Source organism: Cupressus sempervirens, chromosome 9, assembly GCF_028749045.1.
Source record: "Cupressus sempervirens isolate cs-2001-9-10 chromosome 9, ASM2874904v1, whole genome shotgun sequence".
In the NCBI taxonomy this organism is placed as follows: domain Eukaryota; kingdom Viridiplantae; phylum Streptophyta; class Pinopsida; order Cupressales; family Cupressaceae; genus Cupressus; species Cupressus sempervirens.
The window spans coordinates 664,594,818-664,666,906 of NC_143126.1; positions in this window are offsets into that span (position 1 = coordinate 664,594,818).

Below are 72,089 nucleotides of genomic sequence, written 5' to 3' on the forward strand. Positions count from 1 at the left end.
TTTTTGATACTCATTAGGAATGTCCTTGATTCTTGGCCCTCACTAAGAAACATTTATTAGGATGTATAAAAATGTAGTGCCTGCCCTAGTTTGCATTTTGCTATTGTTGTCGAACTCTTTCTCGATGAATTTTCTATTAATTAAGCCTAATTAAAAGATTTAATTAATGGTTTAATTTAATAAAAAATTAATATGATATTTTAATATTTAATTTAATTTAATTAATTGGAAAATTAATTAAATAAAAGAATTAATTTGGTGATAAAAGTTATAAGTTTAGATTTGGAATGTGATAATATTAATTGAATTTAATAATAATATATTTAGAGTTCATTTTTAATTAAATGTTAAATAATAATATTGTTTAAGTTAATATATATTTTATCAATTAAGTTCCGAAAATAAATTTAAAAGCAGGAAAGAAATTAAGTTATTAAAATTTCATGACCACATGATAAGTGCATGAGATTTAGAATTAATAAATTATATTAAAAAGAATAAAGAAATTCAATTAAATAAATTAATGTGCATTATTTTAATATTTATTCACATAGGAGTATGCGAGCTCTTGGGAGTTGTCATGTTGACAACACAAGAGTTTGCACTCTAATTATGCACATGTTGTCTACACTTAGGAGTTAGCACATTATTTGAGCACATGGTGTCTACAATATTCTAGACACCTCATCATGTTTATCTTCTTATTGTGGAAGTTATGTGCTTAGTTGTCATGCGTATCTCCTAGTTCATTCTAGACACATTATGCATTAGTTTTATATGATTTATTAACTAATCTAATGTAATTTAATTTAATTAAGATTAGTTAATAGTAGAAGAAGTGTAATTAATTATTAGTCAATTTAAGTAAATAGATTTTTAAATGAGGGAAAATTAAAAGAGATATTAGTAAGTGTTTAGTAGAATTAAATAATTGAATTATTAATGAGATTGATTTTACTTAAAATCAATGAAGATTATTTTAAATAAATGTTTGTCCTTGAAGTGTTTTAAGGAAATTGTAAACTAATTATTTGAAAGTTGATAAGTATTATTTTTATGATTTGAATAATGGGAGATGCTCTTGAAATTAAGGGAGTTTCATTTAATTATTAGTAACATTGATTATAGTAAATAATCCAACGATTTTATTAAAAGTCAATGGGAATTAGTTTAATGATTTAAATAAGTAAATAATTATCTTTTGACTATTTTAGAAAATTGTTTTAAAATAATGGAGGGATAATTCTATGTTTTATTCGAAAAAAAAAAATGGGTTGACTTGGAGATTAAATGAAGAATCTTATATAGTTGAAGTATACTTGAAATAAAAATTGAAACCTCATATTTGGCTTAACCGTGTGATTGCAAAAACAAACTGGAACATGTATTTGCATCTTGTTTCTATATGTGTTGTATTTTGTTCTTTATGCATATATGTGTTTTGGGGTTTTGGGGTTTGTCCTAGCTTTGAGTAGTCTTAGGTTTTTACTAGAGGCATGGGGGTTATGTGTTTGCAATGTCATGTTGATGTTGATCTTGATATTTTTAAAACCCAACCATGGTAATGTGATGGTATGCTCTATGAGAAGTTTGAATTTACTAATTGTTATTGCTTTCCAGTCTTCTTGTGTGAAGTTGAGGTGTATGTATTTGAGATACTTGACTTAACCATTTCTGAGTCATCGATCAATTATAGTTGAGTTACTTTTGAGTCGCCTTGATAGGATTGAAGTGTTTGTTTTGATCTTGATGATGTCATGTTGTGAAATGTTTTGACTTGACCATTTTGGAGTCTTCGATCAGTATTACTTTGAGATACTTTTCGATTGCTCGTCAAGAACCAATAGATATTTGTGATTTATCATTGATGCCTTCAGTTGCTTATACAGAACTATTGTAATTATTATGATTATCATTGGATGCTTTTTAGTTGCTCGTGGAGAACTGATGTGGTTATTATGATTATCTTTTGATGCTTTTTAGTCACTTGTTCAGGATTGAGGTGATTTAATGTGATTATGGATTTGTGCTTTTATTGAGCCTAGGGTAGGTTATCTACTTGTAGTGTTGGAAAGTGGCTTGCAATGGGGGTTGGGGCCCTAACTGGCTACTAGGGTGACTCATTGTAAGTTATTTAATAAGTGAAAATATTACACTAAATGGGGATTAAAATGAACCTAATAAGACAATTGTATGTTCTCGCCCATGCCTCCAGTGCTAGTACAGACTAGGATGGGAGTAGAGAGAATGCTTGGTCACGACCTTGCATTCTATAGTATGCCTTGCCAGTACGAGAGGATACTAGTGGCTGCATAGGGATCACTAGGGGGTTGGAGTCTATTCAGAGACTACTAGGGTAACTCTAGTGTGATCCGTGTGATGATACTTTCCCGCTTACATAGTAGGTTTCCTACATGTCTTTGTTGTGCCTCTGAGAACTAGATGTCAGTCTGTCTTGGAACTTTTGAGTTAGTGTACTTTTAGAATTTTTAGATTTAAAAAAGTATTTGTGTTATGTGATTAGATATCCTATTTGAGACTTGAGACTATCTTCTCTAGTGCTATCTTTGTTGGCATTTACCTTCATTATGTTCTTGGATTATTATAATGGATGTTATATCTTAGGATGGATGTTATATCTTATGAAGGATATAATTACTGACATGTTTCTTTATATTGATGATTAGCATGTGATAGATGATTGTCATGTCCCCAATTTTCTGGTGACAGTTCGATTTAATTAATTTAATTAATGGTTGTCCAAGGATGACTAATTAGTTATTTTAATTAAATAAATAATTATTAAATAAGTAACTTTATATTTAATAAAGTGACTTGGAGTATTTAATAAAGTCACTTAAGAGATAAGATCAAAAAAGTTCTAGAAGTCTCTGGAGAGGATGGAGGGAAAAGAATAAATAGGCACCCCGGGGCTCCATTCGAATCAGGCAGTTGATTATCTCTCTTTGTGTTTCAGATTGTGATTCAATCACGGGTGCATTGTGGAACCTAGGGTTTCTACAATTGTCACAGTTGGCCATTGAGAACGATAACTCTCAATTGGTACGCAATTTTGAGGGTGTGAAATATCATCCGAATTATTGCAGATTGGAGGTGACATTCAGTCATTTCATCAGGGGCAGAATCGGGTGGTCTAAGGCCGAATTTTGGAGAATCATTCTGAGAATTGAGATTTGAAGATTAAGCGATTTACAAAATTGGAGTATTATTTTACGGATCAGTTGGAAAAAAGGAGCAAGGCGACTTCTTCGTAGAGAGTTGCAGTGTGAGCAGATCGGGAGTAGAAGAACGAGTTCCAAGCCAGCTTTCTAGCCAGCATTTCCGTACGCTGTTAAGGCCGAAGTCTAGGCCAAAGGCAATGGCAAAGATCATGTTATATGATACACAGCGATAAATGGTAGCATCAAAATATCTATGGGGTTGGTTCATTGAGTCACAACAGGACCACGGAGCAATTCAGAAGGAAACGGGCAGAAGAAACATCTTTCAATACAAGCGACTTCCTTCAGCATCTGTAAACAGCACTGGCAATTGCGTGGAGTTTGGAGAGATCACTAAATAATCGCAGAGTACAAGGACACAGGTTTGAAACAGGTTGCAATTAATATTGAAGCGATTCCCTCTGAACAAACAAGAACGAATCTGATCTCCATTCGATCCATTCTGGACCAGTTCCAATCCCGTATTGAGGCTACGAATTATGAGCCTTGGAGGTCGGCGGTTTTCAGAATAGAACCATTATTCTGTTCCCAAAGAAAATAGTCAATTGCGACCCAAAGGAAGTTTCAAAGGAATGAGTGTTGGTTCCAAAAGGTTAAGGAAGCTGGAAGCTGAAGAGAAACGGCGGCAAGACCAGGCATTTGAGGTAGCATTCTTCTGGGAGTTCTGGCCAGATAATGTATGAATATTTCTTAAAATATTTTATGAAAGTGTGTGGAGATTAAGCTTCGGTGGGCAGAGGTAGTTGTGCTTTCTAATTCATTGTCTTGTTAAGAAGTGCCATGATTATATCTACCTGGTCAATACAATTCAGTACATGTTTTAAATCACTGCTATCCATTAATTAGATTGTCTGGTAAGGGATTAAGTATAAGGGTTTCACCATTCGATAGACTAAAAAGGGGGTACAAACCATAGAGCTACAGCATCAATTAGGCAGATTTGGGTATAAAATCTACAACTTTGGTTGCCAACTGTTTGAGAACAATGTCAAACCTTTGAAGTTTTAGTATTTTTGGTGTTGGAGTAAGCAATAACCTGTCAGGGTTATTTCAGTGGTATCAGAGCTTGTTTGCCAACTATTTGACAAATTGCCACAGTTCAGTATTAGTTTTTAGTGACCTTTATAGCTAGGGTCATTTCATCTAATTGTTTGACGAAATGCCAGACCTTTGAAGTTTCATGTTTTTGGTGCTTAAAGAGTCAATAATCCTGTCGGGGATATCTCAGTGGTATCAGAGCGGTTTCCTTGCCATCCTGTGGGGTGAGAACCAAATTACATGAGTGATCAGCACTCTACTTCAACCAAGATGGACAGGTACAGCACAAAGTCTCCAAGGACACAATCTCGGACAAGTAATAGACGCAGTATTCAGAGTCAGAATTGTGGAAAGGAGGACTATTCAGGTATTCAGGATGAGCTCAGAAAGATCAAACATAACATGTCTGAACTGTTGGTTAAACAGCACCGTATGCTTGATAGGTTGTCCGTCCCAGCTAAGGTGAGTAAATCAACTGGATTTCATTTTGGCGAATCTTCTCACGAAGCGTTGACAGATACAATGAGAGATGTTACGAAGAACCTTAATGAGGAGTTCGAGAAACAAGTGTGCAACCAGTCAGAGGCTTCAGTTCGGTCACAGGAAGAAGCGGTGAAGGACATTACTCTGATGGATAGTAACTGTCAACCTGACACTCAAGTTGAGACAGTTGAATACGAGCTTTCCAAGGGTGATGTCTCAGATACTCAAGGTAGTTTGGTTTCGACAAGCAACGATTACAGTAAGGTGAGTTCAGATGATGATGATGTCATTGTGCATGATGATGAGATACCTAGTGGAAATGAGCAGACATCGAGCATTCATGATATTGCTGACAGAGAGTACCAGGTTCAGTTAGAAGCTTCGTCACATGAGGATGAGAATGGCAGTACTTCACATGATTTTTCCAGCCAGCTGAAGGTAAGCAAAGATAGTATTGTGGCTTCTTTATCTCATCATGACAGGATGCGGGAGATGTTACAAGAGCACATCCAGATGATCCAGTTACAAGGAAGACATAAGGGAGTTCAGGCAAATTCTTCTTGTTGTGACTTACATGCAATTGGTGAAGGAATGGGAAAGACGAAGTTGAGCTATTTACATCTTCTATCAGACCGTGACTATCTTCTTAGCCTTACCAAAGATTATTCAGATGCCTTGAGGAGGAAGGAGGAGGAAGTTGTCAAGCTTTCTTGCGAGCTTGAGGACACTCGAGCAGTTTTGGCATTACAGGACTGGGAGAAACAAGGGCAAGAGCACAACATGGAGCTAAGCTTAAGATCATCTTGCACTCAGTTTTTGACAGAAGAGGGATCATATATGGTAGCTGATAACGTTACGAGTTCATCTTGCATTCACATTAAAGACACAAGGACAATGGCAGACAGGTATGTGAAGTTAATTGGTGTTAGTCACATTACTCAGGTAAGTAGTTTGCTTGAGTTACCAGCTGTTCCTTGTTTACGGATATGGACTCAAGAATGTTTTAGCAACGTCTGGGATTCAATTGACTAGAGAGCACTTTATGGTAGCCATGATTTTTTGAGTACTATCATGGATTTGATTAGCAAAATATACGGTGTTATCTTTCCTTGTGCCAGCAGAACATCCGATGTTGGTATTAGTTTTTATACACCGTTGTTGGGTTTAGTTCATATTTCCAGTCGACCATCCTTGCTAAAAGGTGTTGAAGATTTTTCATATTCGCCAGTGTTTACGGATGAGTCCCAGGATCATTTTGACCTTGATGACATCCAGGAGGATGAAGTGGATAGTTTTGAAGATTCAGTTTCCTTGACAGATTCTTTGGGTACAGAAGAGCTTGACAGCAAAACTACAGGTTTTGACACTCTGGATGTTGATATGAGTTTTGAAGTTGATTCGAAAAATATAGGTGGTAATAATCCAGAGACCAGTATTTTTGAAGACATTCCTCCAGACAATGTGTCAGAGGGAGTTTATAGAAGACAGTCTAGCCAGAGCCATCATGTGGTTAGCCAGTTGAAAGTTAGTGAGCGAGACATTGCTATCGCTTGTGAGCATTTTGATACTGCTCGTCATTTGTTGGCCATTACTGGTTGGGGTACTTCTATGACAGATGAATCAAGCGGTGGTTACTTTTCTTTGGCAGAGATTCATGCCTTGCGTGAAGCTGTTCGGATTTTGAAGCAGGATTATTTACGATTGGTAGCCGACCGTGATCACTTGGTTGAGTGGGGAAGTACAACATATGAGGCACTTTTGGATCGTGAAGAGGAGGTGAGTGAACTTTCCCAGGAGCTCATAGCGACTACTGAGGCATTAGAGGACACACAGCGAGATCTACAGAAGTCACAGTTTCAGTTGAAGGAGGTGACCGTGGAGTTGGACCATTTGCGGTCAAAACCAGCCCCAGACCCAGTTCATTTGACTACTGAGGTAGATGACGGTAAGTACACTCCTACAGTTGCTTTTGAGGAGCTTATTGTTGAGACTGACACACATGTTCGGGGTTTGGAGGAAGTTGGTCTTAATGAGTTTGGGATACCGGTAGAGTCAAGTTTTCAGATTGATTCTTCTCAGATAGTTGATAGTGTGGTACAGTTGAATATGCCACCCTTACAGGAGGACCAGTTGTGGTGTAAAGGGGAGTATGTTAATGTTTCCTCATATAATTTTTACTGCACTGAACCGTTCATGGAGTATTTGCTGGATAGTGCATGTGTTCATTTGGACTCGCATGAAGTGACAGAAGGTGTTCTCATCCATGATACTAGTGTTATTTGCAGATTGGTTGAGAAGATTATAGGGGTCCTTTCTACTATGCTACCTCACAAGGATCTCAAGGAAGTGTTTGTTGAGCAGAATGCATGGGATCCTATCCGACCTACAGTCACTCGGAGTCAAAAATTGGAGCCATCTGTTGATTCCCAGTTCAGTGATGATGAGCCAGCAGCAGAGTTTGGAGGTTCTTACTGACATTATACGGTAGGGTACGCTCATCATTTCTCTTTTGACACAAAGGTAGAAGATTTTATTTCACGCAGATGTAGATTGGCTCCAGTTTCTTATCATCCATTAGGGAATAGATTGGCACCATCTTTTGACGATAAAACTGGTAGTAGCAAGTTACTCGGCTTGCCGCATCGACTCGCCCGGAGTAGCTTTTCAGAGATTAGATTTGCTGGCAGTAATTCAGGTACCTATAGCTGTTGTCATATCTACAGTGCAGTTGGGTGCAAGTGTCATTCTGACGGGGGCTTGAGTTTTGATAGAGTTGATGTTTCAGTTGGCTTGAGTTTCGCAGAATGTTTTCTTCTACCGACATCTACAGTTGGTTTTCAGATGACTTCATTAGAAGTGTCAGTTGTTTGGATGTTGAATACAGTTTCTCAGCTACTGGTATTGATGATTTCTTCATGGGAGTATGATGCGGATTGGGATGATACACAGATTTACATTTGGGATCCAGGAAGACTGATTGGTTCATGGTTCAGCCATTGCTTGGGGACAAGCAATTTCAGGAAGGGCGGACTGTCATGTCCCCAATTTTCTGGTGACAGTTCGATTTAATTAATTTAATTAATGGTTGTCCAAGGATGACTAATTAGTTATTTTAATTAAATAAATAATTATTAAATAAGTAACTTTATATTTAATAAAGTGACTTGGAGTATTTAATAAAGTCACTTAAGAGATAAGATCAAAAAAGTTCTAGAAGTCTCTGGAGAGGATGGAGGGAAAAGAATAAATAGGCACCCCGGGGCTCCATTCGAATCAGGTAGTTGATTATCTCTCTTTGTGTTTCAGACTGTGATTCAATCACAGGTGCATTGTGGAACCTAGGGTTTCTACAATTGTCACAGTTGGCCATTGAGAATGATAACTCTCAATTGGTACGCAATTTTGAGGGTGTGAAATATCATCCAAATTATTGCAGATTGGAGGTGACATTCAGTCATTTCATCAGGGGCAGAATCGGGTGGTCTAAGGCCGAATTTTGGAGAATCATTCTGAGAATTGAGATTTGAAGATTAAGCGATTTACAAAATTGGAGTATTATTTTACGGATCAGTTGGCAAAAAGGAGCAAGGCGACTTCTTCATAGAAAGTTGCAGTGTGAGCAGATCGGGAGTAGAAGAATGAGTTCCAAGCCAACTTTCTAGCCAGCATTTCCGTACGATGTTAAGGCCGAAGTCTGGGCCAAAGGCAATGGCAAAGATCATGTTATAGGATACATAGCGATAAATGGTAGCATCGGAATATCTATGGGGTTGGTTCATTGAGTCACAACAGGACCACGGAGCAATTCAGAAGGAAACGGGCAGAAGAAACATCTTTCAATACAAGCGACTTCCTTCAGCATCCGTAAACAGCACTGGCAATTGCGTGGAGTTTGGAGAGATCACTAAATAATCGCAGAGTACAAGGACACGGGTTTGAAATAGGTTGCAATTAATATTGAAGCGATTCCCTCTGAACAAACAAGAATGAATCTGATCTCCATTCGATCCAGTCTGGACCAGTTCCAATCCCGTATTGAGGCTACGAATTATGAGCCTTGGAGGTCGGCAGTTTTCAGAATAGAACCATTATTCTGTTCCTAAAGAAAACAGTCAATTGCGACCCAAAGGAAGTTTCAAAGGAATGAGTGTTGGTTCCAAAAGGTTAAGGAAGCTGGAAGCTGAAGAGAAACGGCGGCAAGACCAGGCATTTGAGGTAGCATTCTTCTGGGAGTTCTGGCCAGATAATGTATGAATATTTCTTAAAATATTTTATGAAAGTGTGTGGAGATTAAGCTTCGATGGGCAGAGGTAGTTGTGCTTTCTAATTCATTGTCTTGTTAAGAAGTGCCATGATTATATCTACCTGGTCAATACAATTCAGTACATGTTTTAAATCACTGCTATCCATTAATTAGATTGTCTGGTAAGGGATTAAGTATAAGGGTTTCACCATTCGATAGACTAAAAAGGGGGTACGAACCATAGAGCTACGGCATCAATTAGGAAGATTTGGGTATAAAATCTACAACTTTGGTTGCCAACTGTTTGAGAACAATGTCAAACCTTTGAAGTTTTAGTATTTTTGGTGTTGGAGTAAGCAATAACCTGTCAAGGTTATTTCAGTGGTATCAGAGCCTATTTGCCAACTATTTGACAAATTGCCACAGTTCAGTATTGGTTTTTAGTGACCTTTATAGCTAGGGTCATTTCATCTAATTGTTTGACGAAATGCCAGACCTTTGAAGTTTCATGTTTTTGGTGCTTAAAGATTCAATAATCCTGTCGGGGATATCTCAATGATGTTATCTACTTTGTAGGATCATCTTATGCTTTATTCTTGCATGTTAGATTTCTTTATGCATATGTTGTAGCATGTTAGATTTCTTTCTCCATATGGTGTAGTATGTTTTAGGAGTGACATCCCTATTTACTATAATACTGATGATCTCTTCGGTGGCTTGGGATGTTATGTGTGGGGGATGGCTAGGGCCTATGATGGTCTAATGATGCTATTGATGGTTGGGAGGAACCACTCACTTAGATTAGTTGTGTTTTATGATAGATGGATGTATCATGTATGTTATTGGTTTCATTTATTTTGTTGCACTTGTATCATAGATTTGATGAGGATGATGTATCTTTATCTTTACATATGTTTAATCTTTTAAGCTTTTCATACCTTATGACATGTACAATGGATGATTGAGCATTCTGAATAGGCATTCTGAAAAAATGTATAATCTAGACATTGGACTCTTTAATTATTCTTTCATTTGGCTGTGGTAGTTATTAGACATAGTATTAGTTAGATTAGATGTGACTCAACATCTTGGGATCCTTAAGGAATGTAATGGGTATGTGTAGGATCATGGTGTACCAAACTATAGCCTTAAGTTGCAGTGAAAAATCAGCAAATCAGGTTTATGTCAACTTGACACATAATTTTGAAGTGGTTATGAAATTTATATCAAAAATTTTTAAGAAAAGAATCTGTAAGAAATTGGATGTAGTTTCTAAACTACCAGGCCTTATTAGGAGAAAAAAATAATTAATTGGTGAAAAGTTTGAATTTTAATGCAGTACTAAGAAAATTTCAGGGCAAAAATAAAAAGTAGGTGTATGTCTGACCACCTTAATCAAAATCAAATCATAATATTTTTTTAATATAATTATAGATATGAAAAGTAGACTCATGCGCGGATGTGACGCATATTTTTTGATATTTTTATTCCAATTAAATAATTAACTATGAATTTTCTACCAAAACTTTTTTGAAAAAAAAAAAGTCCCGTGTTTGACCACCCTAACTAATAGAAAATTTTACCAAATTTAATTTAATTTTTTTTCTTATACTAGCCAAAGTATATAATGTGACCCAACTTTTATATTTAAAAAATGTTATACCATTTGAAAGTTATAGCTATTTTTTAATCAGTATGTCAATCAGCACTTTACAATTATCTTCATTGATAATTAACTAATAAATACTTATTGAACTCAGAATTTGACAAAAATTATATTTATGAAATCTAGAGATCGATATTAAAAAAATCCTTTTCATTTTATTCAATTTCGATCAAAATAACATTGTTAGACGGCTACCCGAATTTTGAGTATCACGAAAACCCTCTTCAAACATGTCTTTTGGGTTGACCGAGTAGGCTTGATATTTACCAAGCCTAATTGGATATCCAATTTTAAATCGGATATTCGATCATAAATCAAATATCCGATTCAAAATCAGATATATATATATATAGTAACAAAATGTAAAGATATAAGATATAATCTAACAATATATACTAATATATTAGGTTAACCTTATTACAATCTATAAATATAATTTATATTATTATTATTATTTTTACTAAATATAATAACAATATTTTCATTAAATATAATATGTATTATATTAAATATAAATATATAATATGTATTATATATATTATTATATTAATATGTATGTTATTTATATATATATATAATACCATAATATTTTTATTAAATATAATAAAGTAATACATATATATGTTATTAATCTATATATAATAACGTAATATTTTTATTAAATATAATAATGTAATATATATATATATAATTATATTAATATGTATGTTATTAATTGATATGTATATTATTAATATACATGAGTCAAAGGGGTTGATAGTTCAACCATTGACTCCTTTTGACGCATTAAACGATGACATATGTCCTTAGGGGTCCTAAGAGCCCTAGGGACATATTACAATGGTTAATATGAGTCAAAGGGGGTCATAAGGTGACCTATTATTCCTTTTGATCAATTAAATGACGATATATGTCCCTATGGGTCCTAGGACCCCAAGGGACATATTTGAATCTTCATATGGGTCAAAGAGGGTCATAGGGTGACCTATGACCCCCTTTGACCCATTAAACGATGACATATGTCTCTAGGCGTCCTAGGACCCCTAGGAACATATTCGAATGGGTAATATGGGTCAAAGGGGGTCATAGGGTGACCTATGACTCGCTTTGACCAATTAAATGACAACATATATCTCTAGGGGTCCTAGAACCCCTAAGGACATATTCGAATAGGTAATATGGGTCAAAGGGGGTCATAGGGTGACTTATGACCCTTTTTGACCCATTAAACGACAACATATGTCGGTAGAGGTCCTCGAACCCCTAGGAACATATTCAAATGGGTCATATGGGTCAAAGGGGGTTTTGACCCATATGAACAATCCAAATATGTCGCTAGGGGTCCTAGGACCCTTAGGGACATATTCGAATCGTTCATATGGGTCAGGGGAGTCATAGGTGACCTATCACCCCCTTTGACCCATTAAATGATGACATATGTCTGTAAGCATCCTACCACCCCTAGGGACATATTAGAATTGTTTATATGGGTCAAACGGGGTCATAGGGTGACCTATGACCCCCTTTGACCCATTAAACGATGACATATGTCTCTAGGGGTCCTATAACCCCTAGGGAAATATTTGAATCGTTCATATTGGTCAAAGGGGGTCATAAGGTGACCTATGAAACCCTTTGACCCATTAAATGATGACATATGTCCTTAGGGGTCCTAAGACCCCTAGGGACATATTTGAATTGTTCATATGGGTCAAAGGGGGTCATAGGGTGACCTATGACCCCTTTTGATCCATTAAAAGATGACATATGTCCCTAGGGGTCCTAGGACCACTAGGGACATATTCGAATTGTTCATATGGGTCAAAGGGGGTCATAGGTCAACCATTGACCCCCTTTGGCACAATAAACGATGACATATGTTATTAGGGGTCTTAAGAGCCCTAGGGACATATTATAATGGTTAATATGGGTCAAAGGGGGTCATAAGGTGACCTATGACCCATTTTGATCGATTAAATGACGATATATGTCCCTACGGGTCCTAGGACCCCGAGGGACATATTTGAATCATTAATATGGGTCAAAGGAGGTCATAGGGTGACCTATGACCCCCTTTGATCCATTAAATGATGACATATGTCTCTAGGGGTCCTAGGACCCCTAGGGACATATTCGAATGGGTAATATGGGTAATATAGGATCCCTAAGGACATATGTTGTTGTTTAATGGGTCAAAGGACGTCATAGGTCACCCTATGACCCCCTTTGACCCACTAAATGATGACATACCCCTTTGACTAATCTGAACGATTCAAATATGTCTATTCAAATCGTTCATATGGGTCAAAGGGGGTCATAGGGTGACCTATGATGCCCTTTGACCCATTAAACAACGACATATATACTTAGGGGTCATGGGACCCCTAAGGACATATTTGAATTGTTCATATGGGTCAAAGGGGGTCATTGGGTGCCCTATGACCCCCTTTGACCCATTAAACAATGACATATGTCCCTAAGGGTCCTAGGGACATATTCGAATGGGCCATATGGGTCAAAGGGGGTCATAAGTCACCCTATAACCCCCTTTGACCCATTAAATGATGACATATGTTCTTAAGAGTCTTAAGACCCCTATGGGCATATTTAAATCATTCATATGGGTGAAAGGGGATCATAGGGTACCTTATGACACCCTTTGACCCATTAAATGATGACATATGTCTCTAGGGGTCTTAGGACTCATAAGGACATATTTGAATCATTCATATGGTTCAAAGAGGGTCATAGGGTGACCTATGACCCTCTTTGACCCATTAAACGGTGACATATGTCCTTAGGGGTTCTAGGACACCTAAGGACATATTCGAATGGGTAATATGGGTCAAAAGGGGTCATAGGGTAACCTATGACCCCCTTTGACCCATTAAACAATGACATATGTCTCTAGGGGTCCTAGAACCCCTAGGGATATATTCGAATTGTTCATATGGGTGAAAGGGGGTCATAGGGTGACCTATGACCCCCTTTGACCCATTAAACAAAGACATAAGTCTCTAAGGGTCCTATAATCCGTTGGGACATATTCAAATCATTCATATGGGTCAAAAGCGGTCATAGGGTGACCTATAACCCCCTTTGACCCATTATACGACAACATATGTCTCTAGGGGTCTTAGAACCCCTAGGGACATATTTGAATTGTTCATATGGGTCAAAGGGAGTCATAGGGTGACTTATGACCCCTTTTGACCCATTAAACGATGACATATGTCTCTAAGGGTCCTATAACCCCTAGGGACATATTCAAATTGTTCATATGGGTCAAAGGAGGTCATAGGCTGACCTATGACAGCCTTTGTCCCATTAAAAGACGATATATGTCCCTAGGGGTCTTAGGATGCCTAGAGACATATTTGAATCGTTCATATGGGTCAAAGGGGGTCATAGGTCATCCTATGACCCCTTTTGACCTATTAAACGATGACATATGTCTCTAGACGTCCTATAACCCCTAGGGACATATTCGAATTGTTCATATAGGTCAAATGGGGTCATAGGGTGACCTGTGACACTCTTTGACCCATTAAAAGACAACATATGTCACTAGGGGTCCTCAAACTCCTAAGAACATATTCAAATGGATTATATGGGTCAAAGTGGGTCATAAGGTGACCTATGACCCCCTTTGACCCATTAAACAATGACATATGTCGCCAGGGGTCCTAAAACCCCTAGGGACATATTTGAATTGTTCATATGGGTCAAAAGGGGTCATAGGGTGACCTATGACCTCCTTTGACCCATTAAATGATGACATATATCTCTACGGATCCTATAACCCCTAAGGAGATATTTGAATCGTTCATATGGGTCAAAAAGAGTCATAGGGTGCCTTATGACACCCTTTGACCCATTAAATGATGACATATGTCGCTAGGGGTATTCGGACCCCTAAGAACATATTTGAATGGGTCATATTGGTCAAAGGGGGTCATAGGGTGACCTATGAACCCTTTTGACGCATTAAACAATGACATATGTCGCTAGAGGTCCTTAGACCTCAAAGAACATATTTGAATAGGTCATATGGGTCAAAGGGTGTCATAGGGTGACCTATGACCCCGTTTGAACTATTAAATGATGACATTTGTTGCTAGAGGTCCTCGAACCCTTAAGAACATATTCGAATGGGTAATATGGGTCAAAGGGGGTCATAGGGTGACCTATGACTCTATTTGACCCATTAAATGACTACATATGTCTCTAGGGGTCCTAAAACCCCTAGGGACATATTCGAATGGGTAATATGGGTCAAAGGGGGTCATAGGGTGACCTATGACCCGCTTTGACCCATTAAACAACAACATATGTCGCTAGGGGTCTTCGGACCCCTACGAACATATTGGAATGAGTCATATGGGTCAAAGGGGGTCATAGAGTGAACTATGACCCCCTTTGACCCATAAAATGATGACATATGTTCTTAATGGTTCTAAGACCCCTAGAGACATATTTGAATGGGTAATATGGGTCAAAGGGGGTCATAGGGTGACCTGACTCTCTTTGACCCATTAAACGATGACATATGTTGCTAGGGGTCCTCAGACCTCTAGGAACATGTTCAAATGGGTCATATGGGTCAAAGGCGGTCATAGGGTGACTTATGACTCTCTTTGACCAATTAAACAATGACATATGTCACTAGAAGTCCTTGGACCCCTGAGAACATATTTGAATGGGTAATATGGGTCAAAGGGGGTCATAGGGTGACCTATGACTCTATTTGACCCATTAAACAATAACATATGTTGCTAGGGGTCCTAGAACCCCTAGGGACATATTCGAATGGGTAATATGGGTCAAAGGGGGTCATAGGGTGACCTATGACACTCTTTGACCTATTAAACGACGACATATGACACTAGGGGTCTTTGGGCCCCTAGGAACATATTCGAATGGGTCATATGGGTCAAAGGGGGTCATAGGGTGAACTATGACCCCATTTGACCCATTAAATGATGACATATGTCCCTAGGGGTTCCAAGACCCCTAGAGACATATTTGAATGGGTAATATGGATCAAAGGGGGTCATAGGGTGACCTGACTCTCTTTGAACCATTAAACGATGACATATGTCGATAGGGGTCCTCGAACCCCTAGGAACATATTCGAATGGGTCATATGGGTCAAAGGGGGTCATAAGGTGACATATGACCCCGTTGACTCATTAAATGAAGACATATGTCTCTAGGGGTTCTATAACCCCTAGGGCCATATTCAAATCGTTCATATGGGTCAAAGGGGGTCATATGATGACCTATGACCCCTTTTGACCCATTAAACGATGACATACCTCTTTGACTCATCTGAATGATTCGAATGTCCCTAGCAGTCCTAAGACCCCTAGAAAAATATTTGAATCATTCATATGGGTCAAAGGGGGTCATAGGGTGACCTATGACACCCTTTGACCCATTAAACGAGGACATATGCCCTTAGGGGTCCTGGGACACCTAAGGACATATTCGAATCGTTCATATGGGTCAAAAGGGGTCATTGGGTGCCCTATGACCCCCTTTGACCAATTAAATGACGACATATGTCCCTAAGGGTCCTAGGGACATATTCGAATGGGGCATATGAGTCAAAAGGGGTCATAGGTCACCCTATGACCCCCTTTGACCTATTAAACGATGACATATGTCCTTAGGGGTCCTAAGACCCCGAGGGACATATTTGAATCGTTCATATGGGTCAAAGGGGATCATAGGGTGATCTATGACCCCCTTTGACCCATTAAACTATGCCATATGTCTCTAGGGGTCCTAGAACCCTTAGGGACATATTCGAATTGTTCATATGGGTCAACGGGGGTCATAGGGTGACCTGTGACCCTCTTTGACCCATTAAACAACAACATATGTCGCTAGGGGTCCTTGGACCCTTAGGAACATATTCAAATGGGTCATATGGATCAAATGATGTGATTGGGTGAACTATGACCCCTTTTGACTCATTAAATGATGACATATGTCGTTAGAGGTGCTTGGACCCCTAGGAACATATTCAAATGGGTAATATGGGTCAAAGGGGTTCATAGGGTTACCTATGACTCTATTTGACCCATTAAACAAAAACATATGTCTCTAGGGGTCCTAGAACCCCTAGGAACATTTTTGAATGTGTAATATGGGTCAAAGGGGGTAATAGGGTGACCTATGACCCTCTTTGACTCATTAAATGAATACATATGTCGCTAGGGGTCCACGGACCCCTAATAACATATTCGAATGGGTCATATGGGTCAAAGGGGGTCATAAGATGAACTATGACCCCCTTTGACCCATTAAACAATGACATATGTCCCTAGGGGTTCTAAGACCCCTAGAGACATATTTGAATGGGTAATATGGGTCAAAGTGGGTCATAGGGTGACTTGACTCTCTTGGACCCATTAAACGATGACATATGTCGCTAGGGGTCCTCGAACCCCTAGGAACATATTCGAATATGTCATATGGGTCAAAGGGGGTCATAGGGTGACCTATGACCCCCTTTGACCCACTAAATGATGACATATGTTGCTAGAGGTCCTCGGACCCCTAGGAACATATTCGAATCATTCATATGGGTCAAAGGGGGTCATAGGTCACCCTTTGACCCATTAAATGATGACACATCCCTTTGACCCATCTAAAAAATTCGAATATGTCCCTAGGGGTCCTAAGACCCCTAGAAAAATATTTGAATCGTTCATATGGGTCAAATAGGGTCATAGGGTGACCTATGACCCCTTTTGAACCATTAAACGACAACATATGTCTCTAGGGGTCCTATAACCCTTAGGGACATATTCAAATCATTCATATGGGTCAAAGGGGGTCATAGGGTGACCTATGACACCCTTTGACCCATTAAATGATGACATATGTCCCTAGGGGTCCTACGACCCCTAAAGACATATTCGAATCATTCATATGGGTCAAATGGGGTCATAGGGTGACCTATGACCCCCTTTGACCCATTAAATGATGACATACGTCGCTAGAGGTCCTCAGACCCCTAGTAACATATTTGAGTGGGTCATATGGGTCAAAGGGGGTCATAGGGTGACCTATGACCCCCTTTGACCCATTAAACGATGACATATGTCTCTAGGGGTCCTAGAACCCCTAGGGACATATTCGAATGGGTCATATGAGTCAAAGGGGGTCATAGGTCACCTTTGACCCTTTAAATGACAATATATGTCTCTAGGGGTCCTAGAACCCCTAGGGACATATTTGAATTATTCATTTGGGTCAAAGAGGGTTAGAAGGTGAGTTGTGACCCTCTTTGACCCATTAATTGACAACATATGTCGCTAAGGGTCCTTAGACCCTTAGGAACATATTCGAATGAGTCATATGGGTCATAGGGGGTCATAGGGTGACCTGTGACCCCTTTTGACCCATTAAACGATGACATATGTCTCTAGGGGTCCTATAACCCCTATGGAAAAATTCAAATCGTTCATATGGGTCAAAGAGAGTGATAGGGTGACCTATGACACCCTTTGACCCATTAAACGATGACATATGTCACTAGGGGTTCTCAGACCCCTAAGAACATATTCGAATGGGTCATATGGGTCAAAGGGGGTCAAAGGGTGACCTATGACCCCGTTTGACCCATTAAACAATGACATATGTCTTTAGGGGTCCTATAACCCCTAAGGACATATTCAAATTGTTCATATAGGTCAAAGGGGGTCGTAGGGTGACCTATGACACTCTTTTACCCATTAAACGACGACATATGTCTTTAAGGGTCGTAGGACCCCTAAACACATATTCGAATCGTTCATATGGGTCAAAGGGGGTCATAGGGTGCCCTATGACCCCCTTTGACCCATTAAATGATGACATATGTCCCTAAGGGTCCTAGGGACATATTGGAATGGGCCATATGAGTCAAAGGGGGTCATAGGGTGACCTACGACCCTCTTTGACCCATTAAATGACGACATATGTTCCTAGGGGTCCTAAGACCTCTACGGACATAGTCAAATCATTCGTATGTATATGGGTTAAAAAATGAAAGGATATATATATATATAGTATTTATACTATTTTATGATAATATAAATACACATTAAATATTAATATTATCATATTTATAGTAATAATAATAATACTATTATAGCTATAATAATAATATATATATTAATACTATATTGTAGCATAATAATAATAATAATATAAATAAACACTAAATATTTACACTATTATATCTATAGTAAAAATATTAATACTATTATGGGTATAATAATATTGATACTTTAGCTATATTAATACTATATATTAATATTACTATATATTTATACTATTATATATTAATACTATTGATACTTTATATTAATACTATTATATATTAATACTACTATACTATTAGCTTAGTAATAAACCAAAGTCAAAAAATTATAGCAAGTTTTGATTTTGATAATATTAATATAATTATGGGAAAAGAGGGAAATTATAGCAAGTTTTCCCTCCAAAAATTCACTTTACAATATCGGATATCCGATTTAGGATCGGATATCTGATTTTACGAGCACCAATTTTCAATAATTTTCTATCCCTGGAGACCTGACAACATCACTTTTCCACTTTTTTTTCACGGGTTTGAAAAAAGTTGCATTTTGGGGCCCAACTAATCAATTTTTTTTTGAAAATATAACCTTAGGTGTTTGAATTTTTCATCTGAACGGGGAGCAGCAGTCGTCGAAAGGATAAACGCAAAAGGAAGATATCCAATGAAGACATTGCAACATATAGAGAAAGGGACAAAATGGAACACCGAAGAAAAAGACAAGGTATGCTAAATATCAATCAAGTTGACGATGAATTAATCGAAGGTGAAATCATAGAATCAGATAATGAATATGTACAGTTAGGGAATGAAAATGTACCTATTGAAAATGATAATGCTGAAATTAAAAATTTGGTGAATGAAAATCTTGAAGAAGAAATGCCACCAAGTCATAATCCAAATTGCATAATTGACCATGTCGAAGATGACAATGCACATGAACCTAATGCACAAGAACCTTACATATCTCCTAATTATAATTGGCATGAAGGTTCTAAAACACCAAAATGGATAATTGAAATTGATGAAATGATTATTGCTAGTTTGGAAGGAAAAAAATGAGAAAGAACGATTCGGTTATGGTCTTCAAGACTATATCAGATGTTTTTCGACAACAAGATAGTGGTAGAGCAATGTCAGCTTTTCATGCACTTATTAAAGATGCAAAAGATGAGAGCTATGCTTTCCAAATTGAATATTTGTGTCAATAAAAAGTTGAAAAGAAATGCCATTATCGTGAAGAATCTTTTCAGTGCTCTCAGTATCATTGGGAAAAATAGTAGAGAGAAGGATAATAGAGCTGCTCGAAGGGTCATTACAACCTCTTTGGTAAGTCATCATTTGAGAAAGGGTAGATATATGAGACAAACTTGTATTGATTTGAATCTAAATCACACTACTTTGAGAAGAGCACTTAGTCGACGAGAGAAAATTGATGATCCTCTTCAAAATGAAACATGGGCATTTGGTGGAAGACTTCCACGTTTTGATAAGAAGCTATCCGACGATGTGAAGGAAGAAATTACACAATTTTGGCACTCTAACTCACGAGTATCACCCAATGCTAAAGATGTCTTAAAGTTGAGAATTAGCATCAGAGATCGCACGCCACATCCTAAACACCATTTAGAAGTAAGTCAAACTATGTTGTTCAAACAATTTAGAGAGAGTTGAATCCAAGTCTTCATATATCACAAAGGGATTTTGAATCTTTGAAGCCATTTTATTGTGTGCCACTCAAAATTTGAAATACATGTTGTTGCAAATATCATGTTGAGTTTTCTATGCACCATGAACTATTACGCTCCATCTGTTCTACTTTGCATAGTAAAGAAATGTTGGAGGATTGTGGGGCTAGTGGGCTTCAAAAATCATCAAGAGACTTGCTAGATCAACTCTTATGTCATAGAGTTGATGGTTGTTCCTTTTATAAAAATGCTTGCTTAAATGAGAAGTGTTCAGAATGTGGTGGCTTATCCAAGTTTGTCACATGTTTCCATGAGGGGTGCGAAAAAGATCTTGGAAAGACAATACTAAAAAAAAAGGTATATGAAACGGTCAAATACACATTGAAGAGTGGGAGTGAGAGCTCTAGATGTGAATTGGTTGGAAAAGATATTAGTGTGGCTAATTTTATTTTAGATTTTCAAGGAAAATATTTTTTACAAGTATGCAAGACATAGTCACAGGTCTTAGTGGTTGGATCAACAATTTAGAAAGCGTAAGGAGACTTTTTTCATTGGCACTATTATATCAGTTGTTGATTTTGTTGAGAACTACACATTGCAACCTCAAAATGAGACACAATCTTAGTATTACAACTCTATTCAGATTGCAATTTTTGTTCACATAAGATATAGACATGCCCCTGATAGTGCGGAAGATAATCGAAAGATTATTAGAGAGTATCATTTTTATATGAGTGATGATAGATCTCACTCTCACGAGTTTGTGCAACATTGTTTTGAGAATTTTTTTGATTTCTTACATGAGCATGCAATTGCTATGGTTAGACATATCATTTGGTCAGATAACTGTACAGGTCAATTCAAGAATGCTCGCATGTTTTATTGTTTGTGCAAGATGCACGTAGAGAGAGGGATGCCTCATATTTGGAGTTTTTTTGATTCCGGCCATGGAAAAGGGGAGCATGATGGAGTAGGGGCATGTGTGAAGAGAGCTCTAGTTAAGGAGCAACTGAAGATTTCAACAACAGAGCTTCTTGATGCTCGTAGCATTGTTGATTGGTGTAGTTTAGCATTATCACAGGGGGGGACTCTTAATTCAGTGGTATGCAGGTTCTTTTGGTTGGTTGAGGAAGGGTTCATAGGTGATAGATCAGATTGTGCTACAGTGAGAGACTCATAAAAAATGCATTCATTTTAGAGCTCTAATTCTAGTACATGGACCATTTGGACATGACAACTAGCTTGTTTTTGTTGTACTTGTTTTCAGTGTGATTGGGATCACTGTGAGTCAAGTGAGTGGGTGGACACATGGGCTCCACATTATCTTACTCCATTTTCTATCATACCCTCTATAAAAAATGATGACATGGAAAGTTCACTTGAGCATAACCATCTATCAGATCTACTTCATCTAGGACATGTCTTTGCATTGGTTGCACCACAGGGGAATGATGAGAAATCTGATTATTGGTTAGCATGTTGTGTAAGAGGCAAACAAAAACTTGCACAACCAATCACAGATGATGATGGATTCACGTATCCTACTGGTTCAGTGGTTGTTGCTAGAACATGCCTACAGACATACATGCTTAGATGGAATGAAATTCCTGCATTCGAAGACTATTAGAAGCACAAAGTAATTCTCATATATTCGCATCTTATTATAGCAAAAAATGTAAAGTTATTGAAGCATCAAGGAAGACCAAAAGTAAAAGAACTTTTTACTATTGCTAATGCTGATCATGAAGCCTTGTTGGAGACCCTAAAATAGAGAGAGGACCCTATTGGAATACTCAACTAGGTATATATACTTCTTATGTTATTTTCTTCATAATGATTTAATGAATTGATGATTATCTTGTTTAATACAATAAGTTACTAATTTTTGTATGATATTGGAATGTAGGTACATCATGAAGAGTTGGAGGGGGGTGGTATTGGGGAGAATTTCTAAAATTTATGATGTATTATGATGTAAAATGTGTAGTTTTTTGTATATGGTTTTTGTATTTTGGTAGGTTCTTTGTAAGGAATTATAAGAGGAAGATATTGAACAAGTTCTTCCAAATCATATTTGCATGTGATAAAAGGCTATAAGGACAATTTTAAAGAGCATTTATAACTATATGAAAGATAATTGCATGCGGATATCTTATTACAAATTTGGTTTTTTCCTTATTTGACATAAAGCTGACATTATGATTATTAAAACTATTTTTATCAAACTAATCAAATAAGAAAAATTTAGAAAGTACAAATGAACAATTAGAATACTTGATTTCTTACATTTTGCAACCAATCATAGCATTTTAAAGCATAAAGAGTCATAATATTGTATAATGTTTTGAAAGACTTTCATATTGAAAAGTTGTATGAAGCACATTTGGGATAAGCCATGAAATCCATGAAAGAAGATAGCATGTAGGATAAGCAATTAAAGCCAATAAGCAAGATAACACATGCATAATGAAATGATATGAAGTTGGATATGAAGGCTATGAGTGGATGAGTCATTAGAGGTATCAACAATCCCATCATAAATGAGATCTTGGATTTTATGTTTCAACACTATGGAATCTTTAGTTTTATGAAATTTTCTTCCATGGAGATTAATTTAAGAATGCCCCATGTGTATGTAAAGGTCTTAAGGGAGATTAATTTAAGAATGCAATATTCTCCTCTAACCTTTTCTCAAGTTTAGAATTGATTTCTATCATGTGCTTAGAGAGATGAAGGTAAGAAAGATTATTTGTCTCTTCTAGCTCTTTGTATTGAACATAAAGAAAGAGAGATGACAAGTGAACAAATTTAAGTGTAGTCAATAGATCAAGGAAACCATTTAGTGAAAGAAATTCTTAGTATGCATATCATAGACCATGAAGTTAGAAAATACCAATAGCTCTAAGACCAAAGAGCCATTTTAAGCATGTTCAAGCACTAGAGACATAGAAAATAAAAGTCAATTTATGAAACTCCCCTTAGCAAAAAATGCAAACAAATATTTGCATTTGACATTTTGACTTGGTTGAAAAAGTTTGACAATAATTGATAATATTGCAAGCTTGATGTTCAAAAGAAATATTTTTTCCAAGAAAGATAGTGACACATGGAGTAGTCTTCAAACAATCAAGCAAGGCACAAAGCAACCTTTCATGATACAAGTCAAAGGGGTCAACCTTTCTTGACAACTTTTCAAAATCTAACTCCTAATGACTACAAGTTAGTGCCATTAGCTTCGAGTGGGTGGGTTAACCCTAGTGACACCCTTTTTCTGGCCATGGAGACCCTTTATCATATGTGGCCACCCCATACTGAGGAGTCCCCAAGGTACTCTAAGTGCATTTTAAGGTCAATCTTTTGAGGGTCATAACTCGGAGCTCATGAGGGCTATCAATAAACTATAATTGCTACAAGATGCTGATGTTGAGGCCTAAAATAACCTATCTCATTTTTGAGAGATCACATTCTGTTTGGATTCGGCATAGTGATGTCGCTCGATGCCACAACTCACAGTGTGCCTGAGTTCATAGGTGCACCATAGCGTAACTTTGAAATTGCTGATCTTGGCATTGAATCATCAGTGCCATTAGCTTTGGATGGGCAGATGAACCCTAGTCACACCCTTGTTCTAGCCACAGAGACCATCCATCATTTGCGTCCAAGTCGTACCGAGGAGTCACCAAGGTGCTCTAAGTGAATTTTGAGGTTGATCTTTCGAGGGTCATAACTCAGAGCTCATGAGGGCTATCGATGAACTATCAAATGCTATAGGATGGTGATACTGAGGCCTAAAATAAACTATCTCATTTTTGAGAGATCACATTCTGTTTGGATTCGGCACAGTGATCTTGCTCGATGCCAAAACTCACAGTGTGCCTCAGTTCATAGTTGCACCACAAGGTAACTTTGAAACTGCTGATCTTGGCATCAAATCGTCAGTTCCATTAGCTCCGGATGGGCGGGTGAACCTTAGTCACACCCTTGTTTTGGCCATGGAGACCATCCATCATTTGTGGTCACCCCGTACCGAGGAGTCTCCAAGTTTCTCTAAGTGCATTTGGAGGTCGATCTTTCGAGGGTCATAACTCAGAGCTTGTGAGGGCTATCGATGAACTATCAAATGCTACAAGACGGTGATGCTGAGGCCTAAAATAACCTATCTCATTTTTGAGAGATCACATTCTGTTTAGATTTAGCACAACGATCTCACTTGATGCCAAAGCTCGCAGTATGCCTCAGTTCATAGGTGCACCATAGTGTAACTTTGAAACCGCTGATCTTGGCATCGAATCGTCAGTGCCATTAGCTCTGGATGGGCGGGTGAAACCTAGTCACACCCTTGTTTTTTCTAAGAAGACCATCCATCATTTGCGGCCACCCTGTACCAAGGAGTCTCCAAGGTGCTCTAAGTGCATTTGGAGGTCGATCTTTCGAGGGTCATAACTCAGAGCTCGTGAGGGCTATCGATGAACTGTAAAATGTTACAGGACGACGATACTAAGGTCTAAAATAACCTATCTCATTTTTGAGAGATCACATTCCGTTTGGATTCATCATAGCGATCTCGCTCGATGCCAAAACTCGCAGTGTGCCTCAGTTCATAGGTGCACCACAGTATAACTTTGAAACCACTGACCTTGTCATTGAATCGTTAGTGCCATTAGCTCCGAATGGGTGGGTGAACCTTAATCACATCCTTGTTTTGGCCACGAAGACCATCCATCATTTGCGGCCACCCCGTACTGAGGAGTCTCCAAGGTGCTCTAAGTGCATTTTGAGGTCGATATTTTGAGGGTCATAACTCAGAGCTCGTGAGGGCTATCGATGAACTGTTAAATGCTACAAGATGGTGATTTTGAGGTCTAAAATAACCTATCTCATTTTCAAGAGATCACATTCTATTTGGATTCAGCACAGCGATCTCGCTCGATGCCAAAACTCGCAGTGTGCCTTAGTTCATAGGTGCACCACAACGTAACTTTGAAACCGCTGATCTTGGCATCGAATCGTCAATGCCATTAGCTCTGGATGGGTGGGTGAACCCTAGTCACACCCTTGTTTTGGCCATAAAGACCATACATCATTTGCGGCCACCCCGTACCGAGGAGTCTCGAAGGTGCTCTAAGTGCATTTTGAGGTTGATCTTTTGAGGGTCATAACTCAGAGCTTGTGAGGGCTATTAATGAACTATCAAATGCTATAGGATGGTGATTCTGAGGCCTAAAATAACCTATCTCATTTTTGAGAGATCACATTTCGTTTGGATTCAACACAGTGATCTCGCTCGATGCCAAAACTCGCAGTGTGCCTCAGTTCATAGGTACACCATAGCATAACTTTGAAACCGCTGATCTTGGCATCAAATTGTCAGTGCCATTATCTCTGGATGAGCGGGTGAACCCTAGTCACACCCTTGTTCTAGCCACAAAGACCATCCATCATTTGTGGCCACCCCGTACCGAGGATTCTCCAAGGTGCTCTAAGTGCATTTTGAGGTCGATCTTTCGAGGGTCATAACTCAGAGCTCATGAGGGCTATTGATGAATTGTCAAATGCTACAGGATGGTGATACTGAGGCCTAAAATAAACTATCTCATTTTTGAGAGATCACATTCTGTTTGGATTCAGCACAACGATCTCCCTCGATGCCAAAACTCGCTGTGTGCCTCAGTTCATAGGTGCACAACAACGTAACTTTGAAACCGTTGATCTTGGCATCGAATCATCGGTGCCATTAGCTTCGGATGGGCAAGTGAACCCTAGTCACACCCTTGTTATAGCCATGAAGACCATCCATCATTTGCGGCCACCCCGTACCGAGGAGTCTTCAAGATGCTCTAAGTACATTTTGAGGTCGATCCTTTGAGGGTCATAACTCAGAGCTCGTGAGGGCTATTGACGAACTGTTAGAGGAGACAAGTTTGTAAGGATGGAGTGGCTTAGTGTTTTTGCTAAAATAAGTTAGTGGGAAGGCTTTATTAGATCCAAACTACTGGGGTGTTTGCCCACTCTCTAATTTTAGAGACACGTAGGTTTTGGAGGGAGATTAGGGGAGCTCTACTACAACTATCCTTACCCTAGCTTGGACCAAGGTTGGTATCTCAAACTTGCTTCTTTTCTATTTCTTTCTTTTAGCATGGTTATGCAAATATGCAAGTGTGGAGTTTATCAATGGAGTATGCATTGCATTGCATTGTGGAGTAGCATTCATGTGAGTGCTTGAATGGTGTTCATTCCATGTAGATTAGTGGGACACCATTGTGCATCTTGTTTTATTGTGTGGAGTATTGAGAGTATGAGGTTTGGATTTCATCTATTTCCTTGTTGTATTATGGGTGTTGATATTGTGTTGTGAGAATGTGATGTGCTCTTGAAAATTTCTTGTTTTATTTCTACTTGGTTTTGTTTTCTTGTTTTGTGCTTGAGTATTGTTATGGGCATGGGACTTACACTCACCCTTGTGGGAAGGGAAGAGAAGTCCAGGGTGAAGAGCTTAAGTTGGGTTCGAAAAATGTATTGAGAAACTTGGAGTATGGGCTCCATTGTATGCCATAACATTTCATATCTTGCTGGGGGTGATAAGGAAAGTATGGTGTAGAAAGGAAGTTTGAGGAGTTAAAGCTGATGGTAGTGGGTTTGGAGGAGGAAATGTGGAGGCTCTGAGAGGGCATTAAATGGTTCATTTATGATAGCCCTGAGAGGGCATGAAATTTGGTGAATTATGATAGCCCCGAGAGGGCATGAAAATTGTTTTTTGCAAATATGGTTTGGTATGGCAAGTCTCCATTTTAGAACACACCTTCACCCTATGTTTATGGTTCCATCTGTGAAGCCATTGTGAAATAGTCTTGGGGGGAAATTGTTCAAGTTTGAAATGTAATGTTTATGCATTGAAAGATTGTATCTGTATCCCAGTTTGAGCCTTGTTCCCTAGCGCAGGGGTGGTCTCTTTGAGGCCCATGGTTGGGTGGAAAGCACCCATGGTCCTTGTTATTTTGTTGTGTTGCATATGCAGATTTGTGTCCAAGGGAGCAATGGAAATGGCTTGGAATGATCATCTTGCAGATTGATGTTGGATGAGAAAACTTGACATTGTGCCCTCATTTGTGAAGGAGGATTCACCAGCTTGTTCATGTTCTCAACGATCATGTTGGACAATGTTCATGCTACTCATTGTCCATATCTTTCAATGTCCATGTTCCTTATGATTTTGAAAAGTCCCTTATGTTGCCCCATTGTGATGGAAGGAGATTGTATCATTGTTACCTAATGTACGTATAGAAGAAATAATTGATAAGGTTGTATATGCATGTTTCATTTGGAGTTTATATTGTTATGAAAGCATTGGTATGAGTCACAGATTTTCTTTGACGTCATTGTTATCATTTGAAAATGTGAAAGAAAGTTTTCTCCTTGTGGTATTGTAAATGACTAGTTGATAATAACAATCCATAGATGTTATGTGATACCATTGATTGTATAAATTTAAAACTTAGTAGATTGCTTACAATCTTGTTGCGCACTCAATAATTTGGAAGGAAATTTTTATGTTCATATCACATGCATGGATAACATTGATTTTAATTACCAAGCTTAATGCAATTCTAAGCAAGGAAATCATCAAATTAATTTTATGATATAACAAAATGAAGTTTGTTGTAAGAGAAGACATAATAAAATCTATGAGATCCATTGCTGTAGGCATGCATTTTTCGCTCTAGAAAATGTATGGTAAAGGCAAATAAATCCCTTCCTTAATACAGAGCAATAAAATATTAAAAAATATTCCCAGATTCTAGACTGCTATCCAATAAAAATAAAAATAATAATAGCATATAGAGACTAATGAGTGTCTTAGACTAACATATTTTCTAAGTGACAGAATGGTACACATTAAAATCTTGTGACCTCTAAGTCACATCCAAAACTCAAATAATAAATTAGTAATTAAATAAATAAAGGAATATTAGTGTGCATGTTAGAGAATATGAAAAATTTAAATATTTAACTCAAAAATAAAATAAAATCCAAGATTGATTGGATGTACATATAATAGGGTTTTAATTATATGAAGTAAGTTGTCGGGATGATGGGATTGGAGAATCAAGGATAAGGATGGATGGTGGATTAAAATAATAACTCAAATCTAGTTTTATCTAGTCAATAAAGCAAATTGATACATTGATACATACATGTCAGAACGACAAGGTATGTGTTGAGATAATGGGTGTTGCACACATTGCATAATATTGTTATTTTATTATTTTATTTTATTATGTAATGTTGTGCCTAGATGGACGTGCAACATGTAAAGATTCCCATGGAATATTCTTGATGAGTTGTATTGTAACATTGTGAAAATATTTCATGTAATTATTTAATATTGGGGAAAAGAATTAAATGCCCAATATTAAATGTGGGGTCAGTGGGTTAGGTAGCACATGGTTTTAGCACATGGTTTATGTAATACCACTTGGTGGTTTTGTGGGACTTGCTACTATATAAGCAGCCATAAGGGTAGTTGTTGTAAGAGAAAAGAGAGAGATAGAGTGGGAGTGAAAAAGGCAAGAGTCGAGCGGGACAAGGCTTGACAGGTTAGCCAAGGGAGCATTTGTGAAGGTTTAAAGCATGGCATGGGATGTGTGGATTCATGCTTGTTCACATAGTTTGCTCAGTTGTGGCTATAGCCATGAAGGCTTCCATGGTTGTATGGCAATGGTATTTTTGCTGAATAATACATGGTGATGGATTCTTTTGGAGGCTGGGTTTTTTCCCTCAATGAGGGTTTCCCAGGGTATATCTTGTGTCACAATTTTGTGGGTATGTTGTCTATTCTCTTGCATGTGGATTCTAATTTCATATTTATTTAAAATCTATTATGGGTTATGTGGAAACGGTTATATTCTTTATTGCCAAGTTTCCTTACAAGTGGTATTAGAGCTATGGTTTTATTATTGTAACCCTAGATTGAATCCATGGGAATGCATGAGAGAATAAAAGAAAGGGCAAGATATATGAATGATTTATTGCAGATCTGAGGGTTTTGGATTTGCTGTTATGATGGGATGTTAAAATATTTGGGCATGTGACATTGTTGGACAAAAGAGTTTTTCAGATGTTTCATTTAAAATGAGGGTTTTGGAGGGTAGCTTGCAAAAATGACCTCCTAGGTAAAAACAGACCTCACCATTGGATCCGGGTCGACATTTTCATAAATTTTGATATATAATATGCCCTAGTTTGGCCATGTTCAGAGGAAATGAAAGAGTTTTTTAGTTTCAGCCCATGATGGCCGTCAAATTTAATCCCGTCGGAATTTTCGTCATAGAAAAAATAAAAAATGAAAAATCGTACTGAAAATGGTAAAAAGACTGTCTTAGTAAACCGGCCATAACTTTCTCTCAAAATATCGAATTTCAGAGTTCTTATAGGTGTTGGAAAGCTAATTCAGAGCACTACAAGACGGTGTAGGTTTGGTTCTATGATTTTAAAATTTTGTTAGGTTTTGAGAGCCCTAAAGTCAGATGTTGTTTATTTTGAGTACGGATTAGGGCATAACTTGGGCATACAGAGTCGGATTTTGGACTTCGAGTAGTCAACAGAAAGCTCTTGGAGAGCTCTACACATTGGTTTAGATTTGGTGCAAGATTTACATGATTTATTTATTGATATATTGATCCGAATAGTTTATAGGTATATTTTGACTATGGTAACATTGTGAGTTTATGGCATTGGAGATTTAAGATTTGATGTCATTGTATACTCAGTTCATATTTTAAATTAGTCTCATGATGATATGGTTATCAGTGTTTGATTTGGATATGCATGATGACTTGTTGGGTCTACAAGTTGTGTAGTGTTGTAAGCGGTCTATACTTACAGGTTGCATTTATATCTTGGTTATGGGTTGTCTTTGCCCATTGATCTTTCATTATTGATGCATATTCAAATTGGTGGCTTGGATTTGGGTTGTCTATGCCCTAAGTCATATGATTTACTATTTTTTTCATATAGAAGGGATGAGATGTTGTTACCAGGTATAGTCATGGCGAAGGATTGTGGTTGACTATTTTATGTTGACAGGTTGGACACTATTGAGAGCTAGATGCTTGGTTCATGGATGTGATCATGGTGTCATGGATTTTGGCACAACATGATTGGATATAGAGGTACATCCTTGATGTTCATTAGCTTGGATTTTCTGATTCAGTTATGGTGGTATATCTTCTTGATTGAGGATCATAGTTATTTAGTTTCTTTTGAGGAGCTCATGATGTGCACTTTGAGTTCTTTGATAGTTTGATGCCTTGGTTGATTCTCATGGTTAGAAGATGGTTTTTCATCATTATGTCATGGATAGCTTGGATACACAGTTTAGTGGGAGCTTGTGATAGTGCAGGATTAGTTCCTGGTTTGGTTTATATCTTCTTGGTTTGGAGAGGATGGATTTTATGATGCCATAGGTGACTTGGTACCACGGTTGAGTGGGAGTTGTTGGCATTGATATATTTATTGAGTGTTTGCAGATGTTGGAGGTTTGTCTTAGATCGTGTTGCTGTAGTAGCGTCTTTGACATTTGCATAGTGCACTTGTTATCTTCATGGTGTTTGAAGATGGTTAGATCTTGAGGACTCATAGAGTTCTTGGTTATCTTCATGGTGTGTGGAGATGGTTCTTCCTGATATGTGGAGATGGTTTTCTTCATGGTGTGTGGAGATGGTTGCATCTTGAGGACTCACAGGGTTCTTGGTAAAGGTGTGGTTTATGCTTTTATTTGGCATGTTATCCTTGGTGTGAGGATGGTTTCATTATTATGTCATGGTATACTCTTGATACGCGTTTAGAGTTGTGACATGTTATGATGTGTTCATGTGGAGCATGTTATCTCTTTAGTTGAGATGGTAAGATCATGTTGTCATGTTTATGTTCCTGAGGCCATGGTTGGAACTTTGACATTGATCTTGGTTTAGTTTCTTGGTATTGAGTACACTGATCATAAGCTGGATACTTCATGATATTGCTATGTTGCATTTGGAGTTGGCATGGATTGATTGGTTACAGGTGCTCATGGATACTTAGAGACGGTGGTGATGCTGATTTCTCTTGGATTAGAGAAGTATTTGTTGGGATGGTTGATGGTTTCAGCAGGAAGTCCAAGGGGCAATCACTTGATATGGACTTGAGAGGAGATTGTTCTTAGATGAGTCTTGGTTGGAGACTTGGGTATCTTGATGAGTATTCTCATTCCCCAGTCTTGGTCTACTCGGCGGTTTGCTACTTGAGAGGTATAGCCCATTGTTTCTCTCAGTTGCATTATATTTATGCTTGTCTTTCATGGATATGGATCTTGAGCTATGGTACATGAGTTAGTTCTGGAGGGTTCATTTGAGAGATGGTTTAGCATTGGTTATCTCCATCTGCATATGTTATTATGCTGGTTGAGTTTTGGAGATGGTTTTATATTGGGCATATTCCTTGGATTAGGAATGGTTATTCCTTGGTTTAGGAATGGTTTATTGAGTTTGATCTTCTTGTGAGAGGCTTACATCCATGATTAGTTATATGGTATGGTTTGGGTGTTGTTGAGGCTTTTTGTTGGGGTTTTATGGAGGAGATCATACTTGCACAGTTTACATCTAGAGGTGTGTGTAGAAGGACATGATACAGGTTATGATTTGCATGGTTTCTCTGGTCTTGGTTATCTTCCTGGATGTTTAGTTTTTTCCTACATTGGATTTGAGATTGGTTAGAGATTGTGATAACTGGTTTGTGCTCATGTATGTCATGTGAGAGATGGCATGGTTATTTCTTTATCTCTTTCCTCTGTTGGTTGTGGTGAATTTGGGAAACTATTGGAGACTTGTTATGAGAGTTGTTCTTGCAAGATATCAGTTTATGTATTGTGGATGTCCTTGATACTACATGGATTCACTTCTTTGAGATGTGTTGAGTGGATTGGTTATAGATTTGATATTATCTTTTGCAGTGGGAGCTTCTTGGTAGATATATGGCAGGTATTGCTCTTGAAGCTTATGATTGCAGGTTATAGATTGGATATGTCGGTGATATGAGATTCACTTGTTATACCTTTGAGGTATGGATAGTTGGATGGCTTTGGCACTTACTGTGGGTGCTATTTCAGCTATGGATATTTTGACAACTATGGATACATGTGATTACCTTTGGATCAGGTTTTTGTGCTTGGAATTTCAGTTGGTACAGGATTTTATGATCTTCTAATGCGACAGGTTGGGTGGTTTTCTCTTTGGATGGCTTCTATGTATGTCCAATGGGAGTTGCATAATAGGAGGTGAGATCATTCATGTTCGAGATGCTGGATACTTTGATTTTTGTTGCGGGTACCAGGATGGAGCACTTGGTGTACTTTGATCCATGATGGTGGATGTGCTAGGAGGGATTGTTCCCTTGTTCATTTATGTGGCTACAGATTGACCCTATGCAATGTATACAACAAGTGGGAGATTGTTGAGATAATGGGTGTTGCACACATTGCATAATATTGTTATTTTATTATTTTATTTTATTATGTAATGTTGTGCCTAGATGGACGTGCAACATGTAAAGATTCCCATGGAATATTCTTGATGAGTTGTATTGTAACATTGTGAAAATATTTCATGTAATTATTTAATATTGGGGAAAAGAATTAAATGCCCAATATTAAATGTGGGGTCAGTGGGTTAGGTAGCACATGGTTTTAGCACATGGTTTATGTAATACCACTTGGTGGTTTTGTGGGACTTGCTACTATATAAGCAGCCATAAGGGTAGTTGTTGTAAGAGAAAAGAGAGAGATAGAGTGGGAGTGAAAAAGGCAAGAGTCGAGCGGGACAAGGCTTGACAGGTTAGCCAAGGGAGCATTTGTGAAGGTTGAAAGCATGGCATGGGATGTGTGGATTCATGCTTGTTCACATAGTTTGCTCAGTTGTGGCTATAGCCATGAAGGCTTCCATGGTTGTATGGAAGTGGTATTTTTGCTGAATAATATATGGTGATGGATTCTTTTGGAGGCTGGGTTTTTTTCCCTCAATGAGGGTTTCCCAGGGTATATCTTGTGTCACAATTTTGTGGGTATGTTGTCTATTCTCTTGCATGTGGATTTTAATTTCATATTTATTTCAAATCTATTATGGGTTATGTGGAAACGGTTATATTCTTTATTGCCAAGTTTCCTTACAGTATGTTATATACAAACCTTATTTATATGCTTGCACCTAATCCTTGTATAAACAATTCATCTAATAAATTTAAATTGACAGACTCAATACGATGGTGTAGTAGGATGTGTTTGAATACAGATTGTGAATTATTATTAAGTACTTTGAATTGGCCCTTAGACTTACTAAGAGTTCCTCATTTTATGTGCTTACTAATTTGTACTATGAAATTACTTTGAATCTTAACATGCTTTGATAATAATAATATTGATAGTGAGAAAGTGAGCTTATGGTGAACAGTTAGATGTAATTTAATGTAAAAAGTAAATGTAATAGTATAGTAATTATAGTAATTAAAATAGTAAATGTAAAAGCATGGCAATGTAGCTAGATTAGTTAGTAGTTGATGAGCTAGATAGTTAGTAATTGTCTTTTGTTAGAGTGAGTTTAATTTATGTAATGAAATAGTAATTTTTGTGTTTAGAAAATTGTAGTGAGTGCTAGTTTGGTGAGGAAGCAATGTTGATAGATAATGAGGATATAGTAATATAGTAATTGTCACATTAATATATATTTTAATGACTAATGAATGTGTGTACATTGGTAATGAGGATAATAAGTAATTCTAATCCCCTTCCCTTACATGCTAGAATCATGACCTAGTCCATATGATACAACCAACAGACCCTAATAGAATATTAGTATCAGAGGCTTGTTAGGATATGAATTACCTAACTAATTTATGAGTGTTGTATCTTGAACTTGCTTGTTTAACTCGTGACGCTAACTTGAACTAGACTGTCATCCAATCTATTTGAAAACCACTTGTGACTAAAATGTTAACACCTTCACACTATTCACACGAGTCTTGAACTTCTATTCAATGATAACCTTATTTTACAATATGTAATTTCTTATGCGACTTCATAAGCTACAAAAAAAATAAAAAATTGTTGTGTTTTTACTAGTAAAATTTAGGGCATGACACAGGATCCACGATAAATTGAACAATACTATATACTAAATTAATATGTATATCATTGTGCACATAAATGACAAAAATATATATCAAAATACATGTATCCATAGACAAAATTTTACAAAAATATATATCAAAGATCATGTATCCATAGACAAAGTACTCAAATATATATACATAGATCCATATACAAAATGTGTATAATATCAATGTTTATGTATACAATGTGGCATATGCCATCTCAAAATATCTCATGATGCATCCTACGAAAACTATACTATCCTAGGGTGTTGGTGGATGATCAAAATGCAGCCTCTTCGCTGCACTAGGTGGATCAGATGCCTCCTACATAAACAAAAAAGGAAAACCCAAAGTTAGACTACTAAATTTATATGATTCTAAGTATCTAACATTGAATTACTCAAATGCATATGATCTTTTCCATATTGGAGATTAATACTAGTATCAAAATTTCATAATAAATACCTCTCTTGTCGACCTCTTGCACTGGTCAGGAGTCCTCTCGTATGCCCTCGACAATGTTGGTACCTCTCTGATTGTGGGTTGTATATGCTCAAATACCTTTGTCAGATAAATCTACAATTTAAACTATAACATTATAATTCATAGCATGCTAAATTTATAACATATTTAATCATGAATTCAAACTACAACTTACTATTGTAGGCTCCTCCTCAGGAGTGAGTGGCCGCATCATCAAATCTGCATAACTGTCCCATCGAACCTCATGTGCACTAGGAGTCTCCTATGAGATACAAAGTAGTAGTTGTTAATATCACAAAAACTAGTTTTGAATTTATTTATGAAGATAAGTGATACAAGAGCATCCCATGCTCCTCAGGGGAACATTGAAGATCCAAGGCATTACAGAGGTCATGGAACATCTCTTGAAGTCAATTGGGCAATCCTTGCACCAATTATGGCTCATGGAAGCATACAAAGTTATAATGTTGGACTCATATGTGGAAGAAAGTTGTAATTGGGCATGAGATAGGATTTTAGGATTTCATATGGTAGATGAGTCATTTGATAGGTTCATGTAGGTTGTCATGATCATATCTTGTCATTAGACAAGTCAAAACGTTCTAGAATTAAGTTTTGGGGTTTGAACAAGCAGGCCCTTGTTTTTAAGCCATATTAAGGAGGGTTTTGAAGTTTGGGTGTTTAGGAGTGTGACCAAGACCTATAATCTTGAAAATCCTTAGTGTGCTAGTCCCTTTGTTGAAGCCTTGGTGTGTCTAATTCCTCCTTGTGAGTCTCAAAGTTGAAAGGTGCATAAGTGGTGTCCAGAGATTTCTTGGTGAGGAAAGAAAGAGAATCAGTGAGTTGGCCCTTGGGAAGGAAGAAAACTTGTTGTGAAAATGCCTCCTAAAAATCAAATGGCTAGAGAACGTTAAGAACTGAGAGAAGAGTTGGCAAAAGAGAAAAGAGAGAGGAGAGAACTTGAAGTATCTAGAGTGAGGGAAGAAAGATAATTGGGAAGAGAGAAGCTGAAGCTTATTGCAAGGATAGAATCCTTAGAAAAGGAAAGGCAAGAACCTAGAGGAGAAGAGGTTAGAGAAAGAAATCATGGAGAGAACCATGAAGAAGAAGAGGTTGGTAATGCAAGGCAAGAGCATGAGACAATAGATGATCCTGAAGAATGGAGATTTATGAGAATCATTAAGGCAGTACAAGGTAATGGTGGGAAGAACCATATTGATTTTTTAATATACCGGGGTAAAATGGATAGTGAAGAAGTGCTAGGGTGGATAGAGGCCCTTGAGAACTACTTTAATCTTGAAGACATAGAGGCAAATAAGAAGGTAAAAGTAGCAACAGAAAGACTGAGAGGAAAAACACTCACTTGGTGGACTAGTGTACAGAATGAAAGAGAGGAAAGGTGGTGTAGGGAACCTAACCTATGTGGTAGGGGGGAACAAGTATCTATGTTGTCGGACACCTTGCCACTCCATGAAAGTGAGGATTCAAGTATATTAAGAAGTTGGAATAAAGGTTTGGTCCATATTTTACAAGTTGGTCTATGTTTCGTAATAAAGGCACATGTAAGGCCCACAAACATTTTGGTGTGGTTATAAACCAAGTGGCTCCATGGGACCAAAAGGCCTTAGAATAGGGTATTTAGAGTCTAAACAGTATTAGCAAAAAGTGGTTGTTTGTTTGTTTTATGGTTGGGAACACCTATATGGTTGTTCCAATGGTCATGTAGACCTTTATATATGTCATATGTGATCTCAGTTGAAAGGGGGAGATCAGAGTGTACGGTGGTTTGGAGAAAAAACAATAAAAACTTCAATTTTTTGGAAATTTACTTAGTTGCATTTAATAAATCCATATGACCAATTTTGAGTCAATGGAATAGTTTAGAAAGTTAGGGAATGCATAAAAACTATAGTTTGAAATTTGAATTTAAAATTCAAACGGTCATATTAGTTTTGGAGGGAAAGTAGTAATTTGGTATTTGTTTGATTAAATAAACCTTTGTAACCAACTTGGTTGGTTGGACAGGTACATATAAGCCTATTTAAGTTGTAATGAACATATGCAAGACATGAATCATTATTTGTACAAAAAAAATCATAGAAATTGTATAGAAAAACAATCATACTTTCCTTTGCATCAATTAAAAAATAAATAAATAAATGATACTTATACATACAATGGGGCTCTCTATGTGAATGAAAATCCCTAATGATCTAGGACACTGAATCTGTATAGGCTTATCGCTAGTAGCCACACCCTATATACAATAAATAATGTAATTAAATGAGATTACCACAAACATTTTACAAGAATGGATCAATATTTAATCAATTAGAAAACATCTAATTACCTTTCCTTTGTCAATGCATGCTGGCTCACCCCCTGCACTTTGTCCCCTCGGGGTAGGTGGTATCTGCAAGATAAAAGAAAGATTTGCAACCATATATGCTACAATATCAAATAGAAAAAAGAAATGCGAACACAACATAATGTACCGTAGATGTCTCAAGGCCAAATGAAATGGTCGAGAGTGTAGCATCATCTATCTGTCTGAGCTCCTCCTTGGTCATCAATTAAACATGAATGAAGATCACATACATGTAAAAGTCAATGTGGCTTAAAAATTAAAAATACTCTATTATAAAAATTAACTTTAAATCACATATGTCATAACAAAAAAATGTATACACGTACCGACACCGAAGGAGTCCATGCCTCTACATTCCACTTCTCTCTCGCATCAGGGTCTGTAGCCTCTGCACGTGTGTTTGGTGTATCCTCATCTAATACAAAATGATACTCAGGAAGATCACCTATGGGACCCAGGCAAATATTCTTGCATGTAATGCAAGTGTGAGGCACACAAACATGTGATGAGCTAGCCGATGATGAACTGTCACCAACATCATCAACACGAGGAGGCAAGTCTGACCTAGCCTGAGATATCATTAAGCTACTCAGCCTATGAATGACTCTGATGGTCTGAGAGCTAGCCTCTACCGTAATATCTAGATGCTGCACTCGAGGAGGGGGGGAGATACCAGGGGGGGCACAAAAGTGCCAAGTTTCTTCCACTGGGAAGAGGGTCTATCCTGAGGAGATCCTAGTCCTAAGCCCATGTTGGGCTTCATGCTCCAATAGTTCACTTTAAGTTTCAACACAAATTTTGCATATAATTTTCTAAGGAAATAAAATGGTATATCTAAATTTCCATGTGGAGGGATATCAAAGACCATCCACCAACGGTCCCAAAAATTTGCACGTATGGCATCATTTGTGCACCATTTAATCGATAGTTTGGTTTTTTTTGGGTCAGTTGGTATACCCGTTTTTGGGTTAGCAAAAAGGCTTGCCAAATCGTCTTTGGTTATGTTGAGGGCCGCGACCTCATCATAATCCAAACCATCATCAAACATCTGGTGCATTTCATCATGCCAACAAAGAGCAGCATTTTGTTGGTTTGTAAGGGTTTCAATGTTATCCAGTATGGTGTTTAATGTGGATAACATAGGAGCCAGTGCAGGTACATTATTGTATGTTCTATGCAAACCTCTCAACTCAGTGAGATTTTCATTTATTAAATCCTCGATTCGAGGAGGTTTTTGAGGAGTTAGAGGATCATTTGATGGATGGTTTTGTGGGGATACTAGATCATTTGGTGGTGGGTTGCGAGGAATATTATTCCCCGCCTCAGTGTCATCATTTTGATTAGCCATTCCTATTGAATTGCAAAACGTAATATATATTAAATTTTTAAAAAAAATTAAACCATTTTTGTCAAAAAAATCCTAGATTCAACTATAACAAACAAAATCATGTTAAAATCTATTAAATTTAGGTTAAAAATGAGTCGACAGGGGGAAAAATCATACCTGATATCTGATATCCGATTTGGTATCTGATATCCGACTTGCGATGGCAATACTAGCCCAAATTTGCGTAAAATAAGGGCCCGCGGGTCTGTGATTTTATTTAATCCAATGCATAGGTATCGGATATCCGATACAATATCGATTATCCGATACAATATCGGATATCCGATATAACATTGGATATCTGATATGACATTACCATATATATAATATAACATATAATATATAAAATTTATTATATTTTATATATTTTTATATTATATTTTATATGTATTATATTAATTTACTATATATTATAATATAAAATATTATTATTATATTATATTATTATAATATAATATGTTATAATAATATTATTATTATAGTATAATATTATATGATTATAATATAATAATAATAATATTATTATATTATAGTATAATAATTATAATAATAATAATATTAAATAATAATAATATTATTATAATATAATAGTATGATATATTATTTAATATTACTATTATTATTTAATATGATATATTATTTAGTATACTAATAATATTATTATTATTTAATATAATAATAATATTATATTAAATAATAATATCATATTAAATAATAATAATATCATTAAGTGAATATTAATATTAAATAATAATAATAATATTAAATAATATATCATACTATTATATGATTTTAATTATTAGTCGAATATTTGATTTAAAATCGGATATCCAATATGATATCGGATATCCGATAAGGCTCGGGTTAACTTTCCAGGTTTGGTTCCTGGATAGGTAAAAAAAAGTCAGAGCGGATTTTGAAGCGCTTTTAGGCATCTTCAAACTCTTTTTTTTTCACATCGCCACTTTTTGGCACACCATGATCCTGCACATACCCTAATCTATTATGTATGGTTATGTATGTATATTATTGCTTCCGCTACTATGTGATTGATATGAATGGTTTATCTTTCATGATATTAAAAAAAAAAATTTGTTTGGCAAACTTAGTAAAAATTTAGGTTAATTCTTTTGGATCCCTTGGCGGGGCATTACAAAAAACATCAACATGCACTATATATATATATATATATATATAGTGTATGAAGACAATGTAGAAAAGAAGTATGCACATTGATGCATGAAGACACGATGCAGACATGAAGTATACACATTGATGCATGAAGACATGATGCAGACACAAAGCACAAAGCATACACATGTTAGACCTGCATCACATGTTAGTGCCTCAAAAACCATGATAAGAATATATTATTCAATCTTGTAAGTCATTAATAACATAAGATCCTGATTCCCAATTTAAACCGTTCTTAAGGAGAGGTCATGATCAAATGCTTAGCTCCTAGGGGAGTGCTTCCTGGGGCTCTAATTAATAGAACAACTCTCCACTAAGCATCATCTTCTCATGATGCTTCTCTTTAAGACCTTATGGATAATTAATCTTGATATATCCATCCTTCCTAGGAGAGAGTTCTTCCTCATTCTAGGTCTTATGGATACCCACTCTAGATGTATCCATCCTTACATATGCATATGATTTTCCTTAATATTATGTACTGTCCTTCAAAGAATATTTGATTCCCTACCTTACTTCCTTGAGAATATTCATATATAGAATATCTTGTGAAGTCATTCAAAGAGGTTTTCTCTCTGCCTTAATTCCATACTAGGAATTATAACATTCAATTTGAAATGTCCTTTCTTTAGTCTTTATTTCCAATTTGATTCCAATTAGGAGTCTTTTACTTAGTTACTCATAACCAAGTCTTGATCAGATCTAATATTTTCTATTGCCTATTCCTTGCTTGATTCACAATAGATGATATATCATTGTCACTTATTTGGGTCTAATAATGTTTGTCTTACTAGATTTGAAATAAAATGTCTTCACTATCTGATTTCATCAGTTTTCTTTCTCTCTACCTATGTTATTTTCTAACTTGGACCAATGACTTGTCTCTCCATCCAATTTATGCACTTCTATTGTACAAAGTCTGAACACTTTATGTTTGAGTTATCGTCATTTTTTATTTTTTCTGCATTATGAAAAATATTTTGTATAATGATGTTAACCCTTCAAGATGGCAGGATCATGCTCTGATACCACTGTAATGTCCCTTGCGTATGGCCTTTAGTATCTGGGACAATTAATTTCTCTTAAAACAATCTCCAATCTGATATACATTTAATTGGAAACAAATAGACTTTTATAATATTCCCAAGGATAATTTATTGGTCTTATTAATAAGATCTTTAAGTTACAATCCATAACATTCACCAACTCAAGGTTACAGATTCATCTTATTCTTCAAGACAACTCCATGAAGTAACTAGTAGCTCTCCTTCTAAATTTTCTGAGATGCTTTTAGAATGATGATGTACCTTATAGATGATTCTCTGGGCCATATTGATTGCCTATTTAATTTCTTATGAAATGGAAATATACTATTGGGTGGATGATCCCTATTTTGGAGTGGTGTCTAATATATTTTTGTCCATGAACAAAGGGAATTATTTTAGGTATGATCAGCCCCTCTAATTTATATAATGATTCCTTCTCTTACTCTGTTCGGCTCCCTTTATTTATAGAGGAAACAATCACTCATTACCAAATACCTATTGATCTCCAACAAATATGTAACTCTGTTGGTTGGCTGTGATATGTTGAGTACCAATGCTTATTGTGATGCCTTCTTTATCTCTCCTCATGTTAATTCAATATCTTTAGGATCATGTGTCTATGACTTATGAAAGTTTGTGTCTCCACTAATACAAGTAGAGATGGTTCTTGCAGATCGGATAGTCGTGTGACTGTGAACCTCAAAGGCTTACTGCGTATGTAATTCAGACTTTAGACTATTGATCTGATATGACTGGTGGTATTATGTGCTTGAGATGCTAAATAGTCCTTCTCGCTCCACTAACAATTGCTATCAATATTGTGGATGTCGTGTTCCTTCCTGTCTTAGCCAGACTGACCAGCAACGTACTTCTCTGCTCTCTATGTGAATGGTGATTTGGAGTGTGCCTTATCATTTGTGTATAAACACTGTAATGTCCCTTGGTACGGGATTCCATGATTCCCTGGCTAGGTGTCGTTGCATCTGTTGTATGCCCTTCTCCCCGTCTCCCTGTCTTCAATTCTTCCCTTTCGTGTGAATTTCTGAAGTTGATAGACGACAGATATATGGTCCAAAAATTTGTGGACGTCTCCTCTGTGATATCGTTCAATCGTTCTTCTTATCTCTCATTGTGGTTTAAAGAAATAATATTCCCAAAACCACTCTTCGAATTCCTTCCTCCCTAATTTCCCATTTTTCCCTTCCTTATTTATAATGTTTCTTATATTCTGTGTATTGAGACATGACCCTTCATTGTTCTGTTTAGATACGACTATTGCAAATTATGACAATATTTAATTATATTTAAATATATTAGATTTATATTATTTTCCTTATTATACATGATAGATTATTATTTCCCATTTATCATTTGATATAAATGTAAATGCTAAAGTATTCATTGTTCTGTTTAGATACGACTATTGCAGATTATGACAATATTTAATTATATTAGATTTATATTATTTTCCTTAATATACATGATAGATTATTATTTCCCATTTATCATTTGATATAAATGTAAATACTAAAGTGTATATATATATATATAGAATATTCTATTGATCATTGATATTTATTTATTATTGATTGCATCATAATATATTCTATTCTATTAAAATCTCTATTATACTTTATTTATTTATTTAATTATTATTTAAATAATTTTAAAGCTTGGATTATATATTATATTATTATCATTTATATTTATATGTGATGTACTAGTATAATATGTTTTTATTTATCAATTGAAATTTTTAAAAGCTTGACTTTATTATTATCTATATGATTCAATATATATTTGTTTATTGATATATAATTTTATATCAAAATATTATATATATATATATAAATTATTATTCTTTTAAATGACTTATTATTATTATCATTATATCATATTTGAAAATGAGGACACTACAATTGGTATCAGAGAAAAATCCTTCCATCTTGAGGGTTTAGCAATCACAAGCCACCTTGGGTTGGTTCTTGCATATTTTTCACTATAAGGCGAGCTTTATTTGATAAGAAACAAGATTTTGATAGGCAGCGACACACCATGAGTGATAGGAAAGAGTGTAGCCCACCAAGATACAATAGGAATGAGGATAAAGAAACAATGAAATTTTTCAAAGTAATGGTTACAAGACAAGAGCAAATGGCTCAGGGTTTGTAGACACTCACCACCATGGTTGAGCACATGAACTTACAAGACAAACATAATCAGGAACAAGGGGATAATAGGAGTGCAGTGGGATCACCTAGAACTCATAGAACTCTTTCCAAAATAGTAAATAGGCCTCCATGTCCTACCTTTTTTAGAGAAGAACTAATACAGGAACCAATAGAGGAAGTTGGGGATGAGACATTTGTAGATATACTTATGGCTACAAATGATGAATGGAAATTATTAGCACCATAAATTTAGGAGAGGATGACTTTGAATTCTTTTTAAATTAGAAGAGAGAACACTATAAGTCACTCAAATAGGATATGAGGCCTAGGGGTCAAAATAGTGAGCTGAAGAGGGCTGCAAGTGGTAAAATGACATTTCAAGCTTGGATTCATAAGCTTGACACATTCTTGGCATTGAGGCCAATGATAGAGATGGAAGCTACCAAATACACCACTTTGCATTTGGAGGGAGTAGCACATGATTAGTGGTTCCATGAAATGGTAACACTTTACCATAATCAGGTGATAGAGTACCAAGACTTTGTGGATAGGTAAGTTGAATGATTTGACAAGAAAGATCCAAAGGTTTACTTTTGAGAATTAGCACAACTAAAATAAACAGGAAACTTGGAGTATTTTGTTGGTGAATTTCAATGGTTGGTAGTCATGGTGCCAAACATCTTAGAGTGTAGATTGATAGTTCTTTTCATTAAGAGCCTATTCAAACCACTGAGAGGTTGGATAAAGGCATTTGATCCTATTTCTTTATAGGAAGCTATGAAAAATGAAAGAAGTATGGAACATGCAGTCCCAACAAACAAATTTCAGTCCAAAGGAGCATCTTCTAGTAAGGATAACAAACCATTTTATAAAAAACTAGACACAATTGATTTAAAAAAGATTCTAAAGATAAAACTCTAGTAACTTTTTATAGGGAAACATTAAATGATTTGAGGAATAAAAAATTATGTTTCCACTGTAAGGGACCCTATGATGCAAACCATGACTATCCTCTTAGACCAATGGGCAAAGCTAACAAAATTATGTGGGCATACTATGACGAATTAGAATAAGATAAGTCAGACCAATAGTCTGATATAGAGAAAATAGATTGTGAAAGAAGGAAGACAAGGATGGAAGCTTGTTTAAAATGGAGTCACCACATGGGGAAGGATATAGACAACTTAGGGAAGCTCGTCTCACTAGTATTAAGCAGAAAGGATCATTTCGAATGAGAGGAGTACTTGCTCGACATCAAGTTATTAACTTTGGTTGATATCGGTGCCACTCATAATTTCATTGATACTAGGTTGGTGGAGAAGTATGACATACAAACAAAGGATTTTGGGGGAATTAGAGTGAGGGTAGCTAATGGCTATGTCCTCAATTGTGATTGAAAGATCACTAGACTCCCTTTGGAAATTAATAATTATGCCTTTAAGGTAGATTTCTATGTTGTGCCTATGGGAGATATAGATATAGTACTTGTCTACACAATATTGGTGAGTTCACTCTTAATCACAAGGAGATGGAGATTAGGTTTAAAGTGAATACGAAGACATAGATTCTTAAGGAAATTAGGGATAGTGATTTCAGAATGGTCTCTTTCTAAAAAATGGCTAGGTTGATTCAACATGATCGTGTAGAGTGGGTAGCAGAGTGCATATTAATGCCATCATAGGTGGGACAATAGAAGACTAAATATCCTCCTGATATTCAAGAGTTTAGAGTTAAACACTCTAAGGTGTTCAATGACATTCCACCAAGAAGACCACTAGATAGGGGTATTGAGCACATCATTGAGTTAGAGGAGGGGGCTAAGCCCTTCATGATTACACCTTAGAGGTATCCAAAGAGGTTGAAGAATGAAATTGGAAAAACCATAAAGGAGCTACTTGTTATGGGGCACATTAGACCATGTAAGTCTCCTTTCACTTCTTTAGTGGTGTTGGTGAAGAAGAAGGATGAGACATTTAGAATGTCCATTGATTACAGGGTGCTTAATATGAAGACAATTAAAAATATGTACCCCATTCCTAGGATCAATGATTTGATAGATGAGCTTCATGGAGCTTTCTTCTCAAAAATAGATTTGAGATTAGGTTATTACTAGATTAGTGTTAGAGAGTAGGACATCAAGAAGACAAGCTTTAGATGTCATTGTCGCCATTTTGAGTTTTTAGTTATGCCATTTGGGCTAACTAATGCACCTGCTACTTTTCAGGCAATAATCAATAGGGTTATCTATCCTCAGTTGTGGAAATTTGTACTTGTCTTCTTCAATGATATCTTGGAGTACAATAAATCTTGGGAGGAGCACTTGGTTCACCCTAACACAGTCTTGGGTATATTGGTCAGAGAGTCCTTGTATGCAAAGGAGTCAAAATGTGATTTGGGTATGACAATATTATTGTATTTGGGTCACATCATTAGTGGACCAGGAATACACATGGATCCTAAAAAGATTCATGCCATTGTGGAGTGGCTTTCACTAGTAAACCTTACATAGTTGAGGGGCTTTCTGGGATTATGTGGTTTCTATAGGAGGGTTGTGGATGGATATTCCAAACATGCAATACCCTTGATAGATTTGATGACAAGGGGAGCTTTCTTGTTGAGTCTTGGGGCATAGGAGTGTTTTGAGAAATTTAAGGAGTTGATGACTTCCTCTCTAGTGTTGATTTTGGAAAATCTTTTAAGCTACACTGAGTTTCTTTTGGAGAGGGCATCAGAGTGGTGATTATGGAAGAGAAGCACACTATTGCTTATGAGAGTAGGGAATTAAGAGGGCTAGAGTAGAGATTCAACATATATGATAAGGATATGTTAGTCATTATGTATGCTTTGGCTAAATTTAGGAAATATTTGGTAGGTAGAAAATATTGTATCAAAACCAACCATAATAGCCTAAAACACTTTTTGGGGAAGCTGGATCTCAATGATAGGTAGCAGAATTGGGTAAGCAAGTTACAGTCCTATGACTTTGATATTACATATTTTAAGGGGACACAAAATGTAGTTGTTGATGCTTTATTATGTACGTCCCATTTGAGCTTATTCATAGATATATCAGAGGATAGGAGACACTTGATCCTTTCAAAGTATGCAAAGGATGCATGGATAGCTAGATTCATAGATGGAACTATTCAAGACAAAAAATACAACCTTCTGAATGAGCTCAAAATTTACAAAGGGAAAATATTTTTGGTTCTAGGCTCAAAATGAGTAGGATGGTTCTAAAAACTTTTCATGATTCACCTATGGTAGGACATCCTAGTTTCTACAAGACATACCAACAGATTAGAGAGTGCTTCACTTAGAAAGGGCTCAAAGTAGAGGTTCTTTAGTATGTTAGTGAGTGTCCCACCTGCCAGTAGAATTAGCAAGAACACTCCTATCTAGCTGGTTTACTTCATCTCCTTCTAATTCTTGATAGGAAGTGGGAGTGTTTATCAATGGACTTCATCACAAGACTGCATAGAGCCCAAGCCAGGGACTACATGTATGTGGTTGTGGATCACATTACAAAGTTTACACACTTCTTTTTTATCACTACTACATACACTACTATACAAGGGGTAGAGTTATTCTTTAAGTAGATATTCAGTTTGCATGGCTTACCTCAGAGCATTTTGAGTGATAGAGACAATAGGTTTATGAGTCAGTTTTGGCAAGAGCTATTTAGGTTGTGTGTGACAGAGCTCACTCTGAGTACTATCTACCACCCTCAAACAAATGGTCAAACAAAGATAATTAAGAAATGGGTCAAGGGATATCTCAAAAATTATATAGCAGGTCAACAGAAGGCATGAGTAAGGTGCATTTATCTCTATGATTATTTCTAAAATACCACTTATCACATGTCTATTCAAATGTCACCCTTGATGGTCTTGTATGGGTATGAGGTACCCAATTTTATGGATCTACTTTCGAGTGGTAGTTGAGTGCCAGTGCAGGTGATTTGTTATAGGAGAGTTAGGACATTGTTAAGACTCTCAAGGATAATATAACAAAGGCACAAAATCAGCAGAAGTAGTATGAAGACCAAAAGAGGATTGAGTAGACTATTGAGGTTGGAGATATGGTGTGTCTTATGTTGCAGCCTTACCACCAATCCACTCTCAAGAATAGTGGTGCCGAGAAACTTAAGCCAAGATACTATGATCCATTTAGGATTATTAGGAAAGTGGGAGAGATTTCTAATGAGTTAGATTTGCTAGCAAAGAGCAAGGTGCATAATTTTTTTCATGTGTCATGCCTCATGAAGGCACTAGGACATCATATTGTTCCTTCTATAGTGCTCCCACCCTTGGATGATGAGGGAAAATTGGGATTGGTTCTAAATGCTATCATTGATATCAGGGAAAGGAAATTAAGGTGACATACTATAAGGGAGTATTTGATGAAATAGAAGGACCTGCCAGCACAAGATGCGACGTCGAAGAATGAGGAAATTTTGTAGCATGCAGACTTGAAGTTTCTTGAGGACAAGCAATTTGAGGGAGGGTGGACTATAATTTCCACATCTTTTTAGCATTTTAGTGAAGTTCTTAGCCTTTGCATTCTCCAAAGGCTAAGTGGAAAAATAAGGAGAAATTGATTAAATTAATTTCTTATAAAGTCATTAAATAAATTAAAATTAAAAGGTGACTTTATATTTACTTTATTTTTTTTTATAGAAGCATAGTTAATTATTGTATTGCAAGGGAGAAGCTTCTAGAGAGTGCATTTTCTAGAAATACAACTAATTATTCTATTGGAAAGGGCAAGCTTTTAGAGAATGCAATTAAATAATATTTTATTTCCTTCTAGAAGAGTGAAGGAAAATAATAAATAGAGGTGAGAGCTTCATTTTTAATCATCTAATTATTGTGAATTGAATTTGTTATAAAGTTGGGAAAAGAAACTAAGGTTTATGATTTCAATCAACCATTGGAGAACATCAACTCTTTAGTGATGCAACCATTTGAGGTACTGAAATATCCACTGAATTTGGTATTTAGGGGAGCTTCAATTCAAGAGTTCTATTTGTGCTTAAATTGGAGCATACATTTATTATTGGCTACTATAGTACACAAAAATAATGCCATGCTATAGTACTTGTGTTTGATTCATTTCCATCCTTGGGCATCACTATTATCAAGTTCCTCTTGCAACTATTAATAGTTAGCATAGTAATTTTTAACAATATGATTTTGCTGTGTTAATTCAAAATTAGATTTTGGCATAACTGTAGTCATTACTGTAAGCCCATTTGTCTTGGAAAACTCATAGCAACATTGTAGATGAGAATGAATTCAATAAAGGAGATACATGTTGCATACCATTTGTTTGATGAAATCTGCATCTAATAGCATATATGATCAGCATAATAGTTGTGTCATGCCCAAAATATGAGGGAAAAAGCACAATTTTAAATTTTTTTTGTTATAATAATAAGGTTCACTAGGGTTTAAGAGTTGATTTGAAAGAATAGCTTAACTACGTTCATCTTAAGTTTATAATCATGAGAAGGAATACATCGATAAAGTTAAATTCTCCTTATTAAATTGGTATCAACATTGGGTTCGTTATTACATTAAGATTTCAACGATATATTGAAATTATTTGAACAATAAAAAATAAATTGGTCTTCAATTTAACTACACAAAAAAAATTACATTATCCTATTAGTCAAACATAACTTGTTATGTTTACTAACATAATGATTAACTTTCTTAACAACTAAACAAAATTTAAATTTAACCAAATTTTTACTAAACATTAATTAAGAGTGTAGCATTTATCGATTAGCAAAAAGAATATCACTAACTACACTTTACTAATCTAATCGTATTACTTAAAATTTAAAAAAAAAAACATTAAAATTACTATCAAGATAAACTTAATTAAATTTAAAACTTTAACTAAATTAATAAATCAAAACTAACTAATATTAATTTGTGATTAAAATATACATATTAAAATTCTAACAATTTTAAAACTATGTTTTTAAACACCCAACTTAAATTACTTAAAACATAACTTAATTTATTTAACATCAAAATCAAAGTACTAACATCTAGATACCTAACTATCTTATCAAACACTAAACCAACCCACTAATCAATCTTTAAAAAAAAAAAAAAAAAAACTAAATATAATCTATAACTAATATTCCAACTTACATAAATTTTAAAACTAACCTAAAAACTAATCCACCAAAACATGCATTACCTACTAAACTAATACCAAACTTAAAAACTAAACTAACCTTCTAACAATCTAACCCCAACCACATCTCATGTGCATCCCAAGGACTGGGGTGCACTACCCAAGCGCTGACTGGGCACACTATGAATAGGCGTGCCCCACATAATGATGTGTAGGTTCTTACCAAGGTGGCGACCAAGGGATAAAAAGGGCAGGTTCATATGCAAATCAATGCAGTCTCCACAAAAACTTAGTAAACTCTAGCACATCCTCTCATGTGATTTACTATAGCAACAATGATAGGGGGAAGTACAGGGTGATGTCACCCATAATTGCATTGAATTTGTTTAAAGATCAAGTCCACCCTTGTTTCCAAACTGACGCCTATGAAAAGGGTGACAATGTATTAATTTTTTTAAAAAGGTTTCCACACCCAACTCTCCCCATCACATCCTAGGTGTTGCGCTTCCCTAGTCAATTTGACTTGGAAGGGATGTTATGTCAAACATGCCAGTCCATAGCAATATGCCTAGGATGGAGAAGTAATTAAGGTTAAAAGTTTTCTAGGTAAGTATAGGAAAGGAGTGAGGAGTTAAGTGTTAAAGTTAAGTAGGTAGACAAGTTAGGATATTTAGATTATTAAAAAGTATATATATATATATATATATATATTTGAATTTAAGTTTAAATTATAGAATCAATAGAATATTCTTTGTTATCAAATAAGAACAAATAATTTGCTTGCCATACAAACTCCAGAGAGTTTTTGCTCTCTTGGGGCAATTTTTTTTCTAAGTGTTGGAATTGCTAATGATGAAATTTTCCAAACGGGATATATGTATATATATATATATATATATATATATATATATATATATATATATATATATATATATATATATATATATATATATATATATATATATACTATTGAATTGTGCTAAAACATAGTTAAGCCAAGAAATTCAATAATTTCTATCAACAACATTGCAAGATTGATATATATATATATATATATATATATATATATATATATAATTTTTTTTTCTCTATTACTACAAAATTGAATCAACATTCCATACAACATAATATCATTTATTTACTTATTTGATAATTTGTCTTAACATATTTGCACTTGAAAATTTTAAAAATTGAACATCATCATTCTAACTTATCTTGATATTCATTCCTATAACTGAAAGGAAATTACAAAAACCTCATGAGAACGATATCACTTAAGCTTTATTTTATTGACAACCTGATTCAAAGGCTCCACCAAGAAAGAACCAGGAAGAAAACCCGGCATTGTTGCCATAACAACAAAGGTTTTTAAATACAATTTACACATGATTTCAATCCCAAAATTTCAACAATTAAATTAAATTTTCTTCATGACTCTTAACAAGGGATCCATATCATTTTCTGCAATACATTGTTGAGATCATAGAAGGAACGAAATTTGACTAGGTGACAATAGACATAAACAAGAGACAAAATCAGACATTCATATTCATACTAGGTTTTCACAATAGCATTCAACATTGAATCAAAACTAGGGAAAGATGGATTTTTCCAATAGGAGATGTTAGACACAACACCAAAATAGGTGCCCAATCGGGGCTATAACTCAAGAACTTATGTTCTTCCATTCTTACATGTCAAAACTCATATGTGGTTTGTGCTGACAGGTAGGGGCCTATAACACCCTCCCTCTTCTCATCCTAAGGGGAGACTCTACACTGTTGGAGTCCAACTGAATGCCTTTCCCCAAATTGGCCACTTTTGCCCTATCCAAGGGTGAGTAATGCCAAAACACCCATACAAGAAAACTTCAAAATTCAAACAAAACATGAAAGAAAAACATTCAAGGAAACATGGTTTCAGTCCTTCCCAAGCATATCCAACATACATACAAGCATACCAATAAACAACACAATAACATAAGTATGAATTAAGCATGAAACAACATGAGCAACATGAACAAAAGAGATGAAGAACTCCTACGTTCACAAGAGGTTATGGTAAAATGAATAATTTGAGAAGAGCTTTTCCTTCCTTTCCTTCAATCTTCCAAGAATTCACTCTAAAAGTAGAGATTGTGTAATAACCAAAACTACTCAAGAAAAACTCTAAATAAGATCCAAACTCAACCACCAAAAAGGGCAATAAATTCCCCCACTTTCCTAAAACTCTAGAGGTTTCTAACTCAACCAAATCTAAGGTTAACCTCTACGTGGAGTTTAGTTTATTCAATCTATGTTAACAACTTTCAATTTTCGCACTAAGGCAAAAATAGACTTTTTGAGTGACCATAAAAGTCAAAAAAAGGGGCTAAGGGGCTGAAAAATGCCCCCAACCCATACCCATACCCCTTGGGTATTAAGATTTCATGATTATTAAGCCTTAGCGATTAATATGAGACCAAACAAATGCTAAGAATTTTTAGGACTATCTAACAACTCCAAAATGCAGATTAAGCACTAATTTGGATTAGGGGTAACTAAAATTGATTAAAAATAAATTAGCAAAAAGGTCACTAACTTAGTCTAACTTAGTTTAGATAGGTTACACAATTAATGCTAACTAGCATGCTGAAATGCATAAACAATTTGTGAGTGTCAAGTAACACTATAAAAATACTACTATGAAACATTAACATTTACTAAATTACAAAAAGATACATTCATACATCTCAGAATACAATAAAGATATGAACAACAAGGTTTCCATGAATGGCACATAGGGATCAGTTCTGTTCCTCCATCAGGTTTCTCGGATAAAATATCCTGCACACTCATTGCACACATCAGTAGCCCCATAAAATCACATGCACATATGTATATATGTATCAAGGAATCACATAAATTAAATCATACATCTTTCAATCAATCAAGGTTTCTCTCTTCCTACTGATATTCTTAATCATTAAAATTTCATAAGCAAAGTGTTAATTTTTGCATTCACTTACTTAAATACACATGTTCATAAAGTGTTAAATGACGAAACCAAATATCTGAAAGTAAACATCACACAACATGAAATAATATAATATGTTCAAGGCATCTACTAGTGTCTCGACATATCGAGTCATGAGTATCAAAATGATAATGTATCTCTATGCTACGATGGGTTGGGGTGAGGCCTCACAAGTTGTATGTCAATTGTTTGTCAAAATGTCAGTTGGCTGTAGGTATGCATTCCATATCTAGTTTCCATGTATATGCATTGAAAATATCAAAAGAACTCTACTTGCATATTAGTTCATTGTGAGAGGCATTGTAATATCATTTACAAACATTCTAAATTTCTTAGCATTGAAAGGAAACAATATAGGTGTTTGACAATATTCTTTGAGCTAAAATCATTTAGTTTGGGCAAGGGATATTAGAACAATTTAGTTCAATAAAATGTGCACCTTACGATTCAAAATATTTTCTTTGGATAACATAAGAGGTACATATAACATCCCATTTTTCCTAGCCTTAGATAACAACTAGTAGTAGTTATTTTGCATGATCTTTAGAAATAGGTTAACCATTAATATTCATTTAATTGAAACATCCTAACTAATAATTTAACAATTATCCAATCAAACACATGATGAATGTAACTTCCATTGTAACCAATTGATACTTAATGGTAAGAGAGACCCTTTTTGCTAATTAAAAAGTGTACCTTTTATAATCACAAGAAGATATTCTCAAAACTACTTTAAATATTTTGATGAAAGAGAAACAACAGCTATAACCAAATAACTAAAAGAAGATCATTTATGAAAAGACATTAACCATTTAACATATATTCAACTTGAAATTGTAATTTTCATATTGTAAAATACTCATTATGTATGTAGATCATATCTCTATCTAGATGACTACTACTTTACATATTTTGATGAAAGAGAAACAATAGCAATAACCAAATAACTAAAAAGAAGATAATTTATGAAAAGACATTAACCATCTAACATATATTCAACTTGAAATTGTAATTTTCATATTGTAAAATACTCATTATGTATGTAGATCATATCTCTATCTTGTGAAAGCTTTGGTGAAGAGGAGAAGCATTGTCAGGGGCTTAACCTCCTAATCACAAACCCTAAATTATCCTTGTAGAATCTCAATTGAGAAAGGCCATCCTAATCTAAGATTAGGTTTGGGATGCCACTTACCTACCACTGGGCATCGTAGTGATAGAGTATAATAACACAACCATCTTGACTTAGTTAATTAGATATGATTGATGTTACTTGTCAATATTTACTTTTTGATGCAGGAATAATTAAATTCTAACCCTTCATCCTAATCATGTTGGTCCTTGGGTGAAATTCCTAGGTGGTTTAATAATTGAAAATTTGTTATTGAGTAATAAACGCTTCCATCTCATTATACCCAAATCTTTCCTATGAATTACAAATGGAAATTATAATTCTTTCTAGATTGTTTCCAATATCAAAAGGTGTTTCACTCATCTCAAAAGCATACTAGAAAGTTTATTTCCAAGGTGTTTCACAAGGTAACTCCTCTCCTAATATCACTTTGAATGTCAAGGAATTTGATAGTACATGCACTTGGCTAGAACAACAAAACCTGATTGGGTATTTTTTGGGTCACACTACTTTTGAAAGCATGTTGCAAGAATGGGTTTCCAAGGTCTAAACACCTCAATGTGTCTACCTTGAAGGCATTCAAAGCCTTACCAAAGGATTTTTTCTTTTTTGCTTTGGAAATCCATGCCAAGATGAGTATGTGTTTGTTCAAGGCCCTTGGTTTGTCATCTCCTCTCTTCTAGTTTTTTAGCATTCGTCTCACAATTTTGTGGTCTCTAATGCATGCAAACTTAATGTTCCCATTATGGGTAGAGTTCCATGGGCTTCTTATACCACATTGGTCTTTCCTACTATCCATTGCACAAACTATCAAAAAGGTTGTTTTCCTCGAGATGAACAAGTCTTTCAATGCCCATCCCCAATGTACGATTTGTGTTGAGGTTGACTTATCAAGAGACCTTTAAAAATTAGTAGAAGTTTAGATAGGTGGAACCACCTTCACTCAAAAGGTGCTTTACCTAGACCTCTTGATTATCTTTTATTAGTATCAATCTATGGAATATAAGATTAAGGATTGTCCACTTCTAGAATGCAATTGTCGACTAGTCCAGGAAGCCAAAATGAATCTGTCCGCAAAAGAAGATGAATGGAATACTATTGTGTAAAAAGGTAGAGGCTCCATTGTGGCCAAGGAAGATTCTTTGCCTTAGGATAATTGTCATACTAGCTCAAGTCTGGTGCTATCATAACCTTTAGTAAACTTTCTCTTGTCTCTTCCTATTTCAAACCATGGTGCTTAGGGGATAGTTGTGTTCAAACCTCCAAATCTCAGCCTTCATGGGTTCCAGTGCTGCAAGAAAATTTGATGATTTCATCATATTCCCCCCCTAATTCTTGCAACTTTGAAGGACATAATGAGGTATTTGATAATGGGGAGAAGATATAGTGGGTCTTCTCTCTTGGATACCCCTTGTTTGAAGCCTCCACAATTTTTCATAACAACTTCTCCTCTCTTGGGGATGAGGAAGACATGAAAGTTGTGTTACTATGAATTGTCTCTCATGGAATGTGTAGGGGATAATAGGCCTCCCTAGAAAATATTATGTTCATGATAGCAAGCATCAGCTTGGTCATCTTGATATTTTGTGTCTTTAAGAAGTTAAAGTGTCTTATTTTCTCTCCAGCATGAGGCTAGATGAGGTGGTGTTGTCACTTTTCTCTCTCATCATTTTCTCTCAATAGTTATTTTGCATGGCTTTGACACCATGTAGAGGATTATTTGGATTTTGATGTCTTTTCATAATCATTGCTTTGGTATTGTTAACATCTATGCCCCCAATGATGTTGTTGAGTGTTCACACCTATGACATTGGTTGGAGGATTAATTTCCACCTTCTTCTTGGGATTTTTGTGGAGATTTTAATATGGTTGAGCTAGCTACTAATAAGGAAGGCCTTCTTCCTTTTTGATGGGTAGTTGGCAAAAGAGAACTTGGTTCTACATGTGAAACAAGCTAGGCCTTTTTTGATCCCAATGCTAACCATCATAGATCTAGTGGGGTTGGGTATAATTGCTCCAACTTTTGAGTTGGGTCTAACAGAGTGTGAAAGAGATTGGATAGGTCTATGCTTTCAGATGATTATTTTTTTATTTTTTCACATGAGAATGCATTACTTGTCATGTCTTTTCTAGATGCGACCTTGTTAGATAATTACCCCATCGTCTTTTCTATCACCTAGCACACAGCTTAGCCTTGTCCTTACGAAACTCAATTTTTTGTCAATACTTACTTTCTGTCCCATTTGTCCACGATTTCCCACATTCTTCAAGTTTGGAATCTTTAACCTATGCCCCACACCCTTGTTGGGTGGATTTAATGGTGGAATGATTCCATCCTCCATGCTGTGTGATTTCTTCACATTTACTAGAGATAGTTGGCTATGTTTTGCAGAGGATCTTATGATGCCATAACTAAAGATCCACATAGGCCCTTAGAATCTCTTTCCATGAATCTATTTGATATGGATTTACTAGTCCAACTTGTTAATCTCCAACACCAGAAACAATTTGAAGACAACTATGCCGCTATGGGAGGTTAGATCAAATCTTGTCTCCTTTGACTATAGGTTGGCAATCAAGATTCTAAGAAATTTTTCAATGTTGTTTTAGCTTTCCATTCTATAGTGGGAATCAAGCACATGAGGGAAGACCAATGAGTTCTTTCTCATCTATGTAGCATCCTTCAAGATTTTTTGCATCATTATGAGAAATTCTTCACTACATAGGGACGCTCTACTGTACTTGACTAGGCGTTACAAGCCTCCCTTGCATCTACTCCCGATAGGCTAGCTCCAGACCAATACACCTTCTATGAGAAGAAGCTCACACTTGTGGACCTAAAGGAGGTTATGATCTCCATGGATGATGATAAAGCCCCTAGATATGATGGCTTCTTGTGTGAATTTTATAAAGCTCAATGGGAGGACATTGGTACTGATCTATATCAGGTCTATCAAGAAGCATACAATTCTCATTTCCTAGGCAACATTATTAATAAGGGTGATATCAAATTCAAACCTAAATCTGGTGATCCTAAAAGCATATGCAATTTTAGGCCCATCACTATGTTGAATGTAACTTACAAGATTATTGCCAATGCTCTCTCCCTTAAAAGTTGGCATCTGCTCCCATAGATTGTTCATCCTAAACAAACTAGTTTCATTAAATCCAGATATTTTTTGGGTAATATTATTTCTATTTGGGAAGGTATGGAGTGGGCTCATTAATCCAAACATCAAACCTTGTTTCTTAAGATTGATTTTTCCAAAGCCTATGATTGGATTGAATGGCCTTTTATTTTGGCCATGCTTCAAGTCTTTCGGTTTGGTCGAGCCTTTTTGTAATTAGTTCAAATTATTTTTAGTGATGCATCTACTTATATTACTATAAATGGTTGGAATTTTGAAGAATTTACGCTCTATAGATCTATCCATCCATGTTGTCCTTTAGCACCTTCTCTTTATGTTTTGGCAATTGAAGGGTTTAGCTATCTTCTTTCTGATCCTTTCTCTTAGGGTCTTGTGCATGGCATAACACTCCCAGATTCTAATTTGTAGCATGTGAATGACCATTTTGTAGATGACTTCTTTCTCACCCTTTTTGATGGTGAAGGCAATATTTCCAACACTTTACATTGCTTTGATACTTTATGCCTTTCCTCTACATCTTCTATTTAATGATAAAGACCCTTTTCTATACACAATCTTTCTTGCTAGGCCCTTGATGGTTGTAGTGCTACCAGTGAAAATGGTTTCAACATGGATAGATCTTTCAATTTTTAGGCAATCCTTTTGCTTTTCAAGCTTCCCTATAGAGCTGTAGAATGTTGTCCTAGTGTAGATTGAGAAGAAGATAGACTATTGGATCACCAAACTCCTCCCCATTGTAACAAAATTTCACATTTCTTCTAAAGCATTGGCATCTACGCATGTCTATTATTCCTTGTTTTGATCCCCTTGAAAAGCTTCATACCTCAACTTGAATGCCTCTTAAGGGATTTCCATTGGGCCTCTGATGATGTGCATCGTGGCTTTCATAGAGTTGCCTAGGACTCTTTTTGTCTACCCAAAGACATTGCTGGTCTTCGACTACTTTCCACTCTATACTAAGAGGGTCATTTGGGCTATCACTACTGATGAGGTCTATAAAATCTTATTGCAACACTACATTTCTTCGAGCTTTCTAGTTAACTGGTCATCCTAGAAGGTGATTGGCTTTCAAACCCTTCTCATTATCACTAAACTAGTGAAAATTTAGGGCACTTTTGTTTCTAAAAGCATTTGGAAATCCTAGGAAGCCATCAAGCCTCGGCTTAACTAGACAGGCAATAGGTTCAAAGATGGGCTCTCTATGAACCATCAAAATTTGTGGTGGTCTCTTTTATTTGTTGTTCAAGATGTTCCACTGGCTAAAATTCAATGAGCCTTCACTAATGTAGTACAAGGCAAGAGAATCCCTAAAAGATATGTCCTAGCCCCTAGGAAATAACCATACAATGGAAACAATATGACAATGCAATAATAATACAAGTTCTAAAATCAAACCACAACTCTTTATTCATAAAATAATTGATTACATGCAATATGCCCAGTTGTAAGGCCTTCTAGGTTAGGGCCAAATACAAACAACAACTCAAATATCCATTCAAAAAGATCCCACAAGATCCAACTTAGAACCCCAATCCCAACCTCAATCTTAGGTAGTCCAGATCCACAATTAGATAAGGACACCAAGAAGAATCCATAGTTGTACCCTCAAGTCCACCATGCAATCCACTAGTTCTCAAGCTAGAGCTACTAGCTCTTCAAAATTTGCATCTAGCCTTCACCCTCTTCTACAAGTTGGATGATAATTCCTCCTCTTTCCTAAAGAATCTAAAAGACCCCCTACTTATACCCAAATAAGCCACAAGTTGGCCCAATTCACTAGAAACTAAATTAAATCCCTCACATTAAATATACATTGAGCCACAAGTTCGCCTAGTTCACTAGAAACTAAATTAAATCCCTCACATTAAATATATGTTGAGCCACAAGTTGAGTACAACACAAATTAAATGCCTCTAGATAAATTAAATGCCAAGGTCAGCTCACAAAAAACTTAGCACCAAGAGGAACCAAGACCAAGCTGAAAGTCAAAAAGACTAAGCCAAGCATCAGCAAAACCATAAGAAATGTCAAGCTCCTAAAGCATACTAAGCTCCTAGAGCATATTGAGCTCTTAGACCATGCCAAGATCAAAGACCATGCCAAGCTCCAAGTGTGTGTCAAGCTCCTAGTACATGCCAAGCACCAAAAACTATGCCAAGCTCCCAAGCATAAACTATGCTCAATAACGACCAAGAACCACTTCTTTGATGAGCAAGTCCACAACTACAAACAAAAATCTCTTGAACATGAATGATTGCAAGAAAGACTAGGATGCTCCTACATCAGACACCTTAGGTTCAAAAAGATGTTCCTAGCACAATAAGAAGAACATCTTCTAGGATTCAACACATAAATCTCAAATTGATTCTTTACATACATATCCTTTAAGTCTCCAACTTGTACACTCTTCTTCTTCTTCTTCTTCTTCTTCTTCTTCTTCTTCTTCACATCCATCCAAGGTGTGTCACAATATTTCTTTCCATACTAGTCTCCAACCTTCTCAAAATTTGCCAACTTAGCTTGGCTACCAATACTCCAATTTCTCCTACCGAGCTCTTCATTCTTCAAAGGAATTAAGGAAAACTTCCTACCACCCTTCTCAATAATAAACACATTCTTGAAAAAATCATGCACAACCCTATAATCATACTGCCAAAATTTACCAAGTAACACATGACAACTATTTATGTCCACAATATTACACAACACTTGATCCTTATACTAGCCAATCTAGAATAAACAAGGCATTTATCCCTCACTTGCTAAGCATGCTCACCTTACAACTAGCCAATATTATAAGGATAATGATGTCTCACTCTTCTCAAACTAAGTTTCTGAACCATCTCTGCATCAAAAAGGTTATCGATACTTCCACCATCCACAATCACCTTGAAGAGTTTACCACTAGACTTATAATGAGTCCTAAACAAACTAGTTCTCTAATAAGAATCCAATGTCCTCTAACCAACCAATACTTGCCAAGCCAACAAACTCTCTCCTTGCTCAGGTTGACTATCTTGGATTGCAACCTCATTTACAAAAACAACTTTCCTACCATGAGCACATTCAAAATATCTATGTCCATCTTCACCACATCTAAAACAATTACCACTAAACCCACCTCCACCTATCCTTCTCTTCTGATGAAAATTTTTTGGTTCACCTTCAACACTTAGTTTAGCTATTGTTGAGTAGTCCTTCTCCTTCCCTCTAGCATTACCTTGAGTTTTCCTCTTCAACTTAGCTTCTACTTTTAGAAAATACTGATAAGCATCCTCACCTGAAGAAATATCTAGCATACTAACTTCATCTTGAATATTGAATCCCAACCAATTAATGTACCAAGCTACCTTTGTTAGTTTGTGGTGACTGATATGGAAAGTACTATACATACTTCATAAATTTTATTAGGATTTTGGGAAAACATGTAATTATTAAATATAACCCTAATGTGGTAAAAATATTTGTATGAAGGGCTTAGGGTTAGGGATTACTTTAGTGTTGTGATGAGAAAATTGGTTCTTGCAGTGATATTGAGTTATAAGAGATTACGGATTGTAATTAGGTTGTAATGACTGGATTGTAATAATATCAGACTTAATATTTGGTGGATGTAGCCCAGAGATTGGGTGAACCACATTAAATCTTGTTGTCTTGCATTCTTTTCTATGTGATCTATTATTTTGTGATATTGTTTATATTTGCATGCAATTGTTATTTCTGTCCATTGTTTAATCCTAACAAGTGGTATTAGAGTGAGGTTTTTTTTTAGTTATCCTCTGTAAGAAATTCTCACGGTTGAGTAGGAGTCTCATGGTTGAGTGTGAGCAATGGTAGATGAGAGTAAGTTGAGGGTTGATAGGTTTAATGGGCAGAACTTTTATTTATGGAAGATGCAAATGGAAGACTATATTTATCAGAAGGATTTATGGAAGCCATTGGAAGGTAAAACCAAGAATTAGGGATCTATGTTAAATGACAACTAGGATATTTTGAACAGAAAGACACTTGGAAGCATTCGATTATCCCTAGCACTATTGGCAGAATTTAATATTACAAAAGTGAAGATGACAAAAGAGTTGATGCAAACCCTATCAAAACTGTATGAAATGCCTTATACTTCAAACAAGGTATTTCTCATGAAGCATTTATTTAATATGAAAATGATAGAAGGTGGATTCATTGTGGATCATTTAAATGAGTTTAACACTATTACTAGTCAATTATCTTGTGTGGGTATCAATTTTGATGAAGAAATTAGGGCTCTCTTGATGTTGTGTTCTTTGCTTGAAAGTTGGAATGGTTGTGAGTAATTATGTTCCTAGATCTAGTACCCTAAAATATGATAATGTGATCAGTATTATTTTGAGTGAAAAAATTCGTAGAAAATCCTCATGTGGATCTACATCAAGAAGTGCTTTGAATGCACAAAATAAAGGTAGAACAACTAAGAGAAGAAGTAATTCTAAAAATCATGGGAAGTTAAGAGGAAAGTCAAAGGGGAGGAGGTCTCAATCGAAAGGACCAAACGACTACTAGCACTGTGTGTAATTAGGACATAAAAAGAAAGATTGTTGGACTCGAAAGAAAAATGAAGGAGATAAACCAGATGGACATAAGAAGGAAAATGTGGTAAGTAACAAATCCAAAGAGGATGCTTTGCTTCTATGTTTAGAAAGTGTTGATGATTCATGGATTTTAGATTCTAATGCTTCATTTCATGCTACACCTCATAGAGGTTATTTCATTGATTATGTCAAAGAGGATTTTAGAATTGTTTATTTTGGGGATAATGAAACTTGTCAATTTTTTGAAAAGGGAAAATTTAAGATTAAGTTGCAGAATGAGAATCAGTGGCTACTACATGAGGTAAGACATGTTCCAAAGCCAAGTGAGAATTTAATTTTAGCAAGGCAACTTAGTGATGTGGGTTGTGTAGTTACTTTTAATGATAAAAATTGCAAGGTTTCAAAATGTTTCCTTGTTGTAGAAAAAGATGTGAAAATAGGCACCTTATATCTTTGTAAAAGTCATACTGTTCCTTCTACTTTAATTGTTTCAGAGAAAAAATGAATGTTCTACAATAGTTGCTATAGTTGAGTAGGGAGAACAAATAGTTGCTATAAATTTTGATAAAGTACTTCATTCAAAGTAAGTTTTACCAAGTTTGAAATGTGTTAATATGGTTTTCTATGAAAGTTGTGTGTATAAAAAATAAAAGAGAGTGAGTTTTGTGAAGACTAGGAAGCAAAATAAAAAGGAGAAATTAGAGCTTGTGCATGCCAATGTATGGGTACTAGCTCAAGTGTATTATCTTAGTTTCTCTCATTATTATGTTACATTCATTGATGATGTAACTAGAAAAGTATGGGTTTATTTCCTTAGACATAAATTTGATGTATTTCAAACTTTTAAGAAATGGAAATGCTAGGATGAAAATGAGACTGGTAAGAAATTAAAATATCTTAGATCTAATAATAATGGTGAGTATTGTAGTCATGAATTTGAAGATTATTTCTCTACTAATTGTATTCATAGACAAAAAACTATTCCAAGAACTCCATAGGAAAATGGAGTGGCTGAACACATGAAGAGGACTATGATGGAGCATGCAAGGAGCATGAGGTTGCATGCTGGGTTGCCCTTACACGTGTGGGAATAGGCTATCAATACTACTGTATATTTGGTTACTAGAGGTCCCTCTACTCTTTTGGGTTATGGTATTCTAGAGAAAGCATGGATTGGTAAGAAGGTGAGTTATTCTTTTCTCATAACCTTTAGTTGTGAAGCATATGCTCACATAGATTTTTAAAATAGAACCAAGCTAGAAGCTAAGTCAAATAAATATGTTATTTTTGGATATGGTATTACTAAATTTGGTTATAGGCTTTGGGATTCTAAAAATTATAAAATTATAAGAAACCGGGATGTCATATTCAATGAGAAAGTGTTGTACAAAGATCTATTACAGCAACATGAGAAGACACAAGATGATTATGTAATGTTGGATGATACTCCAAAAGATGATGTTCCAGCCATTCCTCATGATGTGCAACAATCACAACAAAAAAATACCGCACACACCAGTGAATGTTAAATAGTTAACAAGGCTAATTAGACCTCTAAAAAGATTTCCTCCCTCTTTGTATTCTATTTTATTAATAGATTTTGGTTAACCTGAATGTTATGATGAAGTTATGCAGGTGGATACTAAGATTCAATGAGAGTCTACAATGAAAGAAGAAATGAACTCTTTTCTGAAAAATAAGACTTGGAATTTATGAAAATTGCCTGTAGGTAAATGGGTTTTATAGAATAAGTGGGTTTATAGGGTAAATGAAGATAATGAAGGTAAGAAAATATTTACAGCTAGATTAGTTATAAAAGAATTTGCATAGAAAAATGACATTGATTTTGATGAGATATTTTCTCATGTCATTAAGATGACCTCTATCCATATTATTTTAAGTATTGTGGCTACTGAAGACTTGCATTTGGAGTAGCTTGATGTTAAAACAACCTTCCTTCATGGTGATTTGGATGAAGAGATATATATGGCTTAGCCACAAGGATTTAAGGTCAAAGGTAAGGAGAACTTAGTGTAAAAATTAAAGAAAAGTTTATATGAGTTTAAGCAAGCACCTCAACAATGGTATCTAAAATTTGATAGTTTTATGCAAGAGAATGGATATAGTAGGTGTCATTCAAATCATTGTGTTTACTTTAAGAGGTTGGATGATGATAGCTACATTATTTTATGTTTATATGTTGATGATATGCTTGTAGCTAGGTCTAACATGGATCAAATTAAGAGGCTAAAACACTAGTTAGCACATGCATTTTCTATGAAGGATTTGGGGGTAGCAAAAAAAATCCTTGGTATAAATATTTGCATAGATAGAAAGAATAGGAAATTAATGATATCTCAAGCTGATAATGTTGAGAAGGTGTTGCAACATTTTTTTATGGAGAATGCTAAAATTGTTAGCACACTTTTACCTAGTAATTTGAAGTTGACCAAGGAGATGTGTTCTAAAACACATCTATGGTTTAGCTATTAAAGGTACCCTATGCTTTAGCTATAGGAAGCTTGATGTATGCTATGGTATGTACAAGGCCAAATATTGGACATGTAGTTGGATTTGTTAGTTGGTATATGAGTCATCCTAGAATTGAGCATTGGAATGCAGTCAAATGGATTCTCTAATATTTGAGAACATCTAGTAATTGTTTACACTTTGGGGGCTCTATTACTAACTTATAGGGGTATGTTAACTCAGATTTGGCAAGGGATATTAATACTAGATGGAGTACTACAGCTTATGTATTTACTATTGGTGGGGCAACTATGAGCTGGGTTTTTTAGTTATAGAAGGTTAATGCTTTATGGCTATAGAGGTAGCCAAGGAGATGATATGGCTTGAGTTCTTCTTGGATGAATTGGGACACCCTTAGAAGGATAATTATTTGTTTATAGATAGCTAGAGTTCCATTCATCTTGTGAAGAATTCTTCTCTACATTTAAAGATATAACACATACAGTTGTGGTACCATTTAATTCAGTCAATTTTGGATGATGGATAGTTAAAGATGGATAAGATACTAGATGACAATCCAATAGATATGGTTACCAAGGTAGTCACACAAGAGAAGCTAAAGAGGAATTCAACTTTAGTTGGTCTTCTAGACTAAATAGGGATAATAAAATAGCAAAGTCCAAGGTGGTTTGATCCAGTGGGAGCCCCATGTAGCAGCAATTTTACTATAGGATTAGTCTCCAAGTGGGAGATTATTGTCTAGTGTGGAGTCTGATCAGTCCCTAAGCGGGAGATTGTTAGTTTGTGGTGACTGATCAGGAAAATATTTTTTGATCCCTATTTTATTGGGATTTTTGGTTAACATGTAATTATTAAATATAACCCTAAAGTAGTAAAAATACTTGTATAAAAGGGCTTAGGGTTAGAGATTGTTTCAATGTTGTGATGCAAAAATTGGTTCTTATAGTGATATTGAGCTATAAGTGATTATGGATTGTAATCAGGTTGTAATCACTGGATCATAATAATATCAGACTTGTTGTTTGGTGTACATAGTCGAGGGATTGGGTGAGCCATGTTACATATTGGTGTCTTGTGTTCTTTTCTATGTGATCTATTATTTTATCTTATTATTTATATTTGCATGTAATTTTTATTTCTATCCGTGGTTTAATACTAACAACCTTCTTCTTTGACAATTCTCTATGCCCAAACCAAATTGTCAACTTGTAGAATGCCTCGGTATAATCTTTCATAGTCATATCTTTCTGCTTCAAATTTTGCAACCTCTTAAACAAATCAAGTTCATAATTAGAAGGAATGAACTTAGCCTTCAATTTAATCCCCATCAGTCTCCATCTAGTAATCTTCATTTCACCTTCCCCTTTTCTATCTCTTTGTAGTTCTTTCCACCAAAGAGTAGCATGTCCCTTCAGCTTAGTTTTTTCCAATCTTACTTTGAGTGGATCCTCGATATTCTCAAGCTCAAAGTAGTCTTCCAATTCACCAATCCAATGAATCAAGGTTTTAGGACTCAAAGTACCTAAGAAATTAGAAACCTCCATCTTATGCTTCAGCTTCAACTAAGGTCTAGGCCTAGCAAATTGACCAGCTCTAGTTCTAATAGGTCTATCCACATGATCAATGATGTCCTCACCACTAGATCCAACAACTTCAAAGTCTTTAGCAACTTCCTCATAGCCATCTTCAGTACCTACATGCCTAGGTGCACCACTTAAAGCACTCACAATTTCAGCAATCATATCACTCTTCATCAAGGCAATCTCAAATATAAATTCTTCTCTACTATTCTCTAAGATCCTTTCCTCCATAGCATTGAACTAAAATTCTCAATTTCCTAAGTGTACAATCTATTTGGACGCATCTTCCAAAATATTTGAAACCCTCTGTAGTAAATCACCTTCAATCATATCTTGGTACAAATTGCCTCAAATTCAGCAATCTCTCTATGCACTCAAAAAAACCTTCATTATGATACCACTTGATGCAATGCAAGGTGGGAGAATTCCCAAAGTAGATGTCCTAGCCCCTAGAAAATAACCACATAGCTGAAACAATATAAAAATGCAATAATAATGCAAGATTTGAAATCAAATCACAACTCTTTATTTATAAAATAACTGATCACATGCAATTTTACTGGTTGTAAGGCCTTTTGGGTTAGGGAAAAATACAAATAGAAACTACCATATTAGTTCATCAAGATCCCATAGATCCAACATACAATCCAAATCTCAATCTCAATCATAGCTAGTCCAAATCCACAACTAGATAATAACACCTACAAAAATCCACACTTGTACCCTCAGGTCCACCAAGTAGTCCTCTAGCTCTCAAGTTGTAGCTACTAGCTCTTAATTTTTTTTATCTAGCCTTCACCCTCTTCTCCAAGCTAGATGATCATTCTTATTTATGCCTAAATACTCTACAAGACCACCTACTTATACCCAACTAAGCCACAAGTCAGCCCAGTTCACCACAAACTAAATTAGATCCCTCACATTAAATATATGTTAAGCCACAATTCAGATACAACACAAATCAAATACCCCTACATAAATTAAATGTCAAGGTTGGCTTATGGACAACTTGACGCCAACATGAACCAAGACCAAGACAAAAGTCACAAAGACTAAGAAGAGCATCAAAAAAAAAAAAAGCAATATCAAGCTCCCAGAACATGTCGAGCTCTTAGACCATGTTGAGCTCCAAGACCATGTTGAGGTCCTAATGCATGTCAAGCACCACATAGTATGTCGAGCTCTTACGAATAAACTATGCTCAATAATGACCAATCACCACTTCTTTGGCGACCAAGTCCACAACTACAAACTAAAATCCCTCCAACATGCAAGATTGCAATATAGCCTAGACTAGTTCTCTAATAAAATGATATCTATTATCTATATGTTTGCTCCTCTTGTAAAAAATTGAATTCTTCGACAATGCTATGGCTGAGTTGTTGTCACAATAGATCTTTGTTGCATCTTCTTGTTCATGTTTCAACTATTTCAACACTCTTCACATCCATACAACTTGACATGATGCCCCTATTGGTGCTACATACTTTGCTTCAGTAGATGAAAGTGTGACTATTGGTTGCTTCTTTAAAGTCCATGACACTATACTGATGCCAAAATACAAAATATAAATGAATGTACTTCTATCATCAATACCATCATCACAATAATATTAGTATAATCTATGAGCTTGAAATCATTTGAAGTTGAATATTGAACACCGTAATTTCTTGTTCCACTCACATACCTTAAAATTCTTTTCCTTGCTTTCTAGTGGATTCTTTTGGAGTCTCCATGAACCTTGAAATAAAACTTACACAAAACATTATGTCTAGCCTTGTGGCTATTAAATACATAAGGTTTCCAACAAGTCTTTTATACAAAGTTGGATTTGCATTATATCCTTTTTCATCTTTACTTAATTTCAAACCTATGACAATTGGTGTTGGTATTAATTTGAAATTCATCATATTGAACCTTTTCAAAATATCACTAGCATACCTTTCTTGATAAATGAACATTCCATTTTCATTTCGATTGACTTCAATGCCTAAGAAGTATTTCATGAGTCCCAAATCAGTCACTTCAAATTCTTTTTCATAGTTTCTTTAAATATGTCAATTGATAAGTCACTCGTTAATATCAAATCATCAACATATAAACATACAATTAGAATTTGACATTTTTCATCCATCTTTATGTACAATGTAGGCTCACTATTACACTTGTCAAAATCATTCTATAAGAGATATGAATCAGTTGTACTATACCAAGCTCTTGGGGCTTGGTTGAGACCATACAATGCCTTTTTCAATTTTTAGACTTTATCTTCTTGACCCAAAATCTCATATTTGAGGTGGCTCTTCCACATATACTTCTTCCTCAACATAACCATTTAAGAATGCTAATTTTTCATCCATTTGATAAACAAGCCACTTTTTTTGAGCTTCTATGGAAAGTTTCATTCTTATGGTGTCTAATTGGGCTATGGGAGCAAATGTCTCATTGTAATCAATTCTATGTTGTTGTGAATAACCTTTAGCAACCAGCCTTGCCTTCTATATTTGCACATCACTATTTTAATTCAACTTAGTTTTGTAAACCAACTTTACTCCTATAACATATTTTCCTTTTGGAAGACTCACTAACTCCCATGTTTGATTCTTTTCAATTGTATCAATTTCTTCATCCATTGCATTTCCCCATTTTTCATCTTTAATTGCATCTTCAAAATGAATTGGGTCATCTAATTGTGATTATAAAGCATAAAGAGAGATTGAATAAACATTATTCTCACCTTCATTTTTCTCGCAAATGTCTCTAATACTTCTATTTTTTTTTCTCCTCATGATTACCAATGTAGGATTTGACATGTCACTTGATGTAGAATCGGTCAAATGTGGACTTGATGGACAAGAACCTTGATGGCCACTTGTAGATGGTGTTTGTTGTCTACTTGTGGGGGTGATTGATTGTATACATAATTTTGATCTTATATTTGATGACGGTGTCACTTGTAAACCACTATGTTGAGCTTGAATGGGTGTGAAAGGAGTTACATTAGAAGGAGTATTTGCTAGTATTAAAACTTCATTTTCCTCTTGTGGTATGCTTGTTGTTATGTTGACTATTTCATCTACACTTCCATCCCATGCTTCTTCTTCTATGGACTATACATCTCTACTGATTATGACCTTCTTGCTGATTGGATTGTATAATTTGTATGCTTTTAATTCATCAATGCTCCCTTGTTATCCAATTTCCTTCTTAATTCTTCTATCACATGTGCATATGCCACACATCCAAAAACTCTTATATGAGAAACACTATTTGTTCTTCCAATCCATGCTTCTTTTAGAATCACATTCATGACACTTTTTGTTGGACATCTATTTATTATGTAAGTTGCACATGAAATAGCTTTAGCCCAATATTCATTTGACAAATGCTTTTCTTTTAACATGCTTGTAGCCATTTCTATGATTGTTCTATTTTTTCTTTCAGCTACCCTAGTTTGTTGAGGTGTGTATCTAGTTGTGAATTGCTTGTGAATTCCATGATCTTTGCAAAATCTTAGAAAATTATTTGAGATGTATTCACCACCTCTATATGTTATCAATAGTTTGATGTAATGATCACTCTATTTTACAGCAAGAGCTTTGAATTGACAAAAAATATTCAAATACCTCACTCTTATGCTTTAGAAAATAAACCCACATTTTTCTTGAGTAGTCATCTATGAATGTCAAAAAATAAAATCTTCCACCAATTGAAGGCATTTTCATTGGCCCACACAAATCTAAATTAAAATTTTATAAATGTTTTTCTCCCCTCATTGACTTATTTGCTGGAAATGATTCTTTATGTTGCTTTCCCAAGATGCACCCTTCACATACTCTTTTCAGTTTTTCTATTAAAGGCAATCCTTCCACCATGTTTTTCCTATGAAGTATATTTAGGCCTCCAAAGTTTAAATGCAAAAACCTTAGATGCCAAAACTAATTTTTATCTTTTATTTCTACTTGAAATACAATTTTAATGACAACAACAAGTTCTCTTTTACCCTCTTGTACATTCACTATGGTGTATGCTTGAGTAAAATCCACATTCAAATCTAGATTAATCTTTAAGGAAAACATTTTATTGTTTGTCATTCGAATCTTGCCAATGAGCTGATTGGTTGGAAATTTATCTAAAATTTTGCACTCTCCATTTTTGAAAGATACTCTAAACACCTTTTAAACAAGCTGGCCAATACTCATCAAATTATGCTTTAAATCGAGAAAAAAATAAACATCAAAAATATATTTCTTCTCTTCTTTCTTAGTTAAAATTTTGATCTCCCCTTTTCCTTTGACTGCCACCTTATCATTATTCCCTAAAGTGACATCAATTTTTACATTTTTAAATTCCCTGTCATGTGGTTGCTATAGCCTGAGTGTAAAAACCATACATCTTTCTCATTTTCTTGTGCTACACTATAAGCCAAAAAAATTGTATTTTGTTCTAATTTTTGGTTTAGATTTTCTTTTGAAAAATTTGTATTTTGCTTGTTAAATTCAAATTGCTTCTTCCTACATTCATTTGAATAATTCCCATACCTTTTGCAATAATGACATTGGATTTGAGACATGTCATAACTTTTGCCTTGAGGTTGATTTTGAGTTTTATTGTGACTTGAGTATTGGCTGCTATCTCTTCCACTTGAGCTTGATGAGCTGCTTCTTCCACCTCTATATGAATTTTTTCCTCTACCTCTAAAATTTGTTCTTCCTCTTCCATGGTTTATTGATGCTTGTGTTTTGAATGCATGCTCCAATGATGAACTTGTTGACTTACTAAGCCTATGCTCATGAGAAATAAGAGAGGCATTAAGCTCATCAACTAAAAATTGTGAGAGATTCTTTGTCTCCTCTATGGCCACAACTATGGATTCAAATCTGGTAGGTAAACTCCTCAAAATCTTTTCAACAATTCTTCTATCTTCTAGTGTCTCACCATGAGATCTAATTTGATTGAATATACCCATCACTTGTATGAAGAAAGAGTCTATTGAGTCTGATTCCTTCATGAAAATAGTTTCAAAATCCCTTCTTAGCATTTGTAGTTTTGTTTTTTTCACTTTTGTCATTTTTTGGCATGTTTTTTGGAGGATATCCCATGCTTTCTTGGACTTAGTTGCTGCTAGAATCCTTGGAAAAATACTCTCACATACTACTTGAAAAATGTAGAATAGAGCTTTTGAATCCTTCTTCCTATTATCTCTCAATGTATCCTTCTTTGCTTGAGTTAGAGCATTGTATGTTGCTAGTTCTGGGTAACCATTCTCCACTAGGTCCCAAATATCTTGTGAAAAAAATAGTGCCTTCATTGTTATGGACCAATAATCATAATTTTTCCCATTGAACTATGGGATTTGAAGATTTTTTAAAACTTTTTGCTTGCTGTTGACTCACTTGATTAAATACCTTTGCTGGAACTTTTAGCTATTGCTAAATCTTTCCTTCAAACACTCTTTTTGAGAAACCTTAGGTTCTGATACCACTTATTAGCAGAGGTAGAGAAAATAAGAGAAAATAGAACATTCATAGAGAAAAAAAAATTAGTCTTCTATTATATATATTTGTATATATCAAAATATAACATACAAAAAATATCCAATATGAGAGAGAGTTTTGTTTTGTTGTAGAAAATAACAAAGCATTACCAAATTAAAATAATTGTCCTAGATATACATCGAATGTGCCCAGAAAAAGGGGAACCTAAAAAATATTAAATACAAGGAAATGCTGATTGAACAACTAGAAAAAAAATTTATGGCAAGGATATGCAATTAAAATTAAATCAAAATATATCTCTTTCAATGACCAAAGGAAACTGACAGGCCGACAGGTTGAAAGAAATGACTTGGCATGTGAGAGTGAGTTGGAGAAAAATTACAGAGGAAAGACTAGTTGGGGATTAATTCCAACATCTTGTTACAAGCTAGATTTTCCATTGCACACCACCAGACTTATAGAACACATGGGAGGTGGTTAAGTCATGTCATGAATCCCGAAGGGGAAGGCTAGCAGCTAGTCTAACAATTCCCCCCTTAATGTTACCCAAGGGGATTCGAATGTCTGACCAAGCTCTGATACCACTTGTTACAAGCTAGAGTTGTCATTGTACCCTGATACAACCACTAGTCTTATAGAACACACAGAAGGTGGTTAAGCCATGTCATGAATTTAACCATACTCTTGTATAGTGTTGGATCCACTCTCTTGCTCAACTTTAGACCTATAGCTGTATGTGTGGGGATGACTTACTATTCTGCATTTTGAATCTCTCCAAGATCTACCCTACATATTTTTCTTGAGAGATGAAAAAGCCATTATGCATTTTTTTTACTTTTATTCCTTGAAAGTACTTCAGGAGACCAAGGTCTATCATCTCAAATTTATTTTTCATGACCTCTTTGAATTCACCAATTAGAGCCTTGTCATTACCGATAAAAATCAAATTATCTACATACAAGACAACAATCAATACATTTCCATTTTCTACCTTGATGTAGAGAGTAGGTTCACCATTTCTTTTGCTAAAGTCATTGGTCATCAACTATGAGTCAATCCTATTGTACCATGCCCTTGGACCTTGCTTGAGCCCATAAAGAGCTCTCTTCAATCTATATACTTTGTGTTCTTCACTTGCAACTTCATAACTGGGTGGTTGATCTACATAGACTTCCTCCTTCAATACACCATTTAAGAAAGTAGACTTCACATCCATTTG